Source organism: Amphiura filiformis, chromosome 2 (assembly GCF_039555335.1).
Source record: "Amphiura filiformis chromosome 2, Afil_fr2py, whole genome shotgun sequence".
Taxonomy (NCBI): domain Eukaryota; kingdom Metazoa; phylum Echinodermata; class Ophiuroidea; order Amphilepidida; family Amphiuridae; genus Amphiura; species Amphiura filiformis.
In genome coordinates, this window is record NC_092629.1 from 85,919,462 (window position 1) to 85,991,550 (window position 72,089).

Here is a 72,089-nt window from a genome sequence, read left to right on the forward strand (position 1 = left end):
TCGGAATCTTACACATTTCAGTGCGATTATTTAAAGGATGTGTTAAATTATGATACCATGTTCATCACTGCCAATACCCATGAAGGGTAACTTTGACAGGCTTCCAAGTCGGACTCTTACACACGGCATCTTTCGGCAAGAAAAAAGAGTGCCCATGCCCATAATATCGCGACTCTGTGGGCAGGGCCTTGTGGTGGATATGTGTGGGCAGGGCCTTGTGGTGGATTTGTAAATTTTCAAAATTGACCCTGTCCATGTCCCTGTGTTGCCCAGGGAACAGTGCAGTGTTACGATAGAGATGGTGCATTATACAATGTTACTGGGGGAATATAGAAGCATTATATTGAAACTTCCATTGCATTGGTTAGACATGTTTGAGTTCTAAAAGTATCGGTTTACAAGAAATTAACTAATTTCTATTTTTATCCATTGCATTTACACATGATGCAGGTGTCCAGAAGTTGATATTGATTCAGCATGAGTGTGGCTCGACATCTCTGTATTCCTGACGCCATCGGGCACTGTTCTGCTTTGTTACCAAAATGGGACTTGTTTGGTCTTAACAATACAAGCACAGTCAATTACAATCATGGATGTACATGTACCATGTGCAGGATCCATGCAGCCAACTACTCGTGTATCAAACACAGAGCCATGTACACACAAAGTCCATATTCTGGGCCATTATTTACATACCGGTATGTCATTGTTGGGCAGAAAAAACCTCATATGTGTCATGGCCCCTGAACATGTTTAAAGCAAAACCTAGATGTAACCTCTTGGCAGTTTTGTTTTAAACATGTTCAAGGGCCACAAGTACATAGGAGGTTTTTCCTGCCCAACGACGATATGTAATTATGTAAACATAAGCGCCCATCCAAAATGGTTAATGGAATGAATATGGTAGGAGAAAATTGTTCACAGTGGACAGATATGGTGGATTGTTAAAAATTGTAAAATATTCCCGTTTCAAAGGAAAAATATTATCAACTTTTAAAATTCAATAACAAGACATTCTTTCTTCAGTTCAAGTTACATCATACTTTGTGTTGTTCACCCACACAGTCTTTGTCAGCTATGGATGACTTGACTCTTTTGCGAAATTCAACAACTATACATTTATAGTATATGCAGGAGCCACTAAAGGCTTATACCTTCTAATGAAGTACCAAATCTGAAATGAGAGGTTCTTCCACTAAAGCTGACAAGGCTAGCAGCATACATTTCCTGCTTAGAAACCACTCAAGGCTTACCCTCCTGGAGGAGGGGGGGGGGAGGGGGAAGAAATAATAAGGAACGAATTGCAGGGTGTCTTAATAAATGCAATGAGAACAGAAATGAAATGTTCTTCCACTGGCCCATCAAGCAAATCTGAAATGAATGGTTCTGCCACTCAAGTTGCCAAAGCTAGCAGCATACATTTCATTCTTAGAACCCACTGAAGGCTTACCCTTGCCCTCCTGGGGAGGGGGGAAATAATACGGAACACATTGCAGGGTGTCTTAATAAATGCAATTAAAACAGAAATAAGATGTTCTTTCACTGGTCCATCAAGCATTTATGCTTGGTCGTATATCAAAGAAAGGAGAAAGAGGCGGAACAAGCCAAAACGGAAAAAGAGAAAGAGGCGGAACAAGCTAGGAAAGAAAAGGTCATCAAAGCAGTATCAGTCCACATAGGTGGCTTTGTACATGCAGGCTCAGTAAAGGGAGGGGTCACAGTTAAAGGCTTGCTGTCTTGAACAAAAATTCAGCATCCAAACACCACATATTTAGAGGCATAGCAAGCCGTGTAGGAAAGAAAATTAAGATATGATAATGATCACCTCATTCTTAACCAATCCACCATCACATCTTGCTCATGTCAGTTTTTTCTTCTTTTTTTCCCCATTTTTATAAGTAAAACCCAGCAAGAAGAAGGCACGGTGTAGGAAGACAAAAATGACCTATACAAAAGGCAGTATCAAAGGGCACTACAGGAGGACCAGCCTCCCTTCTGAATGCAGTCATATGCCTTGTGTTCACCCAGGAAGAGCTTGCAGTCCTCTTATCAATGACCCGGCCAATCCAAACAAGTATGCCGGTGTCCTCGTAAACAAAAATGAGCTATACAAGGCAGAACAGAAGGCAGTAACAAAGGGCCCTACAGGAGGACCATCCACCCTTCTGAATGCAGTCATATGCCTTGTGTTCACCCAGGAAGAGCTTGCGGTCCTCTTATCAATGACCCGGCCAATCCAAACAAGTATGCCGGTGTCCTCGTAAACAAAAATGAGCTATACAAGGCAGAACAGAAGGCAGTATCAAAGGGCCCTACAGGAGGACCAGCCACCCTTCTGAATGCAGTCATATGCCTTGTGTTCACCCAGGAAGAGCTTGCGGTCCTCTTATCAATGACCCGGCCAATCCCAACAAGTATGCCGGTGTCCTCGTAGATAAAAAAGAGCTATACAAGGCAGAACAGATGGCAGTATCAAAGGGCCCTACAGGAGGACCAGCCACCCTTCTGAATGCAGTCATATGCCTTGTATTCACCCAGGAAGAGCTTGCGGTCCTCTTATCAATGACCCGGCCAATCCCAACAAGTATGCCGGTGTCCTCGTAGATAAAAAAGAGCTATACAAGGCAGAACAGATGGCAGTATCAAAGGGCCCTACAGGAGGACCAGCCTCCCTTCTGAATGCAGTCATATGCCTTGTGTTCACCCAGGAAGAGCTTGCAGTGTCATCTTATCAATGACCTGGCCGATCCAACAAGTATGCCGGTGTCCTCGTAGATAAAAAAAAGAGCTACACAAGGCAGAACAGACAACAATATCAAAAGACACTACAGGAGGACAGCCTCCCTCCTGAATGCAGTCATATGCCTTGTGTTCACCCAGGAAGAGCTTGCAAGCTCTTCGTCACAGGGAATAAGGACTGCAAAAAAGAAAAAGGTGGCCAATAAGAAGCCCCTGAACAAAGTTCTAGTATAGAAGCAATTACAGGTCTTGCAATACAGAGCAACCTTATAAACCTTAAATCTAGTTGTCTTTGGGAACATAATTATCATCAAGAATAATTACTGTAAAGTAAATATTTTTTGCGAGAAGATATTTTTGCGATTTTGGGTCTAGCAGACATTTCGTGAGTTTTTATACTAAATTGTTGTGCGGACATGTGCTGAATTGCTGACATTGCAAATTTACAGAGTCACAATTCTCGCGATTCCAAATACAGTGCACCACCTACGATCACGTCTGGCTGATCTACTTCCAGCAGAGCATCATGGGTAAAAGTCGACATCCATGACGATGACCCATCGACCGTGGAAACGGAAACGAGTGTTGCTATCAATTACTCACCATTTGTTTATTTACGTTGATCAGCTGTTGATTCAACGCTCCGACGATTTTGTTTTTCTTTTCATTTATGCCTCCAATTTTTTTAAATTAATTTCAACAGTCATGGTTTACATCTGTCATTGTTCAGTGTTATTCCCACACAGGGTAACTACAGAATTTGTTACAATACCCGTAAATGGCAGATGTTACGTGGGTGAAATGGTCGCAGCACGACCACCAGTCGGTGACACGGTGGAAGAAGCTTATTCATCGAAACAGAAAAAGAAAAGACAAGGAGAATGTCGTTGACTACTTGAAGATCACCACGAGATCAAGGTTGTGCTCACGTCATTTTGACAAAACTGACATAAATATGTGGGGCAACACTGATGCAGACCCCAAATAGGGCTATTCCAGTTGAAATCCACACTACCCCTGTGGAAGATTTTGGAAATATCTTCTACAGGGGGAGTATGTTTTTCAAATGTAATTGGTCAGGGTTAATTATTTTGAAACCCATACTCCCCCTGTATTATGGCTTTACCTATATCTTCCACAACTGGAGTGAGTATTTCAAATGGAAGTTACCAGATTGTATATTCTATTCAAAACTCATACTCCCTCTGTGGAAGGTTTTAGCTAAATCTTCCACAGGGGTAGTGTGGATTTTAAATGGCATAGCCCATACTATCCCTGGAACAATTGGGGGAAACCCCTGAAACCTAGATCAAATCGAGCTGTAGATAAGCTAACGGTAGCACGACAGCCCCTGCAAACAACACAGTCCAAATCCACAGGCCACATATTCACTGTATTGGCTGCTAGTAGTAGTAGTGCTACTAATGTTCCAGTCGTTGACATTGGTAATGTTGTGACGATAATTCATTCGATAATTGAATATTGATCATGGTGCAGTAAGCCATGATAACCATTCATCAAGTGAACGTTTATATATACGTAATACGTGCATCAATTGCACTGACTGAAGCAATGGTTTGTTTGTGCGTTAATAAAGACTTGTTAACCCTGCAACCTAATCAGACGTGCTCTGATTGGCTCATGATGATTAGTTAATTGGTCAACATGATGACGATTATACTGTCATCATGTCTTACACGTGAATCATATTCAATTATACTTATTATGATGCGATGCAACTCTGGTAAGACTTTATATTAATACATACATTATATTATTTTGATCAGCTTGTCTGATGATGTAAATTCATAATAAATTGTTATACTTAATTTCTGTTTCATCTTGTTCATTTCATGATAGTCATTCCCGTTCCCGTTCATTCCCTCATCCCTTGGGACTCTAAATCTGGTACCTCGCTCTCCTTTCCCATGGACTAATTCCCCAATTCAGATTCATAACAGTAATGAGGTGGAAGTTTCTGACAAGCGGATACCACAGTCACGGATTGGACGTAAGTTATCAATTTCAAATTTAAAATGTTTTCAATCAATTGATTAGGGTTAGGCACTACTACTTTTTTTTCAAACCTTGAACACACAAACCAACATTTATGGCAACCTGTTCCAAGCAGTTCCAAGTTTCTTAATTCTGCTTCTTGCAAACTTACAGGAACTTCACATAGAATGTACTGATACTACTGGAAATCATATCAATCCCTCAAGACCTCTGTAATGAAGGTCAGACGTATCCAACAGATGAACAATTCAGAAGAAGCGAGTGAGTGCTGATGCGAGAGGTGGGAGAGCAGTAGTGGTAATAATACACCCCCCCCCAAAAAAAAATATGCAAAAGGTCTGCTGTAAAAAATAGCAAAAATCGTGGTGTGTTATTGATGAGATGTATCAAATCTTATCAATCTCTCAAGGCCACTGTAATGAAGGTCAGGCATATCCAATAGATGAACAATTCAGAAGAGAGTGCTGATGTGCGTATGCAGGTGGCATCGTTGATGAGACGTATCAAATCTTTTCAATCCCTCAAGGCCTCTATAATGAAGGTCAGGCGTATCCAATAGATGAACAATTCAGAAGAGAGTGCTGATGTGCGTATGCAGGTGGCATCATTGATGAGACGTATCAAATCTTTTCAATCCCTCAAGGCCTCTATAATGAAGGTCAGGCGATCCAATAGATGAACAATTCAGAAGAGAGTGCTGATGTGCGTATGCAGCTGGCATCATTGATGAGACGTATCAAATCTTTTCAATCCCTCAAGGCCTCTATAATGAAGGTCAGGCGTATCCAATAGATGAACAATTCAGAAGAAGAGAGTGCATGCAGGTGGTGTTATTGATAAGCCATCACATCGTATCAATCTCTCAAGGCATCAACCATGATGATGAGACCTATCCAATAGATTGCTCGGGAGGAATAAACGAGTGGTGATGCAAGCATGCCATTGGCATTATTGATGAGATGTATCAAATCTTATCAATCTCTCAAGACATCAACCATGATGATAAGACCTATCCAATAGATTACCAATTGGGAGGAATAAAAGAGTGGTGATGCAAGCATGCAATTGGCATTATTGATGAGATGTATCAAATCTTATCAATCTCTCAAGGCATCTACCATGATGATAAGACCTATCCAATAGATTACCAATTAGGAGGAATAAAAGAGTGGGAATGCTAGCATGCAATTGGCATTATTGATGAGATGTATCAAATCTTATCAATCTCTCAAGACATCTACCATGATGATAAGACCTATTCAATAGATTACCAATGGGAGGAATAAAAGAGTGGAGATGCAAGCATGCAATTGGCATTATTGATGAGATGTATCAAATCTTATCAATCTCTCAAGGCATCAACCATGATGATGAGACCTATCCAATAGATTACCAATTGGGGGGAATAAAAGAGTGGAGATGCAAGCACGCAATTGGTATTATTGATGAGATGTATCAAATCTTATCAATCTCTCAAGGCATTACCAATTGGGAGGAATAAAAGAGTATAGGGATGCATGCATGCAATTGGCATTATTGATGAGATGTATCAAATCTTATCAATCTCTCAAGGCATCTACCATGATGATGAGACCTATCCAATAGATTACCAATTAAAGAGTGGTGATGCAAGCATGCAATTGGCATTATTGATGAGACGTATCAAAACTTATCAATCTCTCAAGGCATCCACCATGATGATGAGACCTATCCAATGGATTACCAATTGGGAGGAAGGCACCAAAGACCGTGCAAAAATACATGTGTGCGATTGTCAAATTTGGCAAGTTTCTACTGTGCAATCCCGCTACTGCCAGACAAGCTAGGTTACCAACAAATGTGACTGCAGTGAAGGAGCATGCAAAGAGTTGAGTTAAGCACTTTTTTACAAAATCTTTGACCTAAATAGACAGGTGTGAGGGATGAACGGAATCAACATCACAGAAAGCTTCACCATTACTTTGGTTCTGCCGTGCTCATTTATGAGCATAACTTTGCTTCGCTGACATCTCTAGCACCACATAGAGATTACAAGACAACCACACCCGCTGACTTGTTTCCTACCGATCAGGACATGACTGCCATTGTTAATGACTATGTGGGTTTAATCATTGCAGTGGCAGTCAGGTACTTCCCTGGGTTTAAATTTCTAGAGGATGTGCAAACCACACATAGTACACCTATCACCACAAAGACCACAACGATACCACTGCCAACTCTGCACAAGAATGAACAGGACTACAATGATGTTTGTGAAATCCTCATATTCTATGAGAAACTCTTATCGTATGTGTACTGTGATGCCAACATGACCCGAACAGATTATGTGAAAGTGTACATTGGAGGAGACCAGTTGACTAGGGAGAGATTTTCAGGGGCAAAACGCCTTATGATTGGCAAAGGCAGAAAGGGCGCAGAGCGGTTTGTCCACCTAGAGCCGATCTCCTTTGAATTCTTTCCATTTGGGGATGAAATTTCTCAGTGTCATATTCAAGCGACTGTACAAGGAGAATTGTGGAGGCTATTAAGAAGAAGAAACACATCAGAATTGTTGGAGACAACATAGACTTTACTGTAGGTGTGAGGGATGAACGGAAGCAGCATCACAGAAAGCTTCACCATTACTTTGGTTCTGCCGTGCTCATTTATGAGCATAACTTTGCTTCGCTGACATCTCTTGCACCACAAAAAGATTACAAGACAACCACACCAGCTGACTTGCTTCCTACCGATCAGGACATGACTGCCAATGTTAATGACTATGTGAGTTTAATCATTGCAGTGGCAGTCAGGTACTCCCCTGGATTTAAGTTTCTGGAAGATGTGCAAACCACATGTACATGTAGTACACCTGTCACATCAAGAAAGACCACAACGATACCACTACCAACTCTACACAAGAATGAGCAGGACTATAATGATGTCTGTGATATCCTCAGATTTTATGAGAAACTGTTATCATATGTGTACTGTGATGCTAATATGACCCTCACAGATAATGTGAAAGTGCACATTGGAGGGGACTTGTTGACCAGGGAAAGATATTCAGGGGCAAAATGCCTTATGATTGGCAAAGGCAGAAAGGGTGCAGAGAGGTTTATCCACTTAGAGCCAATCTCTTATGAATATTTTCATTTAGGAATGAAATTTCTGAGCATCATTTTCAAGCGACTCTACATGGAAACAAGTGATAGAGAGGTAGACACGATGCGAGTAGAAGCACCGAGTACTTCCCTGGAGTTAAGTTTCTGGAAGATGTTCAAGCCACACGTCACACACCTGTCACACTTCAGCGTGTTGGGGTGTGCTTGACAAATAAAGTGAGTTTGTTTTTATAGGGCCCCGCAGGGCAATAAAGCCACTGGATGCTCACACATAGAATCACTCAGGAGTAATTGAATAATATACCATGCAGATATGCTTAACCATTTACACATTAAAACATCAAAACACCGAAAGACCAAAACAAGAAATAAAATCAAAACATTAAATCAAAACAAAATAAAATAGAAACACAAATACATCAACACACCGATACATCAACACACCGATACATTAAAACATTAATACACTAATACCCCCCTATACTCAACACCTGATCAAAACACCAATACACTGTATTACTGTTTCGATTTCGATCACAATAAAATATTTCAAACCCCATCAATAACAATACACTGATTCGATTTCGATTACAATAGAAACTTCACAAACCAATTCACTGTTTCGATTTCGCTTTATAAAAAAGTTTACACTACAAATAACAAAAACATCAACAAGTTCATTGAAAATTAAATAAAAACAACTGCAGAAAGAAATTCAAACCAGTTCCAATGCAAACTTCAACAGTAAGACATGTTCCAAGTAGAAAAAGAGAAAATACATGTAAAAGATCAGAAAGAAACAAGAAAAATAACCAAATTTTCTCTTTATTCACATTCCAGATGGACATTGAAAGCTACGACTCAGACGAATTACAACAGGTCGAACTCCAAACTCAGCGAGCAGAAAGAACACCTGAACACGAGATAACATACATCAGTTCAAAAGATGACATACCGAAAATACCGCTCGAGCCAACTGTACACATACAGAAGACAAGACCCCCATGCCCCCTCAGCACACCACCCGACCCACGTCAATTCAAAGTACCATCACTGGTCTACGAAGACAACCCGGCAGATATCAGCACAAACAGCACCGACAGATACCTGCAAGAAATTGCAGCAGATTTCGACAACCAAACAACATCAACACCAAACAATCGCACTTTCAACGAATCAAAGACTTCGTCAAGAGCGCCCGAAAAGACACCACCAAAACCAAAGCGTTTCCAAAAGTACCAGAAACCTAAATCGGCAAAAAACAGCAAAAACCAGTGGGTTGCAAATATTGCAACAGATAAATACATCACTAAACAAGAGCACCAATGGTGCTGTAGCTCATTTTCCCTAATTAAATATGCAAATTAGCTAATTAATATGCTTAACATTTGAGTATTTTTTGTTTATATCAGTTACTTTGTACCAAGTTTTGAATTTCTATGATCTTCACACAAAAACCGATTACACCTGTCGCACCTTTTATATAAAGCAGGGCCAAATTTTTGAGCTGCATAGTCATTAAGATAGCAATAATGTTAATTGGACCACTAAGTACTTATCTTGGAGACAAACAACTGGGTGAGAAGGAAAACAAGAAACAATTATATTGAGGGTTTAGGACCATACACTGCAAACCCAAAGTGCCTATATTTCAGCAGATCCTCTAATTCTGCATTCTATATTGTACACATTTTACACCTTGCAGCTATTGCAGATAGGGTTTTCTTGCCCTAAACCCCTAATGTGTACTTTATCTCTTATATACAAAATTGTAAAAACAAATAGGTAGGGTTTATGCAATAGCTGTCAAGTGCTTTATTTTTAAGATTATGTACAATATAGAATGCAGAAATGGTCAAATGTCTATAGGGTAGCTATTGCAGATACGACCTTCTCGATATCATTACAACTTTCCCAACATGTTTGCCTGACCTAATTAAGTGTATTTAATTAGCTCTCAGTTTATTTACTCAGTATTTTATGACTGCTAAGCCTTTATAGTTGTTTACTGGTCCCCCCCAAAACCTCCCAATTGGAAACAAACACATTAGCACATAGTAGCACCATTGAGTTATTAGTTGGCCTTGGTGCAATATCTATGGACTTGCCAATGTAAGGTAAAGCAACACTGAAAAGCAAACATTGAAGGAACAAAATTCAACATCTCTTTAACAAAATGAAACAGCATCGCCAGATCAAGGAGTTTCTACAGTGTTTGTAATATGATCAGCACCACAAACAGTCTGCAAAGGAGACTATTCTATGAAATTTGGTAAACATTTTCGTAACAAAATGCTCTAAAAAGCACACTTTCCGTCCGAATTTTCCTTGCTAAATAAGTAACAATCATGAACGATCATGCAAAGATCGCTCCCTCAAATTACCAGATCCATTGCTCAAACGATGTAGCAAGAGAAAGTAAAAAACATACAGAAATCTGGACCATGCCTATAGTTCATTGCTTAAAAATGGAGCAAAATTTTGAAAATTTCGGCATAATTTTGAAAAAATGGAGCAACATTTGACAGTTTCGGCATTTTTTTATTGCATTTTGATGATGCTATTGTAGAAAAAAGGGGGTCATTGGGTAGCCGCAACCAAAAAAAGGGGGTCATTGGGTAGCCGCAACTAAAAAAAGGCGGGCCATCGGGTATGGCTTTTAAAAAAAGGGGTCATCGGGTATAGTCGACTTCAAAAGAGGGGGCCTATTGACAGGCACATACCGTCACTTCCAAAGTTGAGTGCCCCCCGGGGTATGATTACGAAAATGTTTTAACTATTATCTACACAAATTTTATAACAATGTCTTATATAAAATGTTAACATAAAACGTCTTCTGTTATGATGTGAAGGGTTGATATGAAAACAGGGAAAATCTGTTCCAACTGACCAGCAGGGAACCAAAGGATAAGCAATTGATAAGATTATAAAAAATCAGGGAAAATATGACACAACCTCCAATGGGGGAATAACATAAATGTCATAAAAGTTAAAAACTCTTTTCTCCGCCTTTTAACTTTGTTTATACATTTTGTGTTATTTCCCCATTGGAAATTGATGTTGTGTCACATTTTCCTGTTTTTAATACTCATTCTTTCATTTCTCTTGACAATTTTTCATTTGCCGCCCTATTCCTTTTAAAGGAATTTTTTATTAATGCTATTTTCATTTACAGCCTATTATAGATCTGTAGTTACAGCCCTTTAAACATGAGTGTATTTTTTTAAAAATCAGATTGTATGATCAATTGATCATCTACTGTTTGGAATTAGGGTATTTGCTCCACACATAATTCCATTATCTATAATAATAATAATAATTTTATTAGAACAACGCTTTTATAACAGCGGCACACATCTACCCGACGGTGCGTTCTTACATTAATATACAAGGAAACAAACACATTTAAACAACATCAAAATGAACCCAGAATAAAATAAAATCACTCGGCTGTTTCATTAACGACGCCCTCTCTCCACTCAATGCAAAGATTCCATCGAATTGAGGACGCAAGAGGGCATAGAGCAATGGGATGGAATTGGTGGAAAAGATGCTCGCTGGTCATTGGTCATCTCTGTTGCTCAGTCATTTTATTGATATTGATACAACAACTTGACCTAACAAGTAGGTGTTAATATGTTAAAAAGACACAGAGTCTGGACATTAATTTCTTCTATGCTAATAGTCAATTGATTAAATTTCCTTGCATTTCTGGTTTATATTTACAGTGTACATGATCTGTGCAAGACCAATTAAGCCATTACATGTTGTAGCATTTAATGTGTTAATTGAAAAACTAGAACCATTGTGGTGGATATATTATGCTATATTATCTTACACTTCCCATAATGCATTTCTTCCATTTCAATATTCTGTACTGATTTGCTATGTTGTGCCACGGTCTACAAAATATAGCTCAGTAAACAGAGCACATCCAGATCTTGCAAAATATGTTTAATTCTTGACTAGCGGCCCTTGTTCAGCCAGTCTATTCTCAAAATGAAAACATGAAAAATGAAACCTGTACAAAGTAGTGGGAGCATTTGTTGAAATGAGGGGATGTATTATGTTGCAAAGGATTCTGGGAAGGGTAAGATATTTTCTGTGCATGCTTGCTATCCCTATGGGTTTTCTTACCCTAAACCTCTGTGTACATAATCTCTTATACCCAAAATTGTAAAAACACATACAGATCTAGGGTTAAATGCAATAGCTGCCAGGTGCTTTATTTTAAGATTATGTACAATGTAGAATGCAGAAATTGACAAATGTCTATAGGGTAGCTATTGCAGATAATGGCCTTCTCGATATCATTACAAGTTTTGCAACATATGTTTGCCTGGCCTAATTAAGTGTATTAGCTCTCATTTTATTTACTCAGTAGTTCTGAATGCACAAATTGGGAGAATTTGAGACACTAGTTGCTCATGGCTCGTGCACAGAAGTAAGGGCCTATAGACAGCACAAGCCCAATTGGTGCTTTATCTATTGAAGGCAAAGCAACACTGAAAAGCAAACATTGTAGCCGCACTGAAGCAGTGAAGGTCAACATCTCTTTTACAAAATCGCCAGATCAAGGAGTTTGTACAGTGTTTGTAATATGAAAAGCACCACAAACAGTCTGCATAGGAGACTATTCCATGAAATTTGGTAAACAATTTTGTAACAAAATGCTCCAAAAATGACACTTTTTCGTCCGAATTTTCCTAGCTAAATAAGTAACAATCATGAACGATCATGCAAAGATCGCCCCTCAAATTACCAGATCCATTGCTCAACGATGTAGCAAGAGAAAGAAAAAACATACAGAAATCTAGACTATGCCTATAGTGCATTGCGTTTACGCAATGAGCTAAAAAACCTAAAGACTATTTAAATAAATTTCAATTGTAATCATCATGCTCAGCAAATTACAAATGCCAAAAGAAACAGAAAAAATAAAAGATTAATAAACCAAAAGCAAATCAAGTGTCGGTAGTTCAAGAAGAACACACCTGAGATACTGGTTCAAATCCAGTCCTTCACTAACTTGCTTAGATGTTTTAATGTGTAGATGGTTAAGCATATCTGCATGGTATATTATTCAATTACTCCTGAGTGATTCTATGTGTGAGCATCCAGTGGCTTTATTGCCCTGCGGGGCCCTATAAAAACAAACTCACTTACGGCGGTCCGGCGGAGATGGGAGCTACCGGCCTCGGTCCTTCGGACCTGCGGCCTTGCGGTATTGAGTCGCCGGCCTTCGGCCTTGATTTGATAAAATCAAAACATCGAAACACAACAAGGCCGAGGCCGGCGACCTTCTACCACAAGGCCGCAGGAGAGGCCGCAAGTGATAGAGAGGTAGGCACGATGCGAGTAGAAGCACCGAGTACTTCCCTGGAGTTAAGTTTCTGGAAGATGTTCAAGCCACACGTCACACACCGGTCACACTTCAGTGTGTTGGGGTGTGCTTGACAAATAAATCTTCAATCCGAATACTAGATGTCATATTCAAGGGTGGTTTTCACAAACAAATAGTGGAGGCTATAAAGATGAGGAAACACCTTAGAATTGTTGGGGACAACATTGACTTTACTGTAGGTGTGAGGGATGAACGGAAGCAGCATCACGGAAAGCTTCACCATTACTTTGGTTCTGCCGTGCTCATTTATGAGCATAATTTTGCGTCGCTGACATCCCTTGCACCACAAAAAAATTACAAGACAACCACACCAGCTGACTTGCTTCCTACCAAACAGGACATGACTGCCAATGTTAATGACTATGTGAGTTTAATCATTGCAGTGACAGTCAAGCAAACCACACGTGCATGTAGTACACTGTCACATCAAGAAAGACCACAACGATACCACTACCAACTCTACACAAAAATGAGCAGGACTATAATGATGTCTGTGATATCCTCAGATTTTATGAGAAACTCTTATCATATGTGTACTGTGATGCTAATATGACCCTCACAGATAATGTGAAAGTGCACATTGGAGGGGACTTGTTGACCAGGGAAAGATATTCGGGGGCAAAACACCTTATGATTGGCAAAGGCAGAAAGGGTGCAGAGAGGTTTGTCCACCTAGAGCCGATCTCCTTTGAATTCTTTCATTTAGGGATGAAATTTCTCAGTGTCATATTCAAGTGACTGTACAAGGAGACCAGTGATAGAGAGGTGGGCACGATGCGAGCGGAGGCGGTGAGAATTGCAAGGAGCAACATCAAAAAAGATGCACCCAAGGCATATACTCCTTTGTTTACGGTTACTTTGTCAAAGCACTGTGTCAGCAAATTGGCCTTCAAGATTGTAAGCAAACCCTGCTGCCCAATGCTCCAGACAGTGCAGAGGAAGAGGACCTCGTCAAATGGGCGTTGGACAAATTCAAGACGATGGTGTATGAAATGGTGGGAACATTTTCTCATAAGAAAGGTAAGAACTTCCTGCACAACTTGAAATTGAAACATACAATAATTTGCAACAAACATAGATTGTTACAGTTGACAGTGATTTAATTGAAGTGGTCAAGGAACTCGGACATCTCTTTGTATAATGGTGCAACCATTAAAAACATGCCTTTTAAATCAATTTGCAGAATACTGTCATCAGCTACTTTCATAGGCAGCTCAACATTGGTATACTCTGATCAGCTCGTAATAGGCATGATCATGGATTGATAAAGAATAGCATAAACACAGCTGGGAGCTGGGCGCAGAACCTCTGAAATATGATGGAAATTGTACACTTTGGCTTTAATGATCAAAACAATTTGATTAAAACATTGTTTCCTCTTCTTTCAGGTCTTCAACAGACTTCAGCGTGTTGGGGTTTGTTTAACCAATAAAACCTCAATCAGAATCCTAGATGCCATCAAGGGCGGTTTCCACAAACAAATTGTGGAGGCTATAAAGAAGAAGAAACACATCAGAATTGTTGGAGACAACATAGACTTTACTGTAGGTGTGAGGGATGAACGGAAGCAGCATCATGGAAAGCTTCACCACTACTTTGGTTCTGCCGTGCTAATTTATGAGCATAACTTTGCTTCGCTGACATCTCTTGCACCTCAAAAAAATTACAAGACAACCACATCCGCTGACTTGCTGCCCACTGAACAGGACATGACTGCCAATGTTAATGACTATGTGAGTCTGATAATTGCTGTGGCAGTCAGGTACTTCCCTGGGTTTAAATTTCTAGAGGATGTGCAAACCACACATAGTACACCTATCACCACAAAGACCACAACGATACCACTGCCAACTCTGCACAAGAATGAGCAGGACTACAATGATGTTTGTGAAATCCTCATATTCTATGAGAAACTCTTATCGTATGTGTACTGTGATGCCAATATGACCCTCACAGATGATATGAAAGTGCACATTGGAGGGGACCAGTTGACGAGGGAAAGATTTTCGGGGGCAAAACTCCTTATGATTGGCAAAGGCAGAAAGGGCGCAGAGAGGTTTGTCCACTTAGAGCCAATCTCTTTTGAATTATTTCATTTAGGTATGAAATTTCTGAGCGTCATTTTCAAGTGGCTCTACAAGGAAACAAGTGATAGAGAGGTAGGCACGATGCAAGCAGAAGCAGTGAGGATTGCAAGGAGCAACATCAAAAAAGATGCACCCAAGGCATATACTCCTTTGTTTACGGTTACATTGTCAAAGCACTGTGTCAGCAAATTGGCCTTCAAGATTGTAAGCAAACCCTGCTGCCCAATGCTCCAGACGGTGCAGAGCAAGAGGACCTCATCAAATAGGCGTTGGACAATTTCAAGACGATGGTGTATCAAATGGTGGGAACATTGTCTCATAAGAAAGGTAAGAACTTCCTGCACAACTTGAAATTGAAACATAAAATAATTTGCAACAGACATATATTGTTACAATAACATTTCCTACCGAATTTGTCAATGTTGGTAATGATTTCAATCATACATCTGGCATATTCACATGTCGCATCGCTAGTAATTATTCTTACTCGTTTGGCATAATACGAAACTGTACATGACGAATAGACTACAAAATATCACATGTCCTACCCTTGTGTATATAGCCAGATTAGTATTCTGGTTCAAAAGAGGTGGGTATTACAGGATTCTTGGTATCTCCGAAGTCCGAAGTAAATAATACATTCCAATTTTCTATAGATCTACCATCTCCACATTTTGTCAGCATCAAAGTACATGTAGTAATCTATTTAACATATTCCTTCCATTTTTCCTTTTATCTTTTCTCTTCTACATGAGTCATTCATCTAAGGAAACAACAGCTTTCTGTGCTGATTATGATAGACTGGTGGAACTGAGAGCATTTCTACCATCCAACATGCCTGTTGGCAACAGAGCGGATCCATCAAGCGATGATCACCTGGGTAAACATGACATAGCCCCAACAGGGCCGATCTACTGCCGATCACGCAATCAGTGCACTAACCTCTATGGTATATTTAAGGTCCATGTTGAAGAGGACATTCACTTTGCCATGTAGCATGGCCTCCAAGATTGTAAGCAAATCCTGCTGCCCAATGCTCCAGACAGTGCAGAGGACCTTGTCAAATGGGCATTGGAGAAATACAAAAAGATCATGGTTTATCAAATGGTGCAAACATTGTCTCAAAAGAAAGGTAAGAACTTCCTGCATAACTTGAAATTGAAACATAAAATAATTTGCAACAGACATTTATTGTCAGAACTGAGAGCATTTCTACCATCCAACATGCCTGTTGGCAACAGAGCAGGTCCGTCAGGTGATCATCACCAGCCTAAAGATGACAAATATCCACCTGATTTAAGGTAGCCCCAACAGGGAAAACATCAAGTTCATTATAACCAATGCTCAAGTTAACCCCCTGAGCACTACCTGCTGATCTAACATTGCCTCTGATTGGTCAATTACATGATATAATCATTCTAATCACCAATCAGATTGGAGCTTTGCAAAGAATTCACCCCAATTTTTTTGTGTGGTGAAATTATTCTAACAATGTTGATGATTGGTTCAATTGATAATGAAAACTTCTTTTTGGCCAATCGGCAGGTAGTTCTCATGGGGTTAAGAAATCTCATGAAGATGACAGCACTTGGTGTTAGTTGACATTGAGACTAATCAGTATGAACAATGAAACCCAAAAAATCATCATCTACTGCCGATCACGCAATCAGTGCACTAACCTCTATGGTACATTCAAGGCCCATGTTGAAGAGGACATTCACTTTGCCATGAATCATGCAAAGACTCCATTTCAAAGTGTGCTGTGGAAACCATGACCAAAACTTATTAGAATTCAGTGAAAGCCAAAAAATCATCATCTACTGCCGATCACACAATCAGTGCACTAACCTCTATGGTATATTTAAGGCCCATGATGAAGAGGACATTCACTTTGCCATGAAGCATGCAAAGACTCCATTTCAAAGTGTGCTGTGGAAACCATGACCAAAACTTATTAGAATTCAGTGAAAGCCAAAAAATCATCATCTACTGCCGATCACGCAATCAGTGCACTAACCTCTATGGTATATTTAAGGCCCATGTTGAAGAGGACATTCACTTTGCCATGAAGCATGCAAAGACTCCATTTCAAAGTGTGCTGTGGAAACCATGACCAAAACTTATTAGAATTCAGTGAAAGCCAAAAAATCATCATCTACTGCCGATCACGCAATCAGTGCACTAACCTCTATGGTACATTCAAGGCCCATGTTGAAGAGGACATTCACTTTACCATGTATCATGCAAAGACTCCATTTCAAAGTGTGCTGTGGAAACCATGATCAAAACTTATTAGAATTCAGTGAAAGCCAAAAGAAATACATGATTAGATTGGGTCATTCTTTGTTTATTTCATTTTAATATTATTTGTCAGCTTCCAAGACTGACATTATGCCAAACGCTGCTGATATCCAACTGGAAGAATACTTTTGGCTGTGTCAGAAGATACAAGAGGCAGCTCATCTGGCTGCATGCGGGGCATTATAGACCACAGTCACTGTTAAACACAACAAGAGTCTTTCTAAAGTAATTGCTGACTAATTAACAATTTCAATTCATTTCAGGTACTTCACTTGTTTGCATCGAGAAAATCTCTCATGTCAAGAGGGATTGGAAGGTTTTGCATTAACTGTGATAATTTTCATTTCTAAATTAGGTGCTACCCAGGGAGGAAAATTTTTGAAGAAAAGTTTAAATTAAGGATTAATAAATTTCCTTTTTTATTAAGGTACTTCACCAGGAGACAGGGAAGAGAAACTCTCTCGACGGATGTTCTTACTAATAAGTTGTGTAAGGTTGGGGCCTTAGCCTCAATATCATTGCAGTTTTACTAGTTTTTTGTTCTCTCCCATTACAGAACGACCCATGCGTACATGGATAATCGGGGACTCAATCGCGCGGGGAAACCGAATACACAGTTGCATGGGGGAGGCGAATGTTTTTGGAATGGGAAGCCTGGAGGAAAACTCTTCGACTTAAAATGGAGAGTTGCAAAGCTATTACAGGAACGTCCATTTCCAACTACTATAATAATTCATGTGGGCACAAACGATATTTTTGGGGCAAACCTGGGGGTGATAAGGGCCAACATAGAAGAGCACTTGAGGGCTTTAAGGCAGTTTCTCCCCTTCTCTAGGATTATCTGGTCGGATATCCTATTTCAACTAAGTTATTCAATGGAAAAGAGAAGGGGAGCAGGGGTAAGATGCACAAAAAACTTAAATATTTAAGTTTGCGCATAAAGTCTGCAGGGAAATGTTGGGGGGTAATGCCCACGTTATACGTTATAATGACGTCATCCACCCAAGTCTAAACAACGCGGATGACCAAGGCCCAATTTATATGTACTGAAAGGGGGCTTATGATCATGCGCCAACAGATGGCCAATGCCTTGGGGTTTTTCAACCGTTATCCGGAGATTTTGGCATATCCTCCAGGGTCTGATGAATGGGATGAATAAGAATATATACAGAGCAAACAAAAAACAAAGAGGGGGGTGGCATGTTCCTTGGGAGTGCAATTTGATATTAATTATATAAAATAATGGCTTTATATGTACAATGTCTAAGAAAAATGTAATAATTCTTTTGATTTGAAATTTTCTTAAGGAACTTTTCCGCAAGGAAGCTCGGGAATCTCTCGCAGGCTCCAATCAACAGCAGTAAAATATGATAATTAAAATATGCTAAAGGCTTCAGCTATAATCTTCTCATTTGCTTCCAAAGTATCTCTCTTTCAGCTATATGGTGTAACTCACATCCAGCTTTTCAGCTTTTGCTTAAAGTACCTTGCTTTTCGATATCTTGGAGTAATTCACATTCCAGCTTGCTTAAAGCATCTCGCTTTCCGATATCTTGGAGTAATTCACAGCCAGCTTTTCAGCTTTTGATTAAAGTATCTCGCTTTCATAGGGGGTATTTCACATCCAGCTTTTCAGCTTTTCCTTAAAGTATCTCGCTTTCAGATATAGGGGGTATTTCACATCCAGCTTTTCAGCATTTGCTTAAAGTATCTCGCTTTCCGATATCGTGGAGTACCTCGCATCCAGCCTTTTTTGCTTTTGCATAAATGCCAAATAATTTTATGATTGTTTTTGCTGAATTGAAGCCTTTAGCCTTTGATATTAATATTAATTAAATTGTGAATTGTGTATGCATGTTTTTTGATGAATATACAAAATAAATCTCGACCGTGTTCAATGGCTGAGTAGTGTTAACTTGATGATCCCGGCAACAAGTGTGCCCTTCGAACGAGTGTTTAGTATCGCGTTACAGGTTGTGACAAAGAAGCGCGCAAATGTAAACATGTTGATCTTTCTCAACGCCAACAGCAAATACTATAATTGAGTTTTGCGAGACTATGCTGTCATCGTCTCAACACTCTCAATAGTCAATACATTGCACAAACTAAAAGTAACTAAAACAAGTAAGACTTTCTTACTATTAGTACTAGTATTTATTTACAAAAGTTACTATTAGATCTTATTCCTAGTTCCTGGATGATCATTTCCAAAGAAGGAATGTAGACACTAGACAGTTGTTTAGCATGTTTTGAAAACATTTAAAGTAGATAGTTGTTTAAATAACTTGTTGAATGTTAGAGTAAATCAGGGGTAGCATTAAGGCCCGAAAGTCGGGGGTTGTTTTCCCGTGTTTTTCACTCCCCAGCTTGCAGAAAATCCAAATACATGGGGTGAAAATTAAATTTTGGGGGTGAAAATATGTTGCAGTGTAGTCAGGGGTAGGAGTAAGGTCCAAAAGTAGAGGGTCAGAGTTCACCCCCGAGCTTGCACATATTCCCAATATAGAGGGTGAAAAATTAATATATTTTAAATTTAGGGGGTCATTCACCCCCGATGGGGGGTTAACGCTACCCCTGGAGTAAATTACAGCCCACCCGACATGTCCTCTGCTGAATGGATATTAACATTCTCCTAGATTTACCATAATTGAGTATTAAGTGTTATGGTACTTTAAAAGTTTTTAAAGTGTCGGAGTGGTCAAAACGAGAAAATCAGTAAAATGAAAAAAAAAAATCCCGGCCGAAAATCTATTAAGCCAGCCAATACCACTGGCAGTTTAACTTGCGATCCCTGCTAACGGCTTACAATTACTAATTAGTAAAACAACGTGAAATTGCTAAAGCTAAAATTAACTATCACGCTAACTCTGTCAGGAATTTACAACATAAGGACCCACGTAAATGGCACCAACAAATTAAAGTAATGACTAATGATACAAAGTCTGAGCACAACATACATGTCCCTGGTATTCAGAATTCTGATCATGTCAGTATTGCTAACAGCATCAATGAATTGTTTGTGAATGTGTCTTACAACATCAATCCTCTGGATAACACAAAGCTTCCTTCTTATTTACCTGCTTACAACCCACCCCCTCAATTATATCCTTGGGATGTGTATGCTGAGCTCAGCAAGGTAAATCGGAGTAAAGCATGTGGGCCGGATGGCTTCCCTCCAAGGTTGGTTAAAGAACTTGCCTATGAGCTGAGTGTTCCCTTAACAGAGGTTTTGAACACCTCCCTCATGGAGGGAGTAGTCCCTTCTCAATGGAAGAAGGCCATTGTAGTTCCAATACCAAAAACAAACCCACCAAGCATTGAGAAGCTACGTCCTGTCTCACTTACTGACTGCTTTGCAAAAATTGGGGAGGGTTTTATATCCAAGTGGGTTTTAGAAGATGTAAGTCATAAAATTGACCACCAACAGTTTGGTAATGTCAAAGGTGTGTCAACATCACATTATTTAATTAGCATGCTTCACTTTCTTCATCAAGGCGCTGACAAGGCCAGCAACGTTGGCACAGTGGTACTCACGGATTTCTCAAAAGCATTTGACTTGATCGACCATACTCTGCTTATGGAGAAATTTATCCATATGGGGGTCCGTGAGTCTATTGTGCCATGGTTGTCTGACTTTGTCAGCAACAGACAACAGTGTGTTCGTTATAAACATGTTCTTTCCGATTACAAAACTGTAAATGGAGGTCTCCCACAAGGTACAAAACTAGGCCCAATAGGCTTTCAGATTATAATCAATGATGCTGTATCAAGTAGTGTGCCCAAAACAAAATGTTGGAAATATGTTGATGATTTAACAATTGTTGAGAACTGTATCCATCCCCAATCCAGCCAAATTCAAGATGTTTTGGATGAATTCAGTGAATGGTCTGCCAATAATAATCTGAAACTTAACCCTTTGAAATGTCAAGCCCTGCAGGTCTGCTTTAAGAGGAATCCACCCAATAATGTTATCAAAATCAATGACATTTCTCTCAACTTTGTTTCTGAGGCAAAAATTTTGGGTATTTGGATGCAGGACAACCTCAAATGGGATAGAAACATTGCTGAAATTGTGTCCAAAACCAATCGTCGGTTGTATATGCTTAGGATTTTACAAAGGTTTGGTTTTAATACCCAGGAATTATGTTCAGTTTACAAAGGATATGTACGACCATTACTTGAATACGCGGATGTAGTATGGCATTCCTCACTCACCACAACTCAAGATTATACTTTGGAGCAGCTGCAAAAAGAGCTTGCAAAATAGTTCTGGGCAAATTGTATGATGGTTATGAAAACGCTCTTAATCTGTGCCAGCTAGACTCTCTAGCTGATAGGAGGGAGGATCATTGTCGGAAGTTGGCCGAAGGGCTTTCTGCTTCTATTCGAACAAAAGATCTCATCCCTCCTACCAGACTGGAGAGTCATGGCAGGGTCCTTCGCAATGCAAATCAAATCTCTCAACTTTATGCAAGGACCGATCGTTTCAAAAACAGCGCTATTCCATACTATATCAATTTATTGAATAGCTAAATGCCCTGAACTGTTTTGCATATTCTGACTTTTTAAATATGGTAATATTGAGGCAATTTTAGCCTTTTAATGGTGTGTATTTATAATGTTTTTGAATGATGTCTTGAATAAGTGCAATATTTTATTTTCTATCAACAGCAGTTGCTGTATTTTTCCATGTTAATATTGATACTATATTTTTTAATGTTTAATTGTTTTTAATATTGTAAACCACTTGTAATTTAGCCTGAGGGCCACGATTTGTGTGTGAATAAAATATACTATACTATACTATACATAACGATCTTCTACTTTTAGTTTTTAACCACACCTGCATGGGTTAGAGCATTTTGAGGAGCTCATTCGCACTTGGTGTTAAATCTCTAGACCAGCGTGGATTAGCGACTTTAGCGAGATCACAAAGGAAGTGAAATAATATTATTGCAACTGCACTTTGAAACCAGTTTGAACCGGTTTTCGGGGAGAGTCCCTGCATTACATCATCACCGCGCTGCGTGCTTTCACTGTTGAATTAATTTGATCTTGTAATTTGTAAATCATCGTATTAAATTCTCAAAATAAAGGAAAAGGCAAATAAATGAAGCCATTCAACAAGAATAATGTTTGGAAGACGTCCAATGCATTCAAGGGAAATATGGTAGGATGAAGTTCGGCACCGCTCGTACAGGTAATACGGCTATTTTAGGGTCATATAATTCGTCCTTGTCGGCCGTCATGGACGCACGAATAATGCGTCGAGTGCTAAATTCGGAAGCTTTATAAAGACTATATTTTTCACTTCTTTGTCGACAAAGATTTGACGTCGGATTCCGAGTTTTGGCGACATGTCGCCAAAGAAAAAAGAAACGATAACAAGCCTACTATTGGGGGTGTATGGATTTCAAACGGAATAGCGCAATGCCAATGAGGACATTTTCTCACATAAAATTCATTCATTGTCAAGCTTCAGGCTTTAGAATATAAAAAAGCAAAGGGGTGTTTTACGATTCACATCACAGTCTCCACCCCCATTCTCAAAAAAAGTTGACATTTTTATATCACTGGAAACCTGGCTGAATAATGTTTAGGTACAAAAAAATTCTTGCAGATATCGTCAAATTTGAATTACGTTCTGGTATACCAAACTTTTTGACAAATAAACTTATAACAAACTTTATGATCAATTTTATGATAAACTTTATGATAAACTTTACGATAAACTTTATGATAAACTTATAACTTATTTATGATAACCTTATTTATGATAAACTTATTAATGATAAACTTATTTATGATAAACTTTAAGACAAACAAACTTATAACAAACTTTATGACCAACTTTATGATAAACTTTCAAAAAACTTTATGATAAACTTTATAACACACTTTATGATATTTTGTTATTTTGTATGACACATTTAACCATCTTTCCTAGAGTCTTTATCACCAATGGCTCAATCCAAGGCATCTAGAAGAGTATGCTACAGCAGTTAGTGACAAAGGTGCATTCCTCACAAACTGCTGGGGGTTTGTAGATGGCAGTGTGCCCCATAATATGCCACCCAATAAAACACCAGCAGGTAATGTATAATGGACACAAAAGACTGCCCGCTCTAAGTTTACGGTCAGTAACTGCCGCTAACAGGATTGCCCATTTGTTTGGACCAATAGTGGGTCGGCAGTATGTCTGCTACATGCTGAGGAAGTCTGAACTGCTATAACGTGAGCAACGATCTTATGATCCAGCAGGACAAGTAATGTGAATCTATGGTGATGCAGCGTACCCGTTGCAAGTACACTTGCAAACACCAAAGGTAATCGCACATCAGATCAAGAGGCGTACAAAAAGTGTATGCCAGGAGTCCGCGTAACTGTAGAGTGGCTTTATGGAGACATTATCAACTATAGTCCCAGAGAGTATGCCTGTCCTACCATTGCATATTTGTTGTTTATTTAGCACAAATGGAAAATTTTATATAACAGCCTGGCTCATTAAAATACAAAATGAATGTGCTAAGTCATTCACACACTTCATTGAACTGATTGAAGATGCAGTGTGCCCCTCACTGCCCCTGAAGTCTTAACCAAAAGTAACTTATTGAGAAAATTAATTTTTGCTACGATCACATTGAATTTTAATCCCACCACTGGAATTTATGCATATAGTACTCAATATCAATAGTTCTCCAGCAAGTGTGAGTGGATTATTAATAATGAATTTATATTTATGGTTAAATTTTCACTAATTTTTATTTTGAATACCAGTGATATCAATGTTTACACTGTGTTTTGGGAGACACAACAAATACCACTTTCCACAAATGAACTGATTCTGTGCTAGATGTATACAAGACACTCTTGTCCGGGAATATGCTACGGCAAAGGTTAAAGGAGCATAGCTCTGTAACTAGTTTTAGATATTAATATTATGACATAACAAATACCACCTTCCACAAATGAACTGATGAAGATTCTGAGCTAAATGTATATAAGACACTGTCTCTAAATCAGGAATAATAATGTGCAACTGATCTATTTCCTGGAGAACATTTAGGGGGGCTCGTCCGGGAATAGGCTACGGCAAGTGTTAAAGGGGTGTCATCCCCTTAAAAATACCATCTGGAATTTTACTCAGTGCTGAGTGTCATAGAAATAAACAGTCTTCTTTTATGTTGAAACCAAATCCTGATAATCAAGAAACGGGTCATTTTACAGAAGTAATCTCTTTATGTAGATGAAGGAATACTAAGTATTTCATTATTTATTTTCGTTTTTGGTGCAGATATTTGATACCTTTTTAAACAAAAATATATCTTTTTTTAACAGCAATGAAAATTTTATCAAAATAATTATAATTAGATATAGGCGAGCAACATGAAACAAATAATTAGTTCTCACTGGCCTCATTTCTGCCATTTAACTCAATTTCACTAATACATGTTTTGACAAAATTCATTAATTCATTAAACATTTGAAAGATACAGTAGTTTGGTTTTACACAAGAAGCCCTTTATAGCTTTTTATAAATATTTTGGGAACATACAAAAACAGTACATTTCCCATTCTGTCCTCTTTTTTCCAACTTTTTCTGCCGTTTTATAACCAAATCACACAAAAATGGAAAACCCCATTTTAAAGTACTGTTTTAAAACATTTGAACATCATTGGTGCCAATTTGGTACTGTAAATACAAAGAATAATGAAATAATATATTGGGCTATTCCAGTATCCATACAGCCCCTATGGATGACATGACCTTAATCTCCCACACAGGGAGTGTACTTTATATTTCAACGGAGTCGCCCCATTCAGTTAACCGCATTTGAAATTCACACTCCCTGTGTGGGTGATTAAGGTCATGTGTTCCATAATGGATTTCAACTGGATTCAGCTGCATTGTATAAACTGCTCCCAATTTAAAACTAAAAATGGACAAATTCTTATACAAAGTGTATAAAGCTATAAGTGAGTGATACACATTTCAAAAATAACGTGTTAGTAGGCTTTAAAGTTAAGAAGGATGGTCTGATCAAACTCATCTTCACTTTTTGTCTATCAAAATTGAGGGCTCAATGAAAGATGTTTAGTTTTTGTTAGCCAAAATATGTCTAAAGTGGGTTAACACAGTATTCCATGGGGCTATCAAATGCATATTTTGGCTTGAGTCATATTGTCACTGAGGTGTAATTGCATCAGTGTTGTAGACTAGACGGGAAAGTCCTCTTTCTAGGTCTATACGCTAGTGTGTTCAACTGTTAAAACCAGGATCATGGGTTCGACTCTTGGCAGGACCAAGTCGCAGGGTACTTCAAGTGAGGGTACTTGATGACAAGGCTAGTTCGTGACAATATCAAACAAGATAGGAATACCAGCATGAAACTTCATGAGTGAGGAGTCAAGTCAACCAAGGTGACAACTCCATATTCAGACCACCCTCCTTTAACCCCATGAGAACTACCTACCGATTGGCCAAAAAGAAGTTTTCATTATCAATTGGACCAATCAGTAACATTGTTACAATAATTTCACCATACAAAAAAATTGGGGTGAATTATTTGCAAAGCTCTGTTCTGATTGGTGATTACAGTGAAGATATCGTGTAATTGACCAATCAGAGGCAATGTTAGATCGACAGGTACTGCTCAGGGGGTTAATCAATTTAAAATGATTCTGGAAGATTGTAAAAAGAGAGAAGGCTCTCAAAACCACATTTTGTTGATGACCTGTTGTGGGGTTGCCCAAGGGGGCTTCCCCCTTTGGAGTCAGACAATAAGGCAAAATATATGTCAAAACAGCAATTATTGGGGGCTGAGATCCTACTGTCCCCCTGCCCTGGTTTGGAAGCCTATGATTTAGCAATGGAATTTATATGCATGTGTGTTCCCCATGTCTATTTTTCAGTTCATAAACTGGGAGCAGCTTGATATCACAATATTCTGGCCATTCTGGAAGACAACAAACCAATGTCGAAGTTATCTAGAGGCTCCACCACTGGTCTATTCCAGTTGAAATCCATACACCCCCTAAGGAAGACATGATCTTAGTGTATCACACTGTTACACACAGGGAGTGTGTATCTCAAATGGGATTACCTGAATGGGCAACTCCATTTGAAATCTACACACGCAATATGAAGGATTAGGGGGTATGGATTTCAAGTGGAATAGTCCATTGTTTTGCTTATCATTAATGGTGGGAAAAGTAGTGAACCTTTGGATTATTTTGCCATCAAAAATCTTTGATTTTTTCAAAAGGGATTTGAAAAAGAAACATGCTTGATGCAATCTCAATTGTAAATGTTTGGTGGTGATAACATACACAATTATATGTAACCCTGTATGTATAGAACTTAGTAAACCTGAACTTTACATTTGATTTTGAGTCCTTGCCAATAATCATCAAAGATACACTATTTTAGCCCCCAAGCATCACAATTCAATATGGATGTACATAATACCAGCGTTGAGCCACATTTACTATGCCGTGTTCCAGACTGCAAATATATCACACATTTTTGTTACTTTTCGATCAACTTGCCTGCTACTCACATTCCACCAGCAGTACAGCCAAAACTCTTTCCTACCTCGGATTGGATAGAGTATATTTCCTACCTCATGGATACAATATTGCACTAAAAAGTTATAGAACACATGCATCTATATTCTGGTAACCTGGGTTCTCCTCCTCCTATCATAGATGTCATCATCCTCATCTTCGCTCTCATCCATAGCACCATCTGCGAGTAGCATCTGTAGCGAGTCCCCATTTTTGGTCTGTATGTGATGCTCAACTTTGGTTTGTCCTGAGAAAATACACATGACAAAATGGGTATATTATGGTTAAATTTATTGCTATCAAACATCTGCACCTGAGACTAGGACTAGGACTAATGATTTCATAATTTTTTAACAACCTGTGGCAAATCCAGGCAAACTTTCCAAAGGGAAATATTGCAGCAATCCCGCTTCCGAAGTGATTTATCCATGGACTTAAAAGATACAGACAAATTCCAAGCAGACAAAGTCTCAGCATCACCTGATAATGAGGGCTGATCATTCCATGAAGTACAACAGATGAAACTCCCACACACATAATGCATATTTTTACGGTCTTTTGCATCAACGCAAAAATGCTCTATCGCGATGGTACGCAATGCTGGCGTAATTGGTAGACATGCATGATCGAATGATCAACCCTTATGAATATGCGAGAATTCGCAGCATACAATACACAGGGACTTTGGCTGTTGAAAAATAGTATGTATTGCTGTTGCAAAACAGTCTGTATTAAGTCTATGGATTTGTCTTTGGGCAGATACACAAATTGGTACTCAATCATGCCAAATGTACTGTGATTTCTGGTCGATTTTGTCCTTTGAATTTCGAGCCAGAGGGGTTATACTAAAATGCAGCAAACCTTTGACGAGCGCGACTACCGTGATGTTGCAAATTCGGCGCTAACAACGCGTACGGCGCACAGTTCATTCATAAATTTCCACTCTGCAACAACAGATCGCCTCAGCAGCCAATCAGAGACAAGTGCGTGCAACGCAGTAAATACGTGATGTATCCTTACAATACGCGCTCGTCAAAGGTTTACTGCATTTTAGTATAGTATGCCACTACTACCATATTAGGTTATTCCAGTTGAAATCCATAAACACCCTATGTAAGACATGACCTTTATCTCCCATACGGGGAGTGTGAATGGGGTTACCTGATAGTGACTCCATTTTGAAATCTACACCCCTTGTGTGGGTGATTATAGGTCATGTCTTCCATGGGAGTGTAAAGATTTTAACTGGAATAGCCCATGCATTGAACCAGTTGCTATGGTTCACAACTAGCCTGCCAGCAATTCAAATAGCCTAGATATTTATATTAAATGCATGATCAATCAAATACTGTTTAATTTTCAATTATTCACTGGGCAATCCCAAGCACCAGCTATTGTTACAAGTTGCCCAATGCCTACCATCAGTTTTTTAGTAAGATGATATGCAAAACAGAGTATTCTGAAGATGATCCCATCTTTGATTGGTAACCAGTGAAGAAGTTTAATAACAGGTGAAATAGGAAAGAAACGGTACTGAAATCAGCTTACCTTTTGATTGTAAAGCTTTGGTAATAACATGCAGTGTGATTCCTGAGATGCATATGACAATGCCAAAGGCATTTAATGCTGTCATCTTGTCCGAGTTGATTTCTGCAGCTAAAAACAAGGTGATAATTTCCTGAAATAAAAATAAAATAACAGTAAAAGTTGTGATAATCGTTGATAATTACCTGTCATATGTGGGTTGTAAGCTATGTGTTGTTCAGGCGGCGAGTGGCATGATAGAGCCGGCAACTTGTGAAACTGCCCGGCCGTATGGCATTTTCCATACACTCGGTTAGTTTTGTGGGGTTCATTATCGCGAACCCCAACGGTTTTAGCTTGTATTTATATTATTTATTAACATAGGCCTATTTGTTTGTGATATTTCAAGCCTTTTAAAATGTCAAAATAATCCCATTCAATTACACGGTTGACGATGGAAATTTACTGAATTTAGAGAATGCACAGCGCATACCACCTGGTGTTGTGGTAAATTACCTAAACTTCACATTTTAGATATTTCAGCTATATTCTCTAACCATACTAACAATATTATTGTTAAAGAGGAAGCATAAATGTATGTTAAAAAGCTGCATGTATTGTTGTTAATGTTAACTTATATAGGTATTTTCAGCATTGTACATTGACTTGTGAATGTGCTGTAATCATGAATGCCCGTCTTGGGGGCCGTGTACATATGCAAGCATTGCCACCCATGTCACATTAGAAATCAGTGCACATGCAAAATGTCCAACGACTGCATATACTAATCGCATAGGCTACATGTGCACATCATTCACTACATCGCAATAAACTGAACAATTATGAAAATCAACATAAGGCAAAACAAAAGATTTGTCTCAGAAAAAAAGAAAACGGAAAATGGAAATCTTAATCTATATAGTGCTTGCTTTCTGTTGAAAAGGGCTATGTGAATGCACAACTTGCTGTTTTATTGCATTTTTGGGCCACATGTTGTTCTTGCCACTATGCAGCTGAATTTTTATATATTGTTCTAATAACTAAAAAATTGTGACCTGCTACCGCGACATGAGTGTGTAGTCGCAAGTCGGTAGTTTCCAGACATCCTGGATGCTGAGTTGATGTCCTTTGTTTGCCGCGCTCCTGTACAAGCAAGTAGTATGCCTTTTGTAAATGGGCCATTGTGCCCCCCCTTTACAAAGGACATACAGACATACTTTTGGCTTGAACAGGTGTGTGTGAAACAAAGAACACCAACACAGCAGCCAGAACGTCTCAAAACTACCAAGTTGTGACTTGATGCTCACTTCATGATAGCAGGTCACAAATGGTAAAAAAAACCTGAATAAAAAAGACTGTATGCATGGTCTTCTGAGACAAACCCTTTCTTTCTTATTTGTTACAGCTTCAAATTACCTTAACTATTCCGGATATTGATAACGTTAGACTAGATGTCCTTGATAACAGTAAATACTCTGACAGTGCTAACATGAACGCTAAACAAGCACCAAATAATAACATCATGGACGTATGGAATATCACATCTACATTGATGAAGCCTAAAAATCTTTGGTCGATGAAATTCTTATACCTACAAGGGAAAAAGAGACATAACATGGTCAAAGTGAGTGAATACCCTGGTGATGTTGTCGTATCAAAACTAAACTGCACACAGAATGCAAACAAACATGCATGCACGTCACGGTTGTTTGATGTGATCTTTTATTAGTTTTTCAAACAAAACATCATGTACAACCCAATTTTTAGGCTTAAACAGCTTAAAGCGGTATCGTACTAATGTATGCAGATGCTTTTGAGTCATTTTCAACTTTAATTTCCCCTTATTTACAACATTATTCACTTTCACAGCATTTTTAAAGCTTTTTCGGATATAAAATGTATCTATTTATGATTTAGATACTGGAAATTACTCTTTCAGGCTTTTAATAAAAATAATTCCTTTTATTTTTTGATGAAATATGTTTATAAAATTTCTTTGTTGCTTGTTTCACCTATTCCACCTGTTTTAATGGCAGTATTGATTACCTACCCCTTGCAAATTAAGAAATACGATTTATGATAAATAGCGCCATCTATAGTTTGTATTTTCTTAATTATGAAGCCAATTCTATATACATCAAACAACCGTGGCACTTTGTTTCAATGTTGGCCGAGCACATTGCAAAATAATCCAGAGGTTGGTTATTTTGCCCCTTATAAAAGTGAGAAAAAGAATTCTGCCCCCATAAGCAGCGGCAGTGCCAGAATTTGTTTTTCGAAAAAAAAGGAGTACAATATGGAGGGGAGTAAATTTGAGGGTAATTGGGAGGGGCGAATTTGGGGGTTCTAGATAGGGTAAAAAGTGGGGTAAAGTCCAAATTTAGGAAGGAAAATACCCCCACCCCTGCCACTACCAGTGGGGAAATTTCACTGTTACAAATGGGCCATTCCAGTTTAGATCCATACACCCCCTATGAAAGACATAACCTTAATCTCCCACACAGGGAGTGTGAATTTCAAATGGGGTTACCTGAATAGGTGATTCCATTTCAAATCTACATGCTCTGTGTGGGAAATTGGTCATGTCTTCCACAGGGGGTGTATGGATTTCAACTGGAATAGCGCAATAGCTGTACTTACCCTCAACAACAACAGCTACTGGAAGAAGTCCAATTATCATGACTGGTTGCAAATGATATATTGTATCTACTGGATTCGATAAACCTGAAAAATATGATGACAAATATTTTAAAAAAATGTTAAATCAGCATCAATAAACAATTAAACAAAAATCAACTCAGAAAACAAACCCACAAAAAATATTGCTGTGGGTGATCAACATGGCTGAACCTTGATACGACCTATTTCTGCTGACATCGTTCTTGCTTAACATTAGGATCCAACAAATACCTATAGTGCAGATCTTGATTTTAGTTAACAAAAAAACCTGTTCAAAGGGCGGATGGACTTGCTTAGTAGGGTCGGCCGGTCAGGATTTTTTATTCTGGAAGAGGCTAAATGACCCTAAAAATCACAGAAAGCTTAAGAAATCTGAAAATATTTTGCTAACATATTTTGAAAATTTTCAAAAAATTTTCAAAACATTTCCATCAAGATCAATCCATGAGTTGACCATGATAAAACCCTCTAAGTTGAATTGAGGTGATACACATAACCATCCCTAATCCAGTCCAAATCTAAACTAATTCTTATTTTTGTGTTAGAATCTGAGCTAGTGACCACCTCATGCCTCATGAAACAGAAGCGTCCATGACCATCATAAATCTTTCCAAGTTGAAGTGAATAGAGGCCCTGCATGCTTTTATTGATTGGCTCCAAACAAAGGATTTGAACCGGTGCCCTTCACCGTGCAATCCATTTAATCAAATGTTGTCATCAACCTATTTGGTCTTAGTGCATTTGTTATGTGCATGAGACAAACTGTCGCGGTAGATTGCAATCATGCTTTTGTTAAATGCATTTGAGAAGTCGCCATATTTACGATATGATACGTCATATGCACAATCTCTATTGTTTCACATGACATAAGTATCCCTAATCCAGTTCAAATCTTACCTAATTCTTGTTTTTGTGTTAGGATCTGAGCTAGTGACCATCTCAAGCCTCCTATAACAGAAGCCCCAATGACCATAATAAAACCTTCGAGGTTGAATTGAGTTGATTCACATAAGTATCCCTAATCCAGTTCAAATCTTACCTAATTCTTGTTTTTGTGTTAGGATCTGAGCTAGTGACCATCTCAAGCCTCCTATAACAGAAGCCCCAATGACCATAATAAAACCTTCGAGGTTGAATTGAGTTGATTCACATAAGTATCCCTAATCCAGTTCAAATCTTACCTAATTCTTGTTTTTGTGTTAGGATCTGAGCTAGTGACCATCTCAAGCCTCCTATAACAGAAGCCCCAATGACCATAAGAAAACCTTCGAGGTTGAATTGAGTTGATTCACATAAGTATCCCTAATCCAGTTCAAATCTTACCTAATTCTTGCTTTTGTGTTAGAATCTGAGCTAGTGACCATCTCAAGCCTCCTATAACAGAAGCCCTAATGACCATAATAAAACATTTGAGGTTGAATTGAGTTGATTCACATAACCATCCCTAATCCAGTTCAAATCTTACCTAATTCTTGTTTTTGTGTTAGAATCTGAGCTAGTGACCATCTCAAGCCTCCTATAACAGAAGCCCTAATTACCATAATAAAACATTCAAGGTTGAATTGAGTTGATTCACATAAGTATCCCTAATCCAGTTCAAATCTTACCTAATTCTTGCTTTTATGTTAGAATCTGAGCTAGTGACCATCTCAAGCCTCCTATAACAGAAGCCCCAATGACCATAATAAAACATTCAAGGTTGAATTGAGTTGATTCACATAAGTATCCCTAATCCAGTTCAAATCTTACCTAATTCTTGCTTTTATGTTAGAATCTGAGCTAGTGACCATCTCAAGCCTCCTATAACAGAAGCCCCAATGACCATAATAAAACATTCAAGGTTGAATTGAGTTGATTCACATAAGTATCCCTAATCCAGTTCAAATCTTACCTAATTCTTGTTTTTGTGTTAGAATCTGAGCTAGTGACCATCTCAAACCTCCTATAACAGAAGCCCCAATGACCATAATAAAACATTTGAGGTTGAATTGAGTTGATTCACATAAGTATCCCTAATCCAGTTCAAATCTTACCTAATTCTTGCTTTTGAGTTAGAATCTGAGCTAGTGACCATCTCAAGCCTCCTATAACAGAAGCCCCAATGACCATAATAAAACCTTCGAGGTTGAATTGAGTTGATTCGACATAAGTATCCCTGATTCACATAAGTATCCCTGATCGCATTAGTTGGAGAAAGCTTTGAGGCCTGCTCCGCAGCCGACTGATGATGATGATCCCTAATCCAGATCAAATCTTACCTACATGTAATTCTTGCTTTTGTGTTAGAATCTGAGCTAGTGACCATCTCAAGCCTCCTATAACAGAAGCCCCAATGACCATAATAAAACATTCGAGGTTGAATTGAGTTGATTCACATAAGTATCCCTAATCCAGTTCAAATCTTACCTAATTCTTGTTTTTGTGTTAGGATCTGAGCTAGTGACCATCTCAAGCCTCCTATAACAGAAGCCCCAATGACCATAATAAAACATTTGAGGTTGAATTGAGTTGATTCACATAAGTATCCCTAATCCAGTTCAAATCTTACCTAATTCTTGTTTTTGTGTTAGAATCTGAGCTAGTGACCATCTCAAGCCTCCTATAACTGAAGCCCCAATGACCATAATAAAACCTTCGAGGTTGAATTGAGTTGATTCACATAAGTATCCCTAATCCAGTTCAAATCTTACCTAATTCTTGCTTTTGTGTTAGAATCTGAGCTAGTGACCATCTCAAGCCTCCTATAACAGAAGCCCCAATGACCATAATAAAACATTCAAGGTTGAATTGAGTTGATTCACATAAGTATCCCTAATCCAGTTCAAATCTTACCTAATTCTTGCTTTTATGTTAGAATCTGAGCTAGTGACCATCTCAAGCCTCCTATAACAGAAGCCCCAATGACCATAATAAAACATTTGAGGTTGAATTGAGTTGATTCACATAAGTATCCCTAATCCAGTTCAAATCTTACCTAATTCTTGTTTTTGTGTTAGGATCTGAGCTAGTGACCATCTCAAGCCTCCTATAACAGAAGCCCCAATGACCATAATAAAACATTTGAGGTTGAATTGAGTTGATTCACATAAGTATCCCTAATCCAGTTCAAATCTTACCTAATTCTTGCTTTTGAGTTAGAATCTGAGCTAGTGACCATCTCAAGCCTCCTATAACTGAAGCCCCAATGACCATAAGAAAACCTTCGAGGTTGAATTGAGTTGATTCACATAAGTATCCCTAATCCAGTTCAAATCTTACCTAATTCTTGCTTTTGAGTTAGAATCTGAGCTAGTGACCATCTCAAGCCTCCTATAACTGAAGCCCCAATGACCATAAGAAAACCTTCGAGGTTGAATTGAGTTGATTCACATAAGTATCCCTAATCCAGTTCAAATCTTACCTAATTCTTGTTTTTGTGTTAGAATCTGAGCTAGTGACCATCTCAAGCCTCCTATAACAGAAGCCCCAATGACCATAATAAAACATTTGAGGTTGAATTGAGTTGATTCACATAAGTATCCCTAATCCAGTTCAAATCTTACCTAATTCTTGTTTTTGTGTTAGGATCTGAGCTAGTGACCATCTCAAGCCTCCTATAACTGAAGCCCCAATGACCATAAGAAAACCTTCGAGGTTGAATTGAGTTGATTCACATAAGTATCCCTAATCCAGTTCAGATCTTACCTAATTCTTGCTTTTGTGTTAGAATCTGAGCTAGTGACCATCTCAAGCCTCCTATAACAGAAGCCCCAATGACCATAATAAAACCTTCGAGGTTGAACTGAGTCGACTCATAGGTGAACATGAAGAGCCCCACTGCGATCAGGAATACAATCACAGCTTGACTTAGATGCTGTCAAAAAAAATAAGAGGAAACATGGGATGGTAAGGCTAGTGTACATAATACTGTTTTCATGTAATTGTAGTCAGTGTTAAAACTACAAAGGCACTCAGGCTATGAAGCCCATGAAAATTAACCCTAACACTGGACCCTGCTTATTGGGATCGGAAGTCAAAGAAGATCCGAAAAAGTCAAGGAGAAGAAGAATTTTTGACTTGGCACCCCCGGGATTCGAACCTTTGACCCCCCGCATGCCAAGCACACGATCACGGACCGGTAGCTACACGGGTTATTGCTGCCCGGCCAGCAATTCCGTGCGCATATAACACTTAGGGTGATTGCGTCATCGCAGACCCTGGGATGCATGCATGCGCAGAATTTTTCATCGTAAGATTTTGTGAGATTTTTGGGTGTTAGGGTTAACGATGGCCAGAAGATAGATTTCACACATTTCAGACCCACGGCCTCTACATAAAACGTTCGTAAAACGTTTTAAACAGGTTATATTTGGGCTTTGGTAAAAATGTATCCCTACATTACACGTCAGGTTTTATAAAGGCTATGAAAACGTTCTGCATGAAAACACACGACAACATTTTTAAATGTAGCAATTTGCCGTAGAAGTAGTGATGTAACAGATTTAATTCACAGGGGAGTGAGAATTTTAAATGGAATAGGCCATTTTCCTTAATCAAGTTACGTATTTTAATATACATATATATATATATATTGCTTTATGGATATTTTATATTCACACAAGAAATATACTTACTGGTCTTTGGAGACCAAATACAATAGCAAATAACAATATAAAGATGATGCAGGTTGATTTAGACATTGTGTACAGCGATATGGTGATGTAAAGTAGACTCCAATTTGACAACCCGATGTCTAGAGCACTGGCAACACCTGAAAATAGAAATGAGAGAGTTATGGGCTTATAATCGAAAACTTTAATTCAGGCAAACAGTTGTTAAAGGGGTTATCAGTGAGTTTGCCAAACCAAAACATTGTAAAATTCATCAAATTTTAAGCTTCTGCCTTTTTGGAACGAACAAAGATTGTACAATACTAACAGCGCCGTGGCTAGCGATTGTCATTGGTAGCGTGGAACATGCTGGCCACGTCAGATTGATATATATTGCCAATCGCTTTCCAGACAGATGTCATCAAAACGTCAACAAAACCACTGCGCTCCATGCAATAGTTTAATATGATATGAGCATCAGTGATTCTCTCTGAAAAAACACTAACGTGTTGGTGCTCCTCTCTAAATATAAACTGACCATCCTAACATGACGCTTTTGTGCTGGTTTCATACTTTCCTGCTGCTTGCCACTCTGAAAAAGATTTTGCTGCACCGTAGTCGCATCAGAAGTGCTAGCAATGACCAGCAGCAATAAATAATATATATCCATCAATCCACCGCTTTGACCACAGCAGGGAATCGCTACGAGTTGATTTCAAATAAAATCAGGAGTGGTGCCGCTCTGACATATGAGAACTTGATACGATTTTTGGCCAATGAGCACAGACCAAAGCTGAGCGGCAACATTGGATATCAGAGTCATGCAGCAGTCCGCTTTCAGAAAAGTACAATTAGCATAAATTATATTATGCCGCTCAGTGGCAAGCAGCAAAAAGTATGAAACTAGCATTAGTGATTCTCTTAGTACATGAAAACAAACCTGTTGGTGCTATACCCTCTGTATATAAACTGACCATTCCAGAGTGACACTTTTGGTCTTAGCGATCCTAATCTGTTGGCGCTAGCCTCTTTATGTAAAGGATCTATCCTAGCATCAGGAGGAGGGGGCGAGGAGTGATGAACAGAGACGAGGGGGTCTACAATCTCTCAGTACAAAAAAACAAACTAACCTGTTGGTGCTACACTCTGTATATAAAATGACCATACAAGAGTGACACTTCTGGTCTTAGCGATTCTAACCTGTTGGCGCTAGCCTCTGTATATAAAGGAACTATCCTAGCATCAGGAGGAGGGGGCGGGGAGTGATGAACAGAGACAAGGGGGTCTACAATCTGAGTCATGTTTATGATCCACTTTTGGAGACTGCGAGTAAGACTAACATCACTACCGGATGTGACATACATGTAACTTCCTCCAGTCATCAGCTGTTGGATCACAACATCAACAAGCTTTGATAAAGTCAGTGGCTCACTGACGAAACTGTCAGCAAGAAAATTAGTAAGTTTCTTCTACGTACTGGTTTTGACAAATTAAAAACTTGTTATCTATGCCCGTGGAACGGTGGCATAGATATTGTATTTGTTGTGTTTAGTCTTCTCCTCCTCCTTCTCCTCCTCCTTCTTCTTCTCAAGACCACTTTTTTGCACTCCTCTAGCTCAAGAACCAAAGTAGCCTCGGGGCCCAAACTTGGTATAGTGATGGCCCATGACCCCTAGCATCATCCTAGGGTACCCCCGACCCCAGAGGTCAAAGGTCATGGGCTACAGGGGTCAATATGTGTAACATTTCAAACAGCTCTAGCTCAAGAACTAGACCGCTCTCAGGGTTAATACTTAGTATAATGATGGCCCATGACCCCTAGAAGTAACTTATCGTAGCCTCGACCCCAGAGGTCAAAGGTCACAGGCTACAGGGGGAAATATGTGTAAATTTTTAAAACAGCTTTAGCTAAAGAACTATAGCGCCCTCAGGGTTCATGCTTGGTACAATGATGGCCCATGACCCTTAGATATTTCCTGAATTAACATCGACCCCAGAGGTCAAAGGTCATGGGCTACAGGGAGCAATATGTGTATAATTTCAAACAGCTCTAGTTCAAGAACTACAGCGCCTTCAGGGTTCATACTTGGTACAATGATGGCCCATGACCCAAGATGTATTCTGTGGTGGCCGCAACCCCAGAGGTCAAAGTTCAAAGGCTTTAAAAAGCTAACTAGGTACAACCTATTAACACAGTGTAGCTACCTGTGTTTGCAATGATAACGGACCGAATCGTACGTCAAGGAAATTGATCACTTGACAAAAATTCCCTTAAAAGGGAATGTGTAGGCATTTTGATATCGGTGCCTTGGACCACCTCAAAAGGCTGTCATTGTGGGACATGGCGTACGGTTGGTTAATGGGTGTTAGGAGGGTTAAGGGTTGTCACGGTTTGTAAGGGGGTGACCAAGGGGGTGGTCACCAGTTTTCTTAGATTTGGCGCCCAATTGGACGCTTTTTTATTTTAAGTGCTATGAGGATGATACTTATATCAATTAAAGCTTATAACAAGGGCTTCCACATAATGCTCACCAACTTTTGATTTGCGCCCAATTGGGCGCTTTTTTTTATTTAAGGTGCTATGAGGATAATACTTATATCAATTAAAGTTTATAACAAGGGCTTCCACGTGGTGGTCACCAACTTTTGGATTTGGCGCCCAATTGGGCGCCTTTTTATTTTAGGTGCTATGAGGATGATACTTATATCAATTAAAGTTTATAACAAGGGCTTTCACATGATGGTCACTAACTTTTGCATTTGGCGCCCAATTGGGCGTTTTTTTTAATTTTAGGTGCTATGATAATGATACTTATATCATTTAAAGCTTATACCAAGGGGTATAAGTTTTCGTTTTGTGAATAGGGGAAGGGGGGTTGGGTGTGGTCACGGGCATAGATATTCGTGTTTGGTCAAACACAACTGTGGTTTCTAGTTTATTTTGTTATTACCTTGAACCTGTTTCAAAATCCTAGCACGTTTGGTGATTTTTTCAGTACATAAAACAAAACTAACCTGTTGGTGCTACCCTCTTTAAATAAACCGACCATCCTAATGTGATGCTTTTGGTCTTAGTGATTCTCTCAGTACATTTTCTGATGGCTACAGCAATGACAAATTTGACGGCTAGATGAATTATGGTTACTGTCAGTGGGAAGTGGAAGCCCTGGAAGGAGAAAACAAAATATATAATTTAATTTAACAGCAAGTCTAACTATCAGAAGCGGCATAATGGAGAGAAAGCTGAAGAACTTTGGCCATATTGTCAGGTAACACGGAGGTGTGGAAAAACAGATTTTGCAAGGGGCTATGGAAGGCCGACGAGGAAGAGGACGTCCACCAACATCTTGGACTCATGACGTGAAGCTGGTTTCTAACCAAGGAATGCAAGGTGCAATGCACTTGTCATCATATCGAGTGAGATGGCGTACTCTTGTGAAGACCACAGCAGCGCTACAAAGCGCCACCCGACACAGAGAAGAAGATCTCAACATTTATCTCCATACTTTTCAGCTGTTACTACTCCCCTTTCATTTGTGGAATGACCCGATCATGCACTCTTAAAGTGTGATATATTAATCAGGTCATAGAAATAGACCTTTGGTCACTTAATTGTAGCACCCTCAGTCCTTGACCTGATCATTGCATCATACTTTAATAGTGCACAATTGGGTCATTCCTCAACAATTTTTAATTTTTCGAGCACCATGGCGAAAAAAAGCGGGGGTCAAAAATGAACAAATTAGTCAGCAAACAACATGTCTACCCCGATAAATCATAGACAGTAACACTATGGCTGTCGAAAGATTTTTTTTAAAAAAGCACCCTGTATGACTAAAAATTGACAGCCCTGCTTGGAATCATGAATCTAAATAGCACCAAACCCTCATCACACAAAAATGTCGACTTCTAGAATACAGACAAAATGTTCGTTGGGCAGGAAGAACCTCCTGTGTCATTGGCCCATAAACATGTTTCAAGCAAAATCTCCTATGTAACCGGTTGGCAGTTTTGTTTTAAACATGTGCAAGGGCCACAAACACATAGAAGGTTTTTCCTGCCCAACGACGATTTGAAACTCACCTTAAATAACCATTTATTGTAAAATGTCAAGCTAATAGAAAAACAGTAGTAAAACAACACCAGACTGACAGTCTTCACCGCTAACGCAAAGAAATTGAACAACGGCGATCTCTGCAACTTATGTGGAGCAGCCCGGTAGAGTTTAGCATCTAATTTGACGTCAAATTGAGTTTTTGGTTGGCCTGTCATATTTGGGATTACTATGCTCAGGCGGTCTTCTTAATATAAGTTGTTCTCAAGAACTAATACTTGTAAAATACATGGCAGGATTGATATACGGATGATCCTTAGATGTGATAATGTTGTTCAAGCCCTTATCAGCACACTAAATCAATACTTGGAAAAAGATAATTATAGTATACTGCCTGGAATGTGATCCTCATCTTCATTGTAAAACCTTCAGGACTACCATGTACATGTAGCATTGGACACAAGCTTGCAACCTCAATAATCTAATGTCAAATCTGATCTGGAAGATAAAATAAATATACAAAAGTACAAATTTCAGTTAGTACTAAAATATCGACTGCTCAGTGCCCGAAGTGGTTAAGTGTAATAGCTGCACTGTGAATATTTGGTAATTTACACACAGTATATTGTAGTCAGCTACACATGGCAGCTATTGCACTTACCCACTTCTGGCACTGAGCAGTTGATATGTAATGCAAGAAAGTGCAGTAATAAGACCAACAAGTGGCAAGAAATCTGACGTGTTTCACAGTACAGTGTTGGCCGATCCAGTCCAAGATCGCCACTGCTGATCTCCAATCACAAAAATAACAGCTCTTTTGAGCAAATGCTATCTATTTTGAACAGTACATGTATAAAACTTAGTTGAAGCGCAATTTTAGTAACATTTTTGATGCGATCACCTGCCAAGATCAGCTGTGTTTACTTTTCAAACTTTCATCATTGCTTTGCACTGTGCATGTTAGGGTGCATACCATACCTAAATACTAGTGAACAGCTCATTCTATGGGAGATTATTCCATTGTGGCTGCAGTAATTGCTGAAGCCTGGGGAAGGCTGCGCAAATAGGTATGGGACTCCAGCCTCAAATGTGAAGCTATTGGCACCTGAGCAAATTCTGAGCTTAATTTCTCTAAAAGCAAGTCAACAAGAGGGCAAAGGCGAGCGCTATGCAGGGCTGGAAAAAATTTAAATTCTGGTGGCCAACGTAGGTACTTGATACAGTGCTGCTACTCATCATCATGATCAGATCATGCTCATGGACATGAGAATCCTGTAGTGAAGTTGTAAGCAAGCATGCGGTAGGCTAAGCTTAAGTCTTGTTCGAAAATTTCTAACTTTCGTATTGAACAACCGATAGCTTGTGATATGAAAGTTAGAACGTGGAAGGATTTGCGCTCATGTAATGTACCTTGTTTGGTACATGTACACGGTTGGCATACAGGTCCCAATATCATGCATATGAATAAAAACTTCTTCCTCAAGTTAATTATTGTCTCAAAAATATGAGGATATTATTCTTGACATATTAGTAGGGTGTCCAGGTCAAAATTTTAAATTGTTAATTGTGTATTTTTTTAAATTTTATTCTAAAGAGTATGTTGAAAGACACTCATTAAAAAAATTATCAAAAACGGACAGCCCGGTCCCCAGATACAGCCGTTTTAAGGCGTCAAAAAAGCGCAATTTTAGTCGTTTTGGTAAAAAGTGCAAAAGAGGGCGCTTTTGTAGACAACATGGAAACAAAATTATTGTTTCTTTGACACTGCAATGTTTGTTATTGGAAGTATTCATCCCTTGTCTAACTATATTCCAAGTTTTATTCAAATAGCTATAGCCATTCTTGAGTTATCGCACTTTGAAAAACATCGTTTTGCCTGATATTTGATATTACCCATAATGCATTGCTTTCATGGCTCCACCTGTGAATCAAGCCTGTACAATCTCTATGGGGAATAACAAAATTGTGCTACATTGAAATACATTTTCTAAAGTACTGTTGTGAAGTTATTTGAAATGCAATTCTTATGTAACTTGGCATGTTGGTAGTACACATGATGTGGATCAAGTTTTATGTTCAATAATTTGATGTTTTGTTAGTTTTAAGGCTTAATTTGCATAAATTAGCATATCTTACAGCGATGGTACAAATGAAGCTCAAGATTTGCTATAATAAATTTGTTTGGTAATGTTTGCAATGTGATCTGTTTACACTTGACAGCAACTGTATAATATTGTTGAGAAGTGAATTAAGTATGATATGTTGTTCAAATGAACTTTTTAAAATAAAAATAACATACTTAAAATGGGATGTTCCATTTAATTAAAGGGGTAATTTTAATTGTTCTTCAATTTCGACCCTTGTCTCTTGAGGGAACACATATATACATGAATGCTCACATTTTCTATTGTAATGTTGCTAATAAATATACCTGTACTTGAAAGAACACAATTCTAGTCTTTGTCATTTTTATAATGTACAAATATTTTTGTTGAAGATGCTCAATGCATGGAACAAGTATAGTGAATCAATCCATGTTGAGGGATTTTTGTAACTTCAATTTAGGTTCACATGTATGTAAATGTACGGTAGGCTTTATGAATTGTTTTGATTATATGTAATGTACATTTGTTTCCTATTTGATGTAAAAATAGGATGGTTGAAAAATAAAATAAAAATCATTTAATACAAGTCTCATTCAATTGCAAACTGAGTGGAATATTCCATTTTGTTTATGGGTATTTCAAAGTATAGACCGAGGAGCAATTTAACCCTTGCAAAATGTGAACCAAAAATTAGAGCTAAGATTAATATGCGGAAAGAACATCAACAAACAATTCTTTAATTGACTTGATTGAGCATATTCAAAACAAAAACAAAACAAACAAACTAAAACCTCAAAGATAAAGTCCCATATCCCCTTAAACTGTCCTGTTTCATGAAATTACCAGTAACTTGAGACCTGTTATATTAAAATACAAAAGTATTTAAAAAACACTTGTGAACAATTAAAGTTAAAAGTCTTAACTTTTTTAAAGAGATTTATTTGCATGTCTTCCTTTCACATCTCATGCCCCAAACCCCTTCCCATCCCATCCTCTTTCCGGTCCCCTCCCCCCACCCAATGTTGGTGTGTATTTTTTTTAATTAAAAATATTAAATTTAAAAAAAAACGGGCTTAAATTCGAAAAAAGATACAACAAAAATGTTGTATATAAAATAAACATACAAAATAAATAAGTATTATTTTTAAAAAAATGAAAAACTAATCTAAATTTAGGGCTTTGAAAAGTGCCCCTCCAATATCATACACATCACCCTGAGACATCACCCCTATTCCAATCAATGGAATAGCCCAGCTACACCTCGTGCTTGCGATTGCAATCACTGCATACTTGGCCTGTTGGGTGATACCATATTGACCAGCAATCGTAGTAGACAATTAATGAGGGACAACATATTAATGGTTTGCGTGGTTGCATTTAAGGCCACATAAAATTAATGTTTTGGTTCTCGTCCCCGCCCGCCTCGGTTTGGGGTGCCGCATGCTTTTTTTTTTTTTTTTTTTTTTTTTTTGATTTTTGTGTTTTTTGGAAAAAACCAAAAAAATCGCTTTTTTCACTTGATTTTTTCCCCTCAATTTTTTTTTTACTTTTCTATTTTCGTGTCTGATGCTGCCTGGGGCCTCTTTAAAACTGAGACTAGTCGTAGGTCTCATATGCTTTTTCATATCGCTAGAATGTTGATAGTCTCGCACCACCATAGCGAGGTGTAGCGATTATAACACATGGGTATGAGATCTTTTTAATTCTGCTTGACGACAAAATTGATGAAAATTGCAGTGCTGGTGCCGTAGGCTGCTGGTGCAAAGTGCAAACATCGATCGTCACAAAGTCCACCAAGGTAAATACCTTCGCTTCTTACGATATACTAATATAATAAGCTTGTAAAAGCATATAAGCGTGTTGTCATGTGTTCAACCTGTTGTCATGCGTTGCATCATGACATGGAACTTGAGAACGAGGACGGTAATTGTACACGCTGCGAATTCGACAGCCATGACAGCGCATCATTCAGGCCATTCATACCGACTGAATAATTAGAAGTGCATTTGGTAATTTTATTCCTTCACTCAAATCAAACTCAAACAGTCAAATATTTGAAACAAATGAACAGCCCAAGGCGGCTATAATTTTCTTCAACTTCGGAAGGAGGTTGGGGGAGCTGGGGGAGGGAGGTCCCAAATATATGGGGGGGTCATACATTTTTGGAAAGAAACCATAGTTTTTTTTTTGGGGGGTAGGTGAGGTGTATACGTGTTTCGGTGGTGGGGCGTCATAAATTTTTTGTTGGGGAGATTGAGGTCATGTCTTCCATAGGGATGAATGGATTTCAACTGGAATAGCCCAATATACAACATTGGGCATATATTGCAGTTACTGGATGCACAGCCAACACTAGCAAAAATCCAACTCCGCTTGCTCCCCCAAAAAAAAAAAAAAAAAAAAACACCTCCCTCCCTCGTCAAATCCTGAAAATCCTCCGGACGAGAACCAAAACATTAATTTTACGCGGCCTAAACAAATCATTACGTTAGAAATAGAAATAACATTCTATTCACCATCTGCAAGCCTATGATCTTTTTAAACAAAAACCTGTACCACATAACTGCCTGGTTTTTATTGTTTATAAAACTCGGGATAAAACATCTCTAAAATGTACCAGAAGATGAACAGTCATTTTTTTTTTATTACAATCACCAACACAGAACCGGCTCCAACCGGCTTCGTGCGATCCACGTGTTAGTTGAATACGGCAACACATGCAGACTCGACATGGCGCCATCATACAGAACAGGCACATGCCTTGGTTTTGCACGTACGCTAGTCATGTGCACTAACAGCGGGGATGATATTGCGTGAGCTAGCTGGCAACACAGCAGCTGATTTTCACCTTGTTTCGCATTGAAACCAACGGGCGTGTATGGTATGACAATGTATGGGAAAGAAAATACATGTGGGCGATTTACAGAGATTTTTTTTAATGGATCTTGTAGCTGACAGAACAAGCTTTATTTTGATATCACATACAATATATTGGGCCACGGGAACCATATTTCCGTAAGTGATACATTTTTGAAAAAAATATTAAAATACTTTCCTTTATCAAAAATCTAGGGATTTCAGTATATAGGGCACTGAAGTCTGTACTTAATATACAATTAATAAAAATAATCATTTATAGGTCGTGTAGTTTCTATTTTGAGATATAAATCACCATTTTGACGAAAAATATTGGAGCCATCACAAAAAAAACGACCAACATGGCCGCTCGGATTCGGGAAAAACCTCAACTTTGGAAAATCGTAGATGCAAAAATACTCATCGGATTTCAATATTTTTTGGATTTCTATTTGATTTCATCCCTTTTTAGTTGTATTACGAAGTTGTATAACTCTATCTAAAATATTAAACAAATGAGAGCAATTCTAAAACGTTTGCTTTTTGCGTTCAACAAGCCGTGTGCTTGTGTGTGAATGGAAAACAATGGTACGCCGTGCGCTGCACAGTGGACACCCTAATATTAGTGACACCATTTGCTCGAGAAGTCTAGCCAAGCATTTGCTCACCGATAGCTTCACATTCTAGGCTAGAGACCATTGCATTCAAAATCTAGTCGGATTTGATGAAGCATGACACCGTGTAAAGCAATGGAAGTTCAGAAGTAAACACAGCCGATCACGACAGGCTATCGCATCAAAAATGTTGCTAAAATTACACTTCAGCAAAATTTTAGACTGTCCAAAATAGGCACATCTTGCTCATCAAAAGATACAGTTGACTCATCAAAATAACTTTCATCCAAATTTCAACATCTTAACAGAATAACCTCCGGTGCAAATAACTGCACCGCTGTCCGACCAAAAAATTATAGCAACGCACTCTAGCATCGAATGCGTAACTATCGTGTGCAAATTCGAAGCTAGAGTTCTCGAGTAAGACACCATGTGCTATATTCCTTCATCAATTCATCATGACTTTACTCACGAAAAACATCATTTTGTGCCAATTTTTCTCGAGTGATCGCCAGACATCACACAGTCCCCATTGTAAATAGGTGATCAACACGTGTAGTGCTGAGCTCACATGTTCAAGAACCGGAAGGGTATCACCATCAGTTTGCAATGACAAGTCAACCTTTGCAAATCAGGAGATGGATTGATTTGCCCAGTCACTGGATTTTCTCAAATCTTTAATCACCAACGCAGTTGGCAGTTGTCAAAACATCTTTGATTAAGCAAGGTTGCAGAATTAAACAGACTCATAATATGGTCGGAATTTGTACTTCAGCGCCTGTGTTTCCGGTTAAAAGTAAGCAAACACTTCAGCTAAGATACATAAATGTTAGCCAAGCTAAATTGAAGCCAAAGTGGACAATCTAAAAAATTGTTTTGCTGCATTTTAAAACTGAAGACGCTACGATGACTGACCGTGTTATACTAGCAATCTCTATCTTCTATCCACACATTTAAACCATCGTGTCGTCGTGGATAGTAGATAAGATTTCTCGATCAAAGCTAGTCCTGCCAACAAGACTTCAGTCTTTGACATAAACATATGACATCTACGGACTTGAATCAGTAATCAGATAATGTCATAATGTTATAAGATTTACTGAACTTACAGCAGGGCTGTCAACTTTTTGGAATTTCTTGGCGTGAGACAGAGGCGTACCGGGATTTGCCGACTTCAATGTTCATTTGGATCCATGATTATTTGAGCCACAGCTCTCGAGAATGTGAAGAGCGGGGGGGGGGACAACATGGCGATGCCGATGCGTGGATTTTACTCAATTTTCAGCTTTTTGCGTGAGATTTACTTTTAGGCGTGAGATTATACTACCTTGGCGTGAGAAAGTGACCCAATGCGTGAGACTCACGGCCAATGCGTGAGAGTTGACAGCCCTGCTTACAGTTACTGGAACTGCTAGTCAGCATGTCAGCTAGTGTTTTGTAGTACTAGCGGTAAGTTCCCGGGGTAAGCTTATAATTTTGCACATGCATGACATGTGTAATTGAACAAACGTAAAACTACTGCACTCGCACTCAAGCTTTCTTACCAATTACCCGGTAAATAAGTTTAATCAACACATTTTTGTTGAGTAACAAGCATCGTGATATTTTCTGCTGAAATAATAAATTTTGGCTACTCCACGTCGTCAAAATCCTGTATGCAATTTTTGGCAATCCATGTATTCCAGCTGTTCAAGATACTTATGAATAATAAGCAGGTGACGTATTGACGCTCATGATTGGATGATTGATTGGGAGTTTTCAACCCCTTTTGGTCAAAAAAGGTCCAATATTTTTGGGGAAAAAGTCCACTTTTTCAAAATCCGCCCAGTCCAAAAAGGTCCAAATTTTGAAATAAAAAATCCAGTTTTTCAAAATCACCCCCCCAAAAAAAAATTCCTGGTTACGGGCCCGTCCTGCACCAGTGTAGTGATTGAATAATTGATTGATTGATAGATTAATTGAATGATTGGATGATTACCTAGCCGGGACACCGGCTAGGTCTTGTGATGCTATCGGATCTTTCTTCTTCTTCTTCTTCTTCTGGCAACATTTTTCAAAATGCTTCTTCACCTACATGTTACATCGTACAATGACGTCACTTGCACATATGCATCGTCTATATCCAGTGTCTATAGGGTGTTCACAGATTTGGGGTCAAAGGTCATTAAGGGGTCATTTCCGGTATAAAACCAAATATCTTCAAAATGCTTCTTCTTCCACAAATTACAAGTGATGGTGACATGCTTTAGTCATGTGACTTGACTTTGATCGGTGTCTATAGGGTGTTCACAGATAAGGGGTCAAAGGTCATTAAAAGGGTCATTTCCGGTCTGAAAGCTAAAAATATTAAAAAAATCACTGTTTTTACAAATGACATAGCAGAGTGTCGTCATTAGCACACATACATTGCTACTACCCAGGGTCTTTGGGGTGTCTACAGTTTTGGGGTCAAAGGTCATTAAGGGTCGCTTCCGGTTAAAACCAAAATCATCAAATATGTTCATTCTTTTTTATCTCAAAACGTAACCAGACCAGAGTGACATAAACTTCATATATGCATTAGTGTTACTCGATGTATGCACGGTATTTTTATTATTTTGGTCAAAGGTCATTTAGACGTCATTTCCGGTTTGAAGCTAAATAACTTCAAGAATTTTTATCTCCATAACTAAGCATAGTAGATTTTTTTAATTTAAACTGTAACAATGCATTTTCTCGGTGTATATGAGGTTTTTTTATATTGGGGTCAAAGGTCATTAAGGAGGTCAAAACGTCAAATTTGCAAAAAATGTTTAAAAGTACGGAAAAGTAGCTGTATCTCAGCATATGGAAGACGGATAAAGCCCCTACATGCTACAGTGATGCACCATTAATGGTGTGAGATGTCCATAATAGCCGGTCAAAGGTCAAACTTTAAGTTCAGACTGGCATTTCCGGCCCCGGCTAGGTCCAGATCTGTAACCAGATCTAGTTTTTATTTTTATTTAAAATGACTGCATACTGACAAGCATGAGACACAGTTATTGGAAACATTGATGCAGGAATTAGGCTTAGGCCTACATTTAATCATAGGATTTAAATCAGCAAAGCAATTAGGCCTGGTCAAAGAAGTACGGTATAAGAAATCAAAACTCCTCAAGACTTGAGAATACAAAGATGTTCTCAAGGGTTTGGGATGCATAAGAGAGCCTCAACATCTTAAGGGCTGCCCGAAGGGCTGTAGGCCTAATTATGAGCCGGGGTAAAAATTCCGAACGGGCCCGCCAAAATTCGCTTGCCCCCCCCCCTCAGCCTGCCAAAAATCGCTTGCCCCCTCTCAGCTTGCCAAAAATCTTTGCCTCCCCCCCCCCCACCCCACCCCACCCCTCGACACATGCCAAATTTTCGGGTTGTTTGATGTGACCATTTATTAATTTTTCGAACAAAACATTATTATAATGTTCAATTCTAGACCTGAGTAGGGGAAGGTGGGGCATAACGGACCCCCGGGGCAAAACGGACCCATAGGGAAAAATAGGCCTTGGCAATACTGCCGTCTATGCAAATTATATTGAGGAACACAAGTAGGGCCCAGGCGGCGGATGACATGATCGAGCCGGCAACTCGTGAAACCGCCCGGCCGTATGGCATTTTCCATATACTCGGTTAGTTTTGTGGGGTTCATTATCGAACCCCAACGGTTTTAGCTTGTATTTATATTATTTATCAACATAGGCCTATTTGTTTGTGATATTTCAAGCGTTTTAAAATTTCAAAATAATCCCATTCAATTACACGGTTGACGATGAAAATTTACTGAATTTAGGGACTGCATGTCATACACCACCTGGTAGGGCCTATGGCCACGCAGATTTACAACAAAAATTTGATCTGAAACAATCTACTGACATCCGAGCAAGATCGAGTCAAAAAATTACAACCTGTCTGACGTAAGATATGTAGATATATGTTTAATGCGCTGAAATTTTACCTCATTAATATCGGATTCCCAAATAATTGTGTAGGCCTATATTGTAAACACTAAGGTACTAGCTTTGAGCTGTATGTAGGGGAAGGTGGGGCATAACGGAACCCTTAACTTTGAGGATGCTCTGTGACGTCACCATAAGTAATATGACTGTAAAAATTATATGTTCAGTTGAAGTTTGTATTTACCTTTAATATACCATTAACCAATATAACTTGAATCTTACAATTTTTTATAAAAATGAAGAAATATTTTCACAAAAAAAAAACCGTTTTGCCCCACTATCGGGGCAAAACGGAACCCCCCTATGGGGCAAAACGGCACCCTGGGTGTAAACTTATATCAGTTGTTCCATCGGTAGGCCCTAGGCCTAGTTATATGTAGGCCTATATTCAGTTACAATATTAAGTGGGCCTACCATCTCTGTGGAGTGAGTGGTTAACTTCTTATAGGCCTAGTAGGCCTATAATATGTATGACCAATATTTGATCAGAAAGAAATATTCAGTAGGCCTACCATCTCTGTGGAGTAAGTGGTTAACTTTTAATCATTAATTCTATCTGTAGGTCTAGTTATATGTCTATGTTTCAGCGAAGTGTTTACCATGTTCGAGTAGGCCCCTAGATAACGCCTACATTTCCTTGAGTGAAGACAAGTTATGTCCAATTGGGGCAAAACGGAACCCATCTGTGGGACAAAACGCCCGGGGCAAAACGGAACCCTGTTCCGTTATGCCCCACACCTAGGGTTCCGTTTTGCCCCATACCCGATTTTTTAGAAATAGGTTGCATGCATAATACATCGTAGCATATAGGCCATGCACTTAATACAGCTCATGGCTAGTACCTTCGTGTTTACAATATACACAATTATTTGGGAATCCGATATTAATGAAGTAAAATTTCAGCGCATTAAACATCTACATATCTTACACCAGACGGGTAGTAATTTTTGACTCGATCTTGCTCGAATGTCAGTGGATTGTTTCAGATAAAATTTTGTTGTAAATCCTCGTAGCCATACTTGTGTTCCTCAATATAATTTGCATAGACGGCAGTATTGCCAAGGCCTATTTTTCCAGGTGGTTCCGTTTTGCCCCGGGGGTCCGTTATGCCCCACCTTCCCCTACTGCATGGCCTATATGCTACAATGTGTTATGCATGCAACCTATTCCTAAAAAATCGGGTATGGGGCAAAACGGAACCCCTAGTGTGGGGCATAACGGAACAGGGTTCCGTTTTGCCCCGGGCGTTTTGCCCCACAGATGGGTTCCGTTTTGCCCCAATTGGACATAATACGTTTTCACTCAAGGAAATGTAGGCGTTATCTAGGGGCCTACTCGAGCATGGTAAACACTTCGCTGAAACATAGGCATATTAAACTAGGCCTATACAGATAGAATTAATGATTAAAAGTTAACTCACTCCACAGAGATGGGTAGGCCTACTTAATGTTTCTTTCTAATCAAATATTGGTCATATATATTAAGGCCTACAAGGTCTATAAGAAGTTAACCACTCACTCCACAGAGATGGTAGGCTCACTTAATATTGTAACTGAATATAGGCCTACATAAAACTAGGCCTATATGGCCTACCGAAGGAACTACTGATATAAGTTTACACCCAGGGTGCCGTTTTGCCCCATAGGGGGGTTCCGTTTTGCCCCGATAGTGGGGCAAAACGGTTTTATTTTTTTGAAAATATTTCTTCATTTTTATAAAAAATTGTAAGATTCCAGTTATATTGGTTAATGGTATATTAAAGGTAAATACAATCTTCAACTGAACATATACTTTTTACAGTCATATTACTTATGGTGACGTCACAGAGCATCCTCGAAGTTAAGTGTTCCGTTATGCCCCACCTTCCCCATACCGGTACCAAAAGCTGTCACACTAATAAACTGTATATACACATATATTTTGTAGCAACTGTTAACATAGATTTTCGTTTCTATATCAAATTATTTATATTTTTCTGCTATTTTATGGTAATTTTAATTCTATAAACTGTACATTTTTGTGCAAATTGAGGGCGCTATTTACATAATTTTAGATTTAAATTAGCCAAATAATTTGAGCATACCTTACATTTCATGATAAAAAGTTTTTTGAAAACTCCCTTGTCATTTGTTAGTCTGTTTGCTGATGTTCTAATATCATTTTACAAGTGTCTACCTCTTCACTCTTGTAAAGATGCAAACTAGATTTTAGATAAATAGCGCCATCATTGTTCAACTTTTCTTAAAAATGACTCAACTTTACATGTCATCAAACAACCGTGACTGCTGGTAGCAAGTAGTTCATCAATGCCCTATCTATATAGTTGATAGCAAGTAGATCATCAATGCGCTATCTGCTTCTGATAACAAGTTGTTCATCAATGCCCTATCTACTGCTGATATCAAGTAGTTCATCAATGCGGTATCTACTGCTGATAGCAAATAGGTCATCAATGCCCTATCTATTGCTGATAGCAAGTAGTTCATCAATGTCTATCTAGTACTGCTGAGCGCAAAATATAGTTCATCACCAATGTGCTATCTACTACTGATAGCAAAACGTTCATGCGCCATCTACTGCTGATAGTAAGTAGCTCATCAATGCCCTATCTACTCCTGATAGCAAGTAGTTTATCAATGCGCTATCTACTGCTGATAGCAAGTAGTTTATCAATGCCCTATCTACTGCTCATAGCAAGAAGTTCATCAATGCGCTATCTACCGCTGATAGCAAGTAGTTCATCAATGTCTATCTAGTACTGCTGAGCGCAAAATATAGTTCATCACCAATGTGCTATCTACTACTGATAGCAAAACGTTCATGCGCCATCTACTGCTGATAGTAAGTAGCTCATCAATGCCCTATCTACTCCTGATAGCAAGTAGTTTATCAATGCGCTATCTACTGCTGATAGCAAGTAGTTTATCAATGCCCTATCTACTGCTCATAGCAAGAAGTTCATCAATGCGCTATCTACCGCTGATAGCAAGTAGTTTATCATTATCAATGCCCTATCTATTGCTGATAGCAAGCAGTTCATCAATGCGCTATCTACTGTTGATAGCAAGCAGTTCATCAATGTGCTAACTACTGCTGATAGCAAGTGGTTTATCAATGCCCTATCTATTGCTGATAACAAGCAGGTCATCAATGCGCTATCTACTGCTGATAGCAAGTAGTTTATCAATGCCCTATCTACTGCTGATAGCAAGCAGTTCATCAATGCACTATCTACTCCTGACAGCAAGTAGTTCATCAATACGCTATCTACTGCTGATAGGAAGTAGTTTCGTCGATGCTATAGCTATATACGAAATATGGACAAAAAAGAACTGGCTAATTTCTTAAATTAATGCGCGCCGCAAAACGAACACACGAACAAACAAACAAATAAACGATGTTATTTTATCTTAATTTATATTTTAATATGTTATTTTTTTAATTTGATTTAATTTGATTTAATTTTATTTATTTAATTTAGTTTATTTTATTTTAATTTAATTTAATTTAATTTAATTTAATTTAATTTAATTTATTTTATTTTATTTTATTTTATTTTATTTCAATTTAATTTAATTTAATTTATTTTATTTTATTTTATTTTATTTTATTTTATTTTATTTTATAGGCCTATTATGTTATTTTTATTTAATTTAATTTAATTTAAAGTTAATTTAATTTAATTTAATTTAATTTAATTTAATTTAACTTTATTTTATTTTACTACTTTAATTAATTTCAATTTAGTTTTTATTTAATTTATTTATTTGCATTTGATCGATTGATATAGTCGAGTGTCCAGGTCAAGTAGGTATGTCAAGTGTAGGGCTATTCTGTAATTTTCGATTCAGCTTTCAAGCTTCTAATTAGACTATTGCAATTGAAATCCATACACCCCATGTAGAAGGCATGACCTTAATCTCCCACACAGGGAGTGTAGGTTTCAAATTGAGTCAACCTTTCAGGTAACCCTTTTGAAATTCACACTCCCTGTGTGGAAGATTAAAGTCATGTATTACATAAGGGGTGTATGGATTTCAACTGGAATTACCAATTGAGCATGCGCAGATGTGATGACGCAAGTACAAGTGACCAATTTAGACCAAGTGGCGCGAAAAAGGTGATGCGAACTAGTGACGGATCGTCTTAACATTTGCAGTGTCAAATTGGTAAGCAATCTGGTTTATTTTGTCATTTATCTGCTTTAATTTTGTTCACAGTCACATCAGTATTATGATAAAATTTTTAACTCGTAATGATACCAATAAAATGACGGTTAATTTCGGACAGGGATCTCAGGTTAATAAAATAATTATGTGCCACGGTATAATAAAATGAATAAACAAAACAAGAAAATAAATCATCATCTTTAACATGTTTAACATTATCATCCGCATCATCGTTGTTGTTTCTGTCATCTATCATCATCATCATCATCATCATCATCATCACCATCCATCATCGTCATTATATTATCATTATCATCATCGTCAGATCATCATAGACTTAGACGACAAAGGTAATGCGTAAAATTGTGACGTTCATCATTGTTCGTGGTCGATTTGCCCATTTCTGTCCGTTTTAATAACATGCATATATTTATTTTCCAGGAACAACATGACCTACGTAATGTACAAAAGAAGTTTGGAGCGACTTTATAAGAAGACAATGGAAAACAGGAGACTGAAATCTTGCTGGACATCGCTGCAGTGTACACACCATTGTTCTGAAAAAAGTTAAGTAGCCATATATCCCATTCTGTTAAAATTTGCTATTTGTCACTGCCATTACCACAAAACCCATGCAGAACAGGGGAAAGTGGATTTGTACTTTAAAATTGTTTTTAATTGTACATTTTTAATTGTACATTTCTCGAATTGTATGACATGACATATCTATTGCACCCTTGATAAATTGTACCATATCTTCAAAAGCATCCACGGTACGAAAACAACTGATCATAAATTATGCCTCCATCTAAATGTTCAGATTTCATCAGGTAAATGATAATGTGAAACTGATGACTCGGCGCTGGAATTGTTGCCTGTTTTTACCTCGGGATTCCAAAATCATGTTCATAATATTGGATTCTGTCACAATTTACACCAACGTAGACTTCTATTTTACATGGTGTTTTATTTTATTATTTAAATGTTCATTGTGATTGTTTGAACATTTTAATTCTCAGAAAAAACAATGGCCTTAATTTGAGCAATTTTACATTTATCATCGCTCGTGTGCATTGTGTTAACTTTGCCATTCAAGTATTTCTAACGTAGAAGACCACACTGATTCCAAACTTGATGTTCGTCACCTCTAACTAATAATGAAATCAAACATTTTGGCACTTTATAATCTTTTGAGAATTATTGAATAAATAGGTTGAAATTCATTTCATGATACTGAAGCTCAGAATTGATTCTATGCATATATCAGACAATTATCATCGCCAGGTTATTTGGCGATTGAAAGTAATGGACCTTGAGTATATATCGTACAGAATATTGGGGTTACTAGTCTTCCTGCAATTTTAGTAGTTTTTATTATGAACACTACTTCTGGTGAATTGTGTTTGGTTTAACTTTGTAGCTGCAAAACTAGATGTTATATTTACGCCTACACCTTAAAATGTGATGCATATTAGACCTATACAATCAATTACATTTCTGATCATAGTATTTGAGGGTGGAGAAATCCACACGCGTTAATGAGTTTCATGGAAAGAACGTGCAAATATGATTTCAATTTTAATATAGCGGTTTTAACACCTTCTGTATTAAAAAAACACTAACAAAATTAAGGGGACTGCCATTTCTTTGGGAGATGGGTCCAGTTAATAAAAAATTAACGTTAGTGACCAGAATCAATTTGGGTAAATCTCTAAATCTGAGGTTGATCATTTGTATGACCAAAGGTATGATGAGAACCTCGAGAGCTCTCCTTGCAATCAACTTCATGAACCCATTTTCAATTGTATTTGAAAAAGGACACGCACTTCGGTTTTATTAACAATTTTATAAACCCTATATTTTAGTACATGAATCGAATCAATGGGTTCCTACAGTCACACATTTGATGGGTGTAATATTTTATGATATCAATATATTATGACTTTCTATGATATTTGGACCCCTTTCCAAACAAAATGACAGTAAATTGCAAGTTCCTATTCCTACCATACACCGAAAATGTTAATTCATCAAAAAATGTGGTATAATTTGACCAATTAAAATTAGTCAATGTAAATGAAATATTTATCATAAGACAAAAATGCTGAAAATGTACTTAGAATGTTGAAAAATCAATTTATATAGCATTTCAAATTAATATTGATCATCATGATCATTACAAATATTTTCACGACTTTTAAATATTCAGTTTTTAATGACGAATTAATGAATAATTTATAAATGAATGATGTAGTTAATGTGCCATTTTAGACTATGACAAATTAAATGATGAATTAAATGATGTATATGTTTAATTCATAATTCATCACAAATTTGTCATGCTAAAAATGTTTTAGACCACATGTTTTGACGAATTAGTCTTTTCAATGTAACTTAATCCTATATTTTTGCAACACATGATGTATATAACTCAACCTAACCTGATCTTGCCTTACTGTAGTAACCCAGCAACCACAAAACGTTATTTAAACTTAAAGGGTATGAAGAGTGTAAAACATTTTAATAACATTCAAAAACAGAGTGATGTTGAAGTGTTTATAAAATATGTTGCAATAAAATGTCATATAACGTAATTTTTAAAACGTTTTCATGACCTTTATACAACCCGACATTATAAATATTATTAAAATGTTTGACTAAAATCAAAACACGTTGGCAACACGTTAATAATGTTTTAAAACAATTTTATGTTTGCTGGGAACACAACTTGGGCCTATGTATAGTTTATGCCCAATTGTTAATATATCAATATATTTAACTTATTTAAACGCACCTAGCATTACTTTACATAATCGTACCTAACTTAACCCAAGTATGGCACAACCTAACATCCCGGGCCTAACATAAACCATGCATGGCACAACCTAACATAACCCAAGCATGGCACAACCTAACATAACCCAAGCATGGCACAACCTAACATAACCCAAGCATGTCACAACCTAACATAACCCACGCATGGCACAACCTAACATAACCCAAGCACGGCACAACCTAACATAACCAAAGCATGGCACAACCTAACATAACCAAAGCATGTCAAAAGCTAACATAACCCAAGCATGGCACAACCTAACATAACCAAAGCACGGCACAACCTAACATAACCCAAGCATGGCACAACCTAACATAACCTTATCCGTTATAGCACAACCTAATCTAACCCAATATAACATAACCCATAATCTCACCAAATATACTCCTAACCCAGCACACGGACAGATAGGCTTGGTCTCTAAAATTCTGTTGAAATTATCTATCTTTATGTTGATTTCATCACCCTGTGACAGAAATATATTATACGGGCCTTACTTTTTTTTCATTAAGAACCTCCTTGGTATCGATATCGGCCTAGACCATGCGACAATACAATTACAGAGAAGTCCGTATGCTTACATTCCCCCCGGACATTTCCGGGCATACATTTCTGCACAATAACTATATCAAGGCCTATTTCTTTGAATCGCCAACTAACTTGGCGATGCTTATTGCCATGATACATTCACCGAATCAATAAAGAGTTTCAGTGACTTGAAATGAATTTCAATCTGCTTATTAAATCATTCTTAAAAGATTATAAATGTCAAATGATTTGAATTCATTATCATTTAGATGTTATGAACATCAAATTTGAATCCGCGTGGCTTCTATACATTAAGAAATAGTTGAATGGGAAAGTTAACATATAAATGTACATGTACGCTAATATAAACGTAAAATTCCTCAAATGAGGGCCTTCGTTTTTTCTTAAAATTACGATTTTAAGACGATTCCAATGTACATTTACATACTAAAAATGAAATTCCCTGTGAAATGGAAGTCTACGTTGGTATAAATGTGACAAAATCCAATATTTTGATTCAATTCCAGGATCCCGAGATAAAAACGTCCAACCGTTCCTACCAAGTCATTAGTTTTACATTATCATTTTTCTGATGAAATCTGGACATTTAGATGGACGCATTTATGATCATTTGTTTTTGTGCCGTGGATGCTTTTTAAGATATGGTACAATTTATCACGGGTTCAATATATATGAAGTGGCATGCAATTCTGAGAAATGTACAATTAAAAACACCGATTCAAATTTAAATTACTCGATTCAAATTTAAATTACTCGATTCAAATTTAAATTACTCGATTCAAATTTAAATTACTCGATTCAAATTTAAATTACTCGATTCAAATTTAAATTACTCGATTCAAATTTAAATTACTCGATTCAAATTTAAATTACTCGATTCAAATTTAAATTACTCGATTCAAATTTAAATTACTCGATTCAAATTACTCGATTCAAATTAATCGATTCAATTTAAATTACTAGCAAATTTAAATCGATTCAAATTTTAATCGATTCAAATTTAAATCGATTCAAATTTAAATTACTCGATTCAAATTTAAATTACTCGATTCAAATTTAAATTACTCGATTCAAATTTAAATTACTCGATTCAAATTTAAATTACTCGATTCAAATTCAAATTAATCGATTCAAATTTAAATTAATCGATTCAAATTTAAATTAATCGATTCAAATTTAAATTGATCGATTCAAATTTAAATTGATCGATTCAAATTTAAATTGATCGATTCAAATTTAAATTGATCGATTCAAATTTAAACTGATCGATTCAAATTTAAATTGATCGATTCAAATTTAAATTAATCATTCAAATTTAAATTAATCATTCAAATTTAAATTAATCGATTCAAATTTAAATTAATCGATTCAAATTTAAATTACTCGATTCAAATTTAAATTACTCGATTCAAATTTAAATTACTCGATTCAAATTTAAATTACTCGATTCAAATTTAAATTACTCGATTCAAATTTAAATTACTCGATTCAAATTTAAATTACTCGATTCAAATTTAAATTACTCGATTCAAATTTAAATTACTCGATTCAAATTTAAATTACTCGATTCAAATTTAAATTACTCGATTCAAATTTAAATTACTCGATTCAAATTTAAATTACTCGATTCAAATTTAAATTACTCGATTCAAATTTAAATTACTCGATTCAAATTTAAATTACTCGATTCAAATTTAAATTACTCGATTCAAATTTAAATTACTCGATTCAAATTTAAATTACTCGATTCAAATTTAAATTACTCGATTCAAATTAATCGATTCAAATTAATCGATTCAATTTAAATTACTCGCAAATTTAAATCGATTCAAATTTAAATCGATTCAAATTTGAGATGTCATTTGCATCTCATTAAAATTTGCATATCATTAAAATATACATATCATTAAATCGATTCAAATTTAAATCGATTCAAATTTTTAAATTACTCGATTCAAATTTAAATTACTCGGATTCAAATTACTCGATTCAAATTAATCGATTCAATTTAAATTACTCGCAAATTTAAATCGATTCAAATTTAAATCGATTCAAATTTAAATCGATTCAAATTTAAATATTTAAATCGATTCAAATTTAAATCGATTCAAATTGAAATTACTCGATTTAAATTTGAGATGTCATTTACATCTGATAAAAATTTGCATATTAAAATTAAAATTAGAATATTGCATATCATTAAAATTTGCACATCATTACATTATGCATATCATTAAAATTTGCATATCATTACAATTTGCATATCATTAAAATGTGCATATCATTAAAATTTGCATATCATTAAAATTTGCAATTTAAATTTGCATGTCATCATTAAAAAATGATATGCAATATTTTAATGATATGCATAATTTAATGATATGCATATTTTAATGATATGCAAATTTTAATGATATGCATATTTTAATATACTTTAATGATATGCATTTTTAATGAGATGCATATTTTAATGATATGCATTTTTAATGAGATACATAATTAATGATATGCATATTTTAATGATATGCAATTTTAATGATATGCATATTTTAATGATATGCATATTATAATGATATGCATATTATAATGATATGCATAATTTAATAATATGCATATTTTAATGATATGCATATTTTAATGATATGCATAATTTAATGATATGCATATTTTGATGATATGCATAATTTAATGATATGCATATTTTAATGATATGCATATTTTAATGATATGCATAATTTAATGATATGCATAATTTTAATGATATGCATATTTTAAAGATATGCAAATTTTAATGACATGCATATTTTAATGATATGCATAATTTAATGATATGCATATTTTAATGATATGCATATTTTAATGATATGCATATTTTAATGATATGCAAATTTTAATGATATGCATTTTTTAATGATATGCAAATTTTAATGATATGCATAATTTAATGATATGCATTTTTTAATGATATGCATATTTTAATGAGATGCATATTTTAATAATATGCAAATTTTAATGAGATGCATAATTTAATGATATGCATTTTTTAATGATATGCATATTTTAATGATATGCCAATTTTAATGATATGCATAATTTAATGATATGCATATTTTAATGATGTGCATTTTTTAATGATATGCATAATTTAATGATATGCATTTTTTAATGATATGCATATTTTAATGATATGCATAATTTAATGATATGCATAATTTAATGATATGCATAATTTAATGATATGCATAATTTAATGATTTTAATGATATGCATAATTTAATGATATGCATTTTTTAATGATATGCATATTTTAAAGATATGCAAATTTTAATGATATGCAAATTTTAATGATATGCAAATTTTAATGATATGCATAATTTAATGATATGCATATTTTAATGATATGCATTTTTTAATGATATGCATAATTTAATGATATGCATTTTTTAATGATATGCATATTTTAATGATATGCAAATTTTAATGATATGCATAATTTAATGATATGCATAATTTAATGATATGCATAATTTAATGATATGCATAATTTAATGATATGCATAATTTAATGATATGTATAATTTAATGATATGCATAATTTAATGATATGCATAATTTAATGATATGTATAATTTAATGATATGCATAATTTAATGATATGCATAATTTAATGATATGCATAATTTAATGATATGCATAATTTAATGATATGCATAATTTAATGATATGCATAATTTGATGATATGCATAATTTAATGATATGCATAATTTAATGATATGCATAATTTTAATGATATGCATAATTTAATGATTTTAATGATATGCATAATTTAATGATATGCATTTTTTAATGATATGCATATTTTAAAGATATGCAAATTTTAATGATATGCAAATTTTAATGATATGCAAATTTTAATGATATGCATAATTTAATGATATGCATATTTTAATGATATGCATTATTTAATGATATGCATAATTTAATGATATGCATTTTTTAATGATATGCATATTTTAATGATATGCAAATTTTAATGATATGCATAATTTAATGATATGCATAATTTAATGATATGCATAATTTAATGATATGCATAATTTAATGATATGTATAATTTAATGATATGCATAATTTAATGATATGCATAATTTAATGATATGTATAATTTAATGATATGCATAATTTAATGATATGCATAATTTAATGATATGCATAATTTAATGATATGCATAATTTAATGATATGCATAATTTAATGATATGCATAATTTGATGATATGCATAATTTAATGATATGCATAATTTAATGATATGCATAATTTTAATGATATGCATATTTTAATGATATGCATAATTTAATGATATGCATATTTTAATGAGATGCATATTTTAATGATATGCATATTTTAATGATATGCATAATTTAATGATATGCATTTTAAATGATATGCATATTTTAATGATATGCAAATTTTAATGATATGCATAATTTAATGATATGCATATTTTAATGATATGCATTTTTTTTAATGATATGCATATTTTAATGATATGCAAATTTTAATATGCATATTTTAATGATACGTAAATTTTAATATGCATATTTTAATGATGTGCATTTTTTGAGATGCATATTTTAATGATGCAAATTTTAATGATATGCAAATTTTAATGATATGCATAATTTAATGATATGTATATTTTATAGATATATATTTATTTGAATATTCATTTAATTTGAATATTCATTTAAATATATAAATTTAAATTTTCATTTATTCATTTTAATTTGAATATAAAATTTGTATTTTAAATTGTTTAAATTTAAATTTGAATACACATTTGAATTCAATTAATTAATTAATTAATTAAAAATTCCTTTAAATTTGAATATATAAATTTGAATAGTCATTTGAATATATAAATTAGAATATTCATTTATAAATTAGAATATTCATTAAAAAAATCGTTAAATTGCGTTATGCGTTGATGCGTTGATGAAAATTTTATGAATTTCTATGAATATTCAAATTTATGGATATTCCAAATTCAATCAAGTGAATATTCAAACGAGTATTCAAATTCATAACTGATGAATATTCAAACAAATTACGAATTTGAAATATATTTCGTGAATTCTAAAATATTAGACCTTTTTAAAATTAAATAAAATTTGAATAAAAAAATAAAATCCAACGAATGATAAATATTTGAATTCATAATATTCATAAAATTGGAATATTCATACAAATTTGAATATTTAGATTATTTTTTAAATATTTATAATTATCTAATATGATAAATAAATGAATAAAAAAATAAATAAACACCGCAATTAGACAACACACAAACCACGCAATACTTCAATTTACTTCAGAAGAATTGCGTGGTTTTATCACGATTAATATTTTAATGTCAAACATTTTCACTATTATATTATCATTACCTGATAACTATTTGCATACTTGCCCTCATATGAATATTTACATTATGACATGACCTCATGAATATTCTCATTTTATATGATCTCATGAATATTCACATATTTATATTAATTCGCGTAAATCGCAATTAAGTGCGCAAACTGCGTGATCATTTTAATCATTATTAGTTCATTAAAATTGACGTATTTGATAATTTGGTCATGTGCGTGTTGGTTGACGAAATACATTGAGTTTAGTGCAAAATGTTGACAAGAACTTCACGGCCCTGCAAAGTGTATGTCCGTATGCACAAAAGAGTTAGACCAGGTCTAACTTTAAACCCGGTCTAAGTGGAATTTAGTTCTATCACTATCAGGATTCAGGAATGGTCTTTACTCTTATTTCCTTCATAGAGTAGCTAGCAAATTCTAAAGATTTAAATGAAAGTTCAAAATTAATACAAAATAACTTAAGCAAATGTAAAGGAAATGTCCTTTCTCCTGTCATGCCTGTAACTAAATTCCATTTAGACCCGGTCTAACTCTTGTGCATACGGACCTAATGGTGGTTACAGTTTTATGGTTATACTAAAATGCAGCAAACCTTTGACGAGCGCGACTACCGTGATATTGCAAATTCGGCACTAACAACGCGTACGGCGCGCAGTTCATTCATAAATTTCCACTTGGCAACAAGAGATCGCCTCAGCAGCCAATCAGAGACAAGTGCGTGCAACGCAGTAAATACGCGCTCGTCAAAGGTTTACTGCATTTTAGTATAGGTTAGGGTTATTGTTACAGAGCTTTACAGTGCCATATGGTTAAGGTTAAAGGTTAAAGTTAACCGAGTAACACACAACGTCGTAAATGCTACGTTTACAACGTTGAGGTGTTAGCAAGGTATACATGGTATAGTGTTGAGTTAGTAGGTATTTTTGTCAATACTGTGAAGGTTAGTGTTAATAAATGGGATTGCCGTCAGATAGGCCTACCACAAAAATGATCACACGCAGCGTCGGGATTCCCATAATAAGCCTAAAATTTGTTTCACACACAAAATAAATAAACAAAAATCAAAACAAATAAAAGTAATATGTAATGATACACGCTCTTTGAAAAAAAATTTCATACACTACAAAAGTTGTTGTGTTGTCCAAATCTAAACTGGGCGTTGACAAAATTGCACCCAAATTGATATAGACAATATATCTCCATGTAACATTTACCATGTTCACTAGAGTCATTATCAAACTTTTGATCAGTTGTGTCGACTACATCCAGAAAAGATGCGCAAATGAAACGACCACTGCTGAAATTATCAATGATTTTACTTTTACAAAAGAATGACATCAGCAGAAGCTATTTTTATTGAAAGAGATTGTGAGTAATCTTGATATCTTTTCTATATATTTTTTCAAAGTTGAACCACTGATAATTTCAGATTAAAAAGATTTATTAATAGCAAAGTCTCAACATTCATGTATGGGTCTGCTCTTCCAATTTGTGATGCTTTGTCGATTTTGGATGTCCCACTTGGCCCACTGACATGAAGATACGGCAGTCGATCCAATAGGCCTGTGCACACAGCTGCGTTGCTTCCGTGAATGGCCTCAAGAAGACCAGTGAGTATCGTCCTTAAAACAAAGAATAGTTAAATTATGGTTTGATAAGGATTTGTAGACCTGTGTTAAGGGGTGGGGTATGAACGTTTGGACAGTATTTATTGTGGGACATTAGAGCACATCAGACATATCGAATTGCATTCTGAATACGAAGAATGTCCTTCTGATATCAAATAATTTTGATTTTTGAAATTCGCAATGTAATACACATTTTATGGCAAATGATTAAAATTGATATTTTGGATATTTTTGATATTTAACAGTACTCGGAGTAAACTTTATAAATCTGATGATTTATACTTAAAGTGTATGTAGGTGGGATGAAAAGCCGACGATCAATTTTGACCTTTCGTATTGAAGATATGGATTTTTTCCCCAAAATATCTTTAAGAATATGTCATTAGATTTATAAAATTTACTTCGAGGACTGTTATATATCAAAAATGTGCAAAATATCAAATTTTAATAATTTGTCATAAAATTTGTATTATATCGTGAATTTCGTGATATGTGCTCTCATGTCCCACAAAAAATACTGTCAAAACGCTCATTCCAGATCCCTTAAGCTAACTTACAAATTTAAATTGATATTTATTTGAAAACTAAACGTGATCACAAACATGACAAATATGTGATACGATCTGGTCCATGGAGGCCAAAGGCGGCAAATTTGAAATTGAGAAAAATGCATGCAAAAATATGAAGTGAAAAATAATGAAACACATAAGAAAATAGACATCACAGAACTTTAGAACCAAGTATGCTAGATCTTTGGTGTTTTCAGTATAATGTTTGTATGATTATAGTAACTCAATTATCAAAAATGCATCCTTTGACTTCCATGGATTCTGCAAACCACTGGTGATAGAATATGGTGACCTTATGTCCTGTATAGTTGTGTCATGTTATTTACATATCTACGAATAATAATTAACTAATTCGTTGCATAGTTTTGCCTACACGTACACGCGATCACCGATAAACTGACTTGGAGAGTACGATTATCTCTTATGCTAGTATAGTTTGTCATGTTATTTGAACATCTATGAATATTAATTACTTTATTTGATTAAGGGATCTGGAATGAGCGTTTTTAGCGTTTCGACAGTATTTTTTGTGGGACATGAGAGCACATCAGACATATCGAATTGCATTCTGAATACGAAGACAGTCTTTCTGATATCAAATAATTTTCATTTTTTGAAATTCACGATATAATACAAATTTTATGACAAATTATTAAAATTTGATATTTTTCATATTTTTGATATATAACAGTCCTCGAAGTAAATTTTATAAATCTAATGATATATTTGTAAAGTGTATGTAGCTGGGAGGAAAAGCCGACGATCAATTGAAAATTTTGACCTTTCATATTGAAGATATGGATTTTTTTCCAAAAAGACCTAATTTGTTTTGGTGTTTTGGGAAAAAATCCATATCTTCAATAAGAAAGGTCAAAATTTTCAATTGATCGTCGGCTTTTCATCCCACCTACATACACTTTAAGTATAAATCATCAGATTTATAAAGTTTACTTTAGTACTGTTAAATATCAAAAATATCAATTTTTAATCATTTGCCATAAAATGTGTATTACATTGCGAATTTCAGAAAATCTAAATTATTTGATATCAGGACATTCTTCGTATTCAGAATGCAATTCGATATGTCTGATGTGCTCTAATGTCCCACAATAAATGCTGTCCAAACGTTCATACCCCACCCCTTAAAGGAAATTGAATTTTATTTGAAAACTGAACTTGATCACGTTTTTAAGTTATCATGTATGAAAGAAAAAATCTTTTCATCCCGGACCTTCTAGCATTTGAATACATAGGGCCTATATGAATTCAATTCAATTTTGATCAATATTCAAAACAAACCACAGTGTCAGCCATTATTGCGATTTAATATGAAAACGGGAAAACAAGTAATTGTTAGGTCCTAGGATGTAAAAGCAATTTTCTTTCATAGTATTGTAAGAGCAATACACTTTCCATTAAAACAAAATAAAATCTTTTGAAAACAAACTGCCCGTCCTAAATTCACGGGGCGTAAATTTGACCTCAAACATTTTACAAGTAGCCCACCTTATTTGTATTCAGTGAGTTTAAGTAAAGTCTGCACAAAAAAAGTAACTCAGCTGTTATAAATACGCCTATAGATTCAGAACAAATAATTGTTTTCACAATATTTCAACATAGGGAGAAGGGTTATTTATTTACACGCATTTTGATACCCCATTCGTCAAATGTCGTTCAATATTAACAACACAGTAGTGCTTTTACAGAAATATACCTGAATTTAAAAGTTGCAGTTTACAGCGATCAATGGTTATAATGCTCGTACATACGTAAAGCCCGCCATTATCTTCGCGCTTATTTCAAATCAATACAAATAACTGCAACTTTTAAATTGGGGTATTTTTCTTTCAAAACACTGCTGTATTGTCAATATTGAACAAAATTGGACAAATGGGGTATCAAAATGCGTGTAAATAAATCATCCTTCTTTTATGTTGAAATATTGTGAAAACAATTATTAGTTCTGAATCTATAGGCGTATATATAACAGCTGAGTTACTTTTTGTACATTTAGCATTAGATTTATAAAGTCTACCTAGTTTTCTTTGACAGCTTACCTAATGCAAAATGTATCGGTGCAGCTATATAGCCTTTACTTCACCTCGCCTATGCCTTTTCATCCTCTGTAGCGTGAAGCCTTCAATAACGTTCAATTTCTGCTTGTCTTGTACATCCCTTGTCATCATGTGGTTCCATCTGTATGATTTTATGTCGTGCAATCTTCTTTTTGCCTCATTCCGCTTATCCGTTACCTCACTGCAGGTCTCGATTCAGATATCAGTGGTTTTTGTTTGTTGGGTTTTTTTTGTCCCTCTATCCTTGCATGCCCACCTCTACTAATGTAACATGTAGCTTCGTTGATGTTTTCTGACGTATGCCTATACTTGATTTCGGCAATTCCATATCGTCTTGCTGACTCTTGCCCCATACGTTATGTAGTCCTGCGATGGGTCTAGGTTCCGTACGGCATCAAATGCAAAAATAAAATAATAGAAAGATGATTGAATGCATGGTATTGGTATTTATTATTTTAATACATGAATTTCGAAAAACTGCATAGCTCTCTAAGCCCAAAATATTCTAGCTAATTATTCGGGTTTCTACGGCGTATATATAGTGAAACACTCCAAAATTACCAAACAAAATAATGTACTCCAAAAAGGGAAGACACTCATGCACCAGTACACTATAAGGAGTGATCCCCGGTTGAGGTTGTCGAGCATATTTAAAACAATAATGTAAAATTTCTATGGCCTTATACTTGTTTTTAATTGTACATTTCTCAGAATTGCATGCCACTACATATATATTGAACCCGTGATAAATTGTACCATATCTTAAAAAGCATCCACGGTACAAAAACAAATGATCATAAATGCGTCCATCTAAATGTCCAGATTTCATCAGAAAAATGATAATGTAAAACTAATGACTTGGTAGGAACGGTTAGCCGTTTTTATCTCGGGATCCTGGAATTTATTCAAAATATTGGATTTTGTCATATTTATACCAACGTAGACTTCCATTTCACAGGGAATTTCATTTTAGTATGTAAATGTACATTGGAATCGTCTTAAAATCGTAATTTTAAGAAAAAACGAAGGCCCCCATTTAAGCAATTTTACGTTTATATAAATTAGCGTACATGTATATTATGTTAACTTTCCAATTCAACTATTTCTTAATGTATAGAAGCCACGTGGATTCAAATTTGATGTTCATAACATCTAAATGATAATGAAATCAAATCATTTGACATTTATAATCATTTAAGAATGCTTTAATAAGCAGATTGAAATTAATTTCAAGTCACTGAAACTCTTTATTGATTCGGTGAATGTATCATGGCAATAAGCATCGCCAATTTAGTGGGCGATTCAAAGAGATAAGCCTGGATATAGTTATTGTGCAGAAATATATGCCCGGGAATACTAATTGTATTGTCGCATGGTCTAGGCCGATATCGATACCAAGGAGGTTTTTAATGAAAAAATAAATAAAATAAGGCCCATATAATATATTTCTGTCACAGGGTGATGAAATTAGATTAGAATTTCAACCGAATTTTAGAGACCAAGCCTATCTGTCCGTGTGTTGGGTTAGGAGTATGGTTATATTATTAGGTGATATTATGGGTTAGGTTATATTGGGTTATGTTAGATTGTGCTATAACGGATAAGGTTATGTTAGGTTGTGCCATGCTTGGGTTATGTTAGGTTGTGCCATGCTTGGGTTATGTTAGGTTGTGACATGCTTGGGTTATGTTAGGTTGTGACATGCTTGGGTTATGTTAGGTTGTGCCATGCTTGGGTCATGTTAGGTTGTGCCGTGCTTGGGTTATGTTAGGTTGTGCCATGCTTGGGTTATGTTAGGTTGTGACATGCTTGGGTTATGTTAGGTTGTGACATGCTTGGGTTATGTTAGGTTGTGCCGAGTGCTTGGGTTATGTTAGGTTGTGCCATGCTTGGGTTATGTTAGGTTGTGCCATGCTTGGTTTATGTTAGGTTGTTCCATGCTTGGGTTAAGTTAGGCACGATTATGTAAAGTAATGCTAGGTGCGCTTAAATAAGTTAAATATATTGATATATTAACAATTGGGCCTAAACTATACAAGTAGATTAGTAGAATATAAAGTTGTGTTCCCAGCAAACATAATTTCTTTAAACATTATTAACGTGTTGCAAACGTGTTTTGATTTTAGTCACACATTTTAATAATATTCATAATGTCGGGTTGTATAAAGGTCATGAAAACGTTTTAAAAATTACGTTATATGAAATTTTATTGCAACATATTTTGTTAACACTTCAACATCACCCTGTTTTTGAATGTTATTCAAATATTTTACACTCTTCATACCCTTTAAGTTTAAATAACGTTTTGTGGTTGCTGGGTTACTATATGATCAGGTTAGGTTGAGTTACATCATGTGTTGCAAAAATATAAGATTAAGTTACACTGAAAAGACTAATTCGTCAAAAAATGTGGTCTAAAACATTTTTGGCACAAATTTGTGATGAATTATGAATTAAATATATGTCATTTAAAAGGGCATTTCGTGATCCACAGCCTCATCCCCCACTTTTCTCAAAAAAAGTTGAGATTTTTATATCACTGGAATACTCTGGCTACATAATGTTTATGTACAAAATATTTCTTGCAGATTAATTCGTTTAGCAAAGATATCGCGAAATTTGAATTTCGTTCTGGTGCACCAGAACGAAATTACAACGTATTGTCTATGGAGCAGTGTAATACACATAATCATGCATAACTCGCAAACGCAAAATCGGAATCAACTGAAATTTTGGGAACATGCTTTTTTCGTGGATATGTACTGAAAAATGTCATAAAAAGAGGATGCTAGGATCACGAAATACTCCTTTAATTCATCATTTAATTTGTCACAGACTAAAAATGACACATTAACTACATCATTCATTTAGTTTGTCATTTTATAAATTATTCATTGATTCGTCATTAAAAACTGAATATTTAAAAGTCGTGAAAATATTTGTAATGACCATGATGATCAATATTAATTTGAAATGCTATAAATTGGGTTTTTTTTCAACATTCCAAGTATATTTTCAACATTTTTGTCTTATGAAGCTTTATGATAAATATTTCATTTACATTGACTAATTTTAATTTGTCAAATTATACCACATTTTTTGATGAATTAACCTTTTCGGTGTATGGTAGGAATAGGAACTTGCAATTTACTGTCATTTTGTTTGGAAAAGGGTCCAAATATTATAGAGAGTCATAATATATTGATAGGCCTATAATAAAATATTACCCATCAAATGTGTGACTGTAGGAACCCATGGATTCGATTCATGTACTAAAATATAGGGTTTATAAAATTGTTAATAAAACCGAAGTGTGTGTCCTTTTTCAAATACAATTGACAGTGATTGAAAATGGGTTCATCATAGTTGAATGCATGAGGCTCCCATCATACCTTTCAAATTATCAACCTCAGATTTAGAGATTTACCCAAATTGATTCTGGTCACTAACGTTAATTTTTATTTTTACTGGACCCATCTCCCAAAGAAAATGGCAGTCCCCTTAATTTTGTTAGTGTTTTTTAATACAGAAGGTGTTAAATCAGCTATATTAAAATTGAAATCATAATTATTTGCACGTTCTTTCCACGATTTTATGAAACTCATTAACGCGTGTGGATTTCATCACCCTCAATACTATGATCAGAAATGTAATTGATTGTGCACCACATTTTAAGGTATAGGCGTAAATATAACATGTAGTTTTGCAGCTAAAGTTTAACCAAACACAATTCACCAGAAGTAGTGTCCATAATCAAAACTTACTAAAATTACAGGAAGACAAGTAAACCCAATATTCTGTACGATATATACTCAAGGTCCATTACTTTCAATCGCCAAATAACCTGACGATGATAATTGTCTGATATATGCATAGAATCAATTCTGAGCTTCAGTATCATGAAATGAATTTCAACATACTTATTCAATAATTCTCAAAAGATTATAAAGTGCCAAAATGTTTGATTTTATTATCAGTTAGAGGTGACGAACATCAAGTTTGGAATCAGCGTGGTCTTCTACGTTAGAAATACTTGAATGGCAAAGTTAACACAATGCACACGAGCGATGATAAATGCAAAATGGTTCAAATTAAGGCCCTTGTTTTTTCTGAAAATTAAAATGTTCAAACAATTACAATGTACATTTAAATAATAAAATAAAACACCATGTAAAATAGAAGTCTACGTTGGTGTAAATTGTGACAGAATCCAATATTATGAACATGATTTCGGAATCCCGAGGTAAAAACAGGCAACAATTCCAGCGCCGAGTAATCAGTTTCACATTATCATTTACCTGATGAAATCTGAACATTTAGATGGAGGCATAATTATGATCATTTGTTTTCGTACCGTGGATGCTTTTGAAGATATGGTACAATTTATCAAAGGGTGCAATAGATATCTCATGTCATGCAATTTCGAGAAATGTACAATTAAAAAACAGTTTTTCAAGTACAAATCCACTTTCCCCTGTTCTGCATGGGTTTTGTGGTAATGGCAGTGACAAATAGCAAATTTTAACAGAATGGGATATATGGCTACTTAACTTTTTTCAGAACAATAGTGTGTACACTGCAGCGATCTCCAGCAAGATTCCAGTCTCCTGTTTTCCATGATCTTCTTATAAAGTCGCTCCAAACGTCTTTTGTACATTACGTAAGTCATGTTGTTCCTGGAAAATAAATATAGGCCTACATGTTATTAAAACGGACAGAAATGGGCAAATCGACCACGAACAATGATGAACGTCACAATTTTACGCATTACCTTTGTCGTCTAAGTCTATGATGATCTGACGATGATGATAATGATAATAATGACGATGATGGATGATGATGATGATGGTGATGATGATGATGATGATGATGATGATGATGATGATGATGATGATGATGATGATGATGATGATGATGACAGAAACAACAACGATGATGCGGATGATTATGTTAAAGATGATGATTTATTTTCTTGTTTTGTTTATTCATTTTATTATTTTGTTTCATACCGTGGCACATATAAATATTAACCTGAGATCCCTGTCCGAAATTTACCGTCATTTTATTGGTATCATTACGAGTTAAAAATTTTATCATAATACTGATGTGACTGTGAACAAAATTAAAGCAGATATATATGACAAAATAAACCAGATTGCTTACCAATTTGACACTGGAAATGTGCAAATGTTAAGACGATCCGTCACTAGTTTACATCA

General features: G+C 36.1%; 1 protein-coding gene across 1 annotated transcript; it reads right to left on the reverse strand.

Annotated features, from left to right (window-relative positions):
• Positions 1 to 27,035: 27,035 nt before the first annotated feature.
• Positions 27,036 to 47,314, reverse strand: LOC140146747 (solute carrier family 35 member C2-like). Its single transcript, XM_072168622.1, is given in 10 exon segments — positions 27,036 to 27,465; positions 28,767 to 28,896; positions 30,159 to 30,310; positions 30,313 to 30,333; positions 31,383 to 31,466; positions 35,106 to 35,274; positions 36,035 to 36,171; positions 39,026 to 39,176; positions 40,094 to 40,562; positions 47,184 to 47,314. Coding segments are annotated over 9 exon segments (1,179 nt in total). The 5' UTR covers positions 40,283 to 40,562; positions 47,184 to 47,314; the 3' UTR covers positions 27,036 to 27,319.
• Positions 47,315 to 72,089: the final 24,775 nt, after the last annotated feature.